The 70,534-nt window shown below is 33.9% G+C and overlaps 8 protein-coding genes and 1 long non-coding RNA gene across 12 annotated transcripts in view; 5 read left to right on the forward strand and 4 right to left on the reverse strand.

The window, feature by feature from the left end:
- Positions 1–1,529: 1,529 nt before the first annotated feature.
- On the forward strand, positions 1,530–8,870 carry LOC132268787 (phosphoribosylformylglycinamidine cyclo-ligase, chloroplastic-like). Its single transcript, XM_059769627.1, has 9 exons — positions 1,530–2,004; positions 4,799–5,152; positions 6,574–6,668; positions 6,741–6,842; positions 6,958–7,017; positions 7,532–7,704; positions 7,867–7,969; positions 8,073–8,231; positions 8,465–8,870. The coding sequence occupies exons 2-9, from the start codon at positions 4,813–4,815 to the stop codon at positions 8,633–8,635; spliced, it is 1,203 nt and encodes a 400-aa protein (XP_059625610.1). The 5' UTR covers positions 1,530–2,004; positions 4,799–4,812; the 3' UTR covers positions 8,636–8,870.
- A 2,727-nt stretch (positions 8,871–11,597) lies between these two features.
- Positions 11,598–22,630, forward strand: LOC132268788 (uncharacterized). The gene is made up of 23 exons (XM_059769628.1): positions 11,598–11,829; positions 12,496–12,575; positions 13,321–13,407; positions 13,500–13,550; positions 13,643–13,760; positions 13,873–13,929; positions 14,280–14,344; positions 14,508–14,591; positions 15,053–15,103; positions 15,200–15,262; positions 15,368–15,414; positions 15,716–15,785; positions 15,865–15,927; positions 16,585–16,674; positions 16,767–16,805; positions 18,517–18,666; positions 18,747–18,824; positions 18,928–19,013; positions 19,699–19,747; positions 19,836–19,916; positions 20,134–20,227; positions 21,164–21,275; positions 21,949–22,630. Exons 1-22 carry the CDS (start codon positions 11,712–11,714, stop codon positions 21,232–21,234), a joined length of 1,692 nt encoding a protein of 563 aa, XP_059625611.1. The 5' UTR covers positions 11,598–11,711; the 3' UTR covers positions 21,235–21,275; positions 21,949–22,630.
- A 27-nt stretch (positions 22,631–22,657) lies between these two features.
- On the reverse strand, positions 22,658–23,445 carry LOC132268789 (uncharacterized). The gene has a single exon (XM_059769629.1). The coding sequence runs from the start codon at positions 23,271–23,273 to the stop codon at positions 22,677–22,679; it is 597 nt and encodes a 198-aa protein (XP_059625612.1). The 5' UTR covers positions 23,274–23,445; the 3' UTR covers positions 22,658–22,676.
- Positions 23,446–27,116: 3,671 nt separating this feature from the next.
- Positions 27,117–28,247, forward strand: LOC132268790 (uncharacterized). Its single transcript, XM_059769630.1, has one exon. It carries the CDS (start codon positions 27,299–27,301, stop codon positions 27,911–27,913), a length of 615 nt encoding a protein of 204 aa, XP_059625613.1. The 5' UTR covers positions 27,117–27,298; the 3' UTR covers positions 27,914–28,247.
- Positions 28,248–30,071: 1,824 nt separating this feature from the next.
- On the reverse strand, positions 30,072–31,571 carry LOC132268791 (uncharacterized). Its single transcript, XM_059769632.1, has one exon. It carries the CDS (start codon positions 30,576–30,578, stop codon positions 30,267–30,269), a length of 312 nt encoding a protein of 103 aa, XP_059625615.1. The 5' UTR covers positions 30,579–31,571; the 3' UTR covers positions 30,072–30,266.
- A 1,856-nt stretch (positions 31,572–33,427) lies between these two features.
- On the reverse strand, positions 33,428–34,304 carry LOC132268792 (uncharacterized). Its single transcript, XR_009469365.1, has 2 exons — positions 33,785–34,304; positions 33,428–33,676 (listed from the first exon to the last, which is right to left on the reverse strand). It is a non-coding gene; the product is annotated as an uncharacterized LOC132268792 (long non-coding RNA).
- Positions 34,305–38,428: 4,124 nt separating this feature from the next.
- LOC132268793 (protein FAR1-RELATED SEQUENCE 11-like) lies at positions 38,429–45,000 on the forward strand. 3 transcript variants are annotated; one of them, XM_059769634.1, is made up of 5 exons: positions 38,429–38,754; positions 38,885–39,080; positions 41,725–42,745; positions 43,303–43,746; positions 43,824–45,000. In XM_059769634.1, exons 3-5 carry the CDS (start codon positions 41,777–41,779, stop codon positions 44,685–44,687), a joined length of 2,277 nt encoding a protein of 758 aa, XP_059625617.1. In that variant the 5' UTR covers positions 38,429–38,754; positions 38,885–39,080; positions 41,725–41,776; the 3' UTR covers positions 44,688–45,000. The 3 variants fall into 3 exon arrangements, with proteins under 3 accessions (XP_059625617.1, XP_059625616.1, XP_059625618.1); XM_059769633.1 differs by having other exon boundaries at positions 41,739–42,745; XM_059769635.1 differs by lacking the exon at positions 38,885–39,080 and having other exon boundaries at positions 41,739–42,745.
- Positions 45,001–49,959: 4,959 nt separating this feature from the next.
- Positions 49,960–55,886, reverse strand: LOC132268794 (uncharacterized). The gene is made up of 9 exons (XM_059769637.1): positions 55,673–55,886; positions 54,851–54,981; positions 54,658–54,743; positions 54,428–54,522; positions 53,236–53,332; positions 52,611–52,725; positions 52,277–52,431; positions 52,015–52,140; positions 49,960–50,497 (listed from the first exon to the last, which is right to left on the reverse strand). The coding sequence occupies exons 1-9, from the start codon at positions 55,855–55,857 to the stop codon at positions 50,273–50,275; spliced, it is 1,215 nt and encodes a 404-aa protein (XP_059625620.1). The 5' UTR covers positions 55,858–55,886; the 3' UTR covers positions 49,960–50,272.
- Positions 55,887–59,864: 3,978 nt separating this feature from the next.
- Positions 59,865–70,534, forward strand: part of LOC132268795 (importin subunit alpha) — a 15,184-nt gene continuing 4,514 nt past the window's right edge. Inside the window, exons 1-7 of one of the 2 annotated variants that reach the window (XM_059769639.1) lie at positions 59,865–60,258; positions 60,631–60,727; positions 60,826–60,917; positions 61,019–61,150; positions 61,268–61,453; positions 61,560–61,723; positions 61,841–61,919. In XM_059769639.1, coding sequence (XP_059625622.1) covers positions 60,049–60,258; positions 60,631–60,727; positions 60,826–60,917; positions 61,019–61,150; positions 61,268–61,453; positions 61,560–61,723; positions 61,841–61,919 — 960 coding nt within the window. In that variant the 5' untranslated portion in view covers positions 59,865–60,048. The remainder of the gene's footprint in view (positions 60,259–60,630; positions 60,728–60,825; positions 60,918–61,018; positions 61,151–61,267; positions 61,454–61,559; positions 61,724–61,840; positions 61,920–70,534) is intronic. The other variant, XM_059769638.1, reaches the window with a different exon arrangement.

Genomic DNA, 70,534 nt, shown 5'->3' on the forward strand with positions numbered 1-70,534 from the left:
TGCCAAATACAAAGTATAAAACAAAACGGGTTGTTAGCAGGTTCTTCCCACACAAAAAGCTCTCCGTTCTCGATGGATTAGTAACAATCCCTATGCATTTTTCAGACTGTAAATCTTTGCATTTTCATAGTCAACTGGATATGAACAAATTAATTTCTTAGATATTTGAAGGAATCCATGCAAGTCAAACCATAGTCCATTTAAAAAGAATCATTTTGCTGCTACATAAACTTCTTCTAATCATTCCATCAAATACATTATTGTAGTCTAAAAATCACTTGGAGAGAAAACACACACACACAAAGAAGAAGAAGAAATAAGGTTTGGTAGGAATATTTTTGGAAGAGTAAAAGGGTAAAATGAGTATTATATAGATTGAGGATTGTTTTCGTTTAAATTGAAAAGAATATGGGTGTTGTTTGCACATCTTTTTAAATAGAGGGTAAAAGTGCTATGAAAATTATACTTCAGGGGTGTTTTTTGCACTTACACCATACATATATATAATTCGATCAAACTTAAAAGTATATAAATCCATATAAATTGTAACTATGAATATAATATTCTTAGTTCTGTGCTCAGCATGTTTTTCAATCATCAAAATTTTTCCTGGTGAAAATTTTATTTTCAAGTTATTTATCAAAAAAAAAAAATTATTTTCAAGTGAAAGAAGTGCTTATTTATTTGCAATTCCTATTTTACGTAGTAACTTAATCGTGGAAAGGTCTTTAAAAAAAAACATCGATTCAGAGGTAAGTTATTTCCAAAACAACTTCTATTTTGAGGTAAGTTCGCAAGGCAAATTATATAATTATATATACAGAGTATCAATGATAAATTGGGTAGCTTAAAATAAATGATGATTCTTAAAAGAATTTTTTATATTTTTTTAATCGTCTGTTTTATCAAACAGTAATATTGCCTCTTCAACTCTGATTTTTTTTTTTTTTAATTCATTTATCTTAAACTAATAATTAGTTCTACTTAAGGAAATATTACGAAGCCTTGTTCTAAATATAAATAATAAAAATAAATATAAACAATTATATATTTGAATTTAATAATCCATCATTTTACAAGTTTTGGTATGCATAATTAATTTTTTTTTTTGTATAAATTTTTATATTATATAAATGCATGTTAAAAAATCCCTTTTTTTTTTTTTTTTTTTTTTTTCACATAGCCTTAAAAAAAAAAAAAAAAAAAAAAAAAGTAAGGAAAAAAAAGTTGGGTGGGAAAGAGGTGGCGAAATTTGCGCGGGGGTTGGGCCTTAATTATTATTATTATTATTACGTAGTATTATGTATATATTTGTTACACTGAATGTTTCTGATTGATTATTAGGGGTGGGGGCTTTAATACCCTTAATAATAATAATATAAATTATGAATAATGATATTTATATCGATTTGTTACACTGAATGTTTCTTATTGATTATTTATGTATAGTATATAAACAAGTGGCATAAAAAAAAAAGAAAAAAAAAAAGTAACCAATTAAATTATGCATGGCTTTATTCATCAGTGTTTCAGACTTCTCGCCGTCAACACAAACAGTCTCCCTTTCCAGCCGTCCGACGACAGTTTCAATCTTTTTCGGCAGCAGCTTTCAACGAAAACCAGCTATGTTCTCTCTATCGTTCTATCTATATCTCATCTAGGGTTTCTAACTACACATGTATTTATAATTGAAAAACCAGCTCTTTTGTTCACGATGCTTAGTCGAGGCTGTGAACTATATTTGTGCGGGGTGGAATTGGGGATTAATTATAAACGATAAAACACTAACCGGACAGGTGAACCCACCCTCCCCGGCGGCCGGCCCTGGCCCAAGGCGACCAAGGCGGTCGCCTTGGGCCTCAGATTTTAGAGGGCCTCAAAATTTGAGGCCCATAGGGGATGCAAAAAATTAAAAATAAAAATAAGTTAGGGCAAGTTTCGGACGACACAATCTGCTTCGACACTCCGCAGGGCGCAGCCTCCGCTATCGCCTCAGGTGACAAGGTATGTTCATCGTCTCTCTCTCTCCTATCTCCTTTTGCATGAATCGATCTTTTATATATGTTTCTTTCTTTCGTTCATCTCATCATTTGATTTGTTCTAACTTTGGTTTGTTTGATTTGGGCCTTTACCTTTGTTCCAATAGTGAAAAGTAGCTAGGGTTTTGTGTGTGTGTCACTGTGTGTGTGATGGCTATCAAAAGCTGAATGAATATATTATGGTTCTCTTAGTATTTTAATAAATGTGTGCCTTTCTACATGCGTCTTTCATGGCGATCGAGTCCATAATCTATGGCAGGTACTTTTTTTTTTTTTTTTCCTTCTCTCCAATCTCACAACTCCAATCTCACAACAGCAGCAACCATACCCCTTTTCCTCATAATTTTTTGCATTTTCACATTCAATCCCACGAAAATTAAGGATCCCTTCTACTAGTGCGTTGAGGTAATAATGAACTTTTTCGATCTCTAAATTATGCTCATACTTAAAAGTGCCAAATTAAGTGTTTTTTATTTTATTTTTATATGAAGTTACATACCACCATTATTGATGTTATTTGAAGTTGGCTCAGCTAGAATTTCAGTTAATAATACTTTCTAAGCACTTGCCATCAGAATGTACAAACACATGGAAATCAAGAGCAGGCTTTAACAAAACAAAAGTTAATGGTTTTTTCTATTAATTGGCACAGGTCTTCTGTAGCACTGATCAATCAATTGCTGTGGGTAATTGGCTCCCAAAAAAAACACACACAAAGTGTAGTGTAGTTAATATAAAGAGTGAAAGACAAAACTATATATGATAGTGGATGCCACATATAACCTAAAAGTCCCACTACTTCTTCAGTACTACAAGTTCAGCCTCCTACATATATGTATATAATATATAGTCACCTCATCTCCACATATTTTTTCCTCTGTAATCATCATATAAACAATGAATGTAAAAGAAGCTCTAGTAAACTGTTTTCTTCATTTTTTATTTTGTGCCTGTGAAAATTTCGCACTCTTTAATTGATAAATTTATTGTTATTAGTTAGCTGTCTTATGCACACTGCGCATGCGCACAATTATTTATTGGTGGTGATAAAAATTTATAGTGATTAGTTAGTTGTCTTAAGCACACTGCAATTATTTATTGGTGGTGATAGATTATAACTTATTAGTTAGTTGTCTTATGCACACTGTATAGGCGCACAATTATTTGTTGGTGGTGATAAATTTATAGTTATTAGTTAGGTGTCTTATGCACAATGCACAGGGGCACAATTATATTAGCTATAGAATTTGAAAACATCGTGTTAAAATTTCACACTCTTATAATTCTTTTTTGCGCGTGTGAAACTCAAGGGCCTCACATTTGAAAATTCGCGTAGAGCCTCTCAAAATATTTGGAATCTCAGGGCTGGCCCTGGTCGGGGGTACGGTATGAGTGAAGAATAGTGGAAAAAATGGTTTTGTAGCACATTACCAAAATGTTTTGTAAATAGTGACGAAAAATCAAAACATCAATTTGGTGTTTTTGTATGTTTTCACACTGTCGCCTTGGTACTGTAGTGATGAATAATATATGTATATATATATATTTGAAAACTCTAAAATGACATTTTAAAACTAATCATTATATTTTTCTAACTTGCAACACTATTTTATCAAACATGTTTTCATATTTTTGCTTTTAAAAATCTTAAAACAAATGAACGTTACCAAACATACTTTCAATTATTATGCAAAATATTTTACCACAAAACACTTTATTTTGTTTCAAGTTTTCAAGTTAAAATAAAATGCTAAAAATACCCTTATTAAGTTATTATTATTATTTTTTTAGCATTTCTTAATATTCCTATATAAATATACATCGCTTTATTCATCAGTGTTTCAGACTTCTCTCACCGCTGTCAACACAAACAGTCTCCCCTTCCAGTCATCTGACGACAGTTCAATCTTTCTCGGCAACAGCCTTCAACGAAGGTAAGGTCACTCTCTAGTCTTGTCCCTGTGCAGCATTCTCCACCCTAGGCTTGTCACTCTCTGTCGTTCCATCTATATCTCATCTAGGGTTTCTAACTACACATATTTATATTTGAAAAACCAGCTCTTTTGTTCACGATGCTTAGTCGAGGCTGTGAACTATATTTGTGCGGGGATGGAATTGGGGATTAATTATAAACTATAAAACGCTAACCGGACAGGTGAACCCACCCGCCCCGCCGCAAAAAACCCGTTTTGTTGCCATCCACTTATTCAGACAATAAATTCTGTATCTTAGAAGTACCAAAGATTATAGAGTTGGAGAACCGCAGCACAGCAGCTACTTTTGCTGCTTCTTCATATTCTCTGTGTCAACTAAAGCTCACTCTCCCCTCTAGGTGGTGATTGACACTCATCAGCTATCAGTTAGTCAATCTTAATGTAATACTACCATTGTGCTTCTTGTCATCATCGTTTGTTTAGTGTGCTGCTGTAATTTTTTTTTTCTTCCAATGGCCTCCAAATGTTTGATAAATTGCCATTGATATTAATTTTTTGTAACCATTTTATTTCCCCTCCATAATTTTAATTAAAACCCTTCTGCCACAGGAATAACAATAATGCTAGCAAGAATGTGTTTTTTGTTGTTGTGTAGTTTATTCACCTAAAAATGAATTCTATAATATGTATTATATATGCAGTAACATAAATTAGCACTTGACTGTGAATAGATTATTGTAATTATAACTCTTTAGTCTTCACAAGGTTTCATAAACCAATACTCAACACCTTACTGTTTTTTTTTTCATTTTTATTTTTTATAAGTTCTCCTTCACACAATGACTACTGCCTTTGGAGGAAAATCAGAATTATCAGGATGTGTTGCTGCTTCAATTAGGTCCTCTTGTCAGAATTTATTCGTCTCTCAAGCATACAACTGGAGACCCAAGATTGATTGCTTTCCAAAGAGACTTCCACCATTGTCAGTTTCTTTTAGAGAAACAGGAGCTAGAAATTTTTTGAAGCGTGACCTGATAGTCTCAATGTCAAGAAGCAATCAGGGTGAAAGTCTTACGTATAAGGATGCTGGTGTTGATATAGATGCTGGATCAGAGCTTGTGAGGAGAATTGCTAAGATGGCACCTGGTATTGGAGGTTTTGGAGGGCTTTTCCCACTTGGTACAGTTTTTTGTTACTCTCTTCTTGTCTGCCGTTGATGTTGTCCTTTATTATTATTATTTATTTATTTATTTTTTAATGTTAATTGGAGGTTATCAAAATTCTGAACATTAATATAATTAATTTGGAAATGCCATAAACTCTTTTGGAGAAAGTATATAACAAAATTGTTCTGGAGTGGTGCGTCCTCCTTGAAATCTTTAAAAAATACCAAGGTTTTGTGAATTTCACCTACTTTGTCATTTTTTTTGTTTGTTTATGTTAATTGGAGGTTATCAAATTTCTGAACATGGATTTAATTCATTTTGAAACGCCATAAACTCTTTTGGAGAAAGTATATAACAAAATTGTTCTGGAGTGGCGCATCCTACTTGAAATCTTTAAAAATACCTAGGTTTTGTGAATTTCACCTACTTTGGTTCTTCAATTGTCATGTTTGATTCTTATAAAATATGGCTTCATTATACTGTAACTCACTCATGTAAGCATAAGCATAAATTAAAAGAGCATCCCTTGTTGGTGAAGAAGGCCCATTATTGATTGAAACGGCTGACTTTGTCTTGCAGGTGCTAAGATGCTACTATGCCGACATGGCTACAAAGTCATACTGGTTTTTGTTAACTTGTATTGAATTTCTATCTCATCTCTTTGTATATACGTTTTTGAATTTGTTACATGACTGATACTAGATCTAATATTTAGGTTATGGAGCTATTGTAATCAATCTGTTTTTCATCAATGTCATTATGATCCTTAATGAGGGGCCTTGTGTATGTTCTACTATTTACAATGACGACCTTCATTTGCAATCTCATCGTTATCATCATCCTTGCCTTTATCCCATATGGATGGGGTCGCCTTCTTTTGCAGTCTGTTGGTCACAAGATAAGAAACTAATAATTTGGCAAGCTTGCCTATCACTTTGGTTGGTCTGTTCAAAGTTACAAAAATTGTTGCTAATAGGATCTCATGGTATTTATATCATAGCTTCATATCCTTCTATGACCGGCCCCTTTTTCCCTTGGGCCTTTTTACATGCTCGGGCATTTGGCATCCTATCCAAAATTCTCCAACACACAATTATAATTTTACATCCTCTGGTGTGCAACTCTCATTTAATACACCAGTTTATGATGAGAAATTCGTTCTGGTCAATTTTGGCATGGGCAATGTAGATTGACCGTGTTGACCCTCCTTCATGTGCTAGCTGTCTGTCATACGAGCTGAAAAGGGATGACCATTGTTGCTTATCTTTGTCATCATTTGTTGTTTCTTCTCTCTCTTTTATATGTGTTTACGTATTCCCATAAATGATTTTAAAGATTTGGTTTCCTTGTTAATTAGAGAATGTAAATTTTATTTAGGTTGTTTTCTTATAGGATTTGTTCTATTTAGTCTTACCACTACCTCCTCTTGAACAGGGGATTCCTATCTTGTGGCTGGTACAGATGGTGTGGGAACTAAACTTAAGCTTGCCTTTGAAACTGGAATTCATGATACTATTGGTATTGATTTGGTGAGATTTAAAGCGTATACTGATCTGCATTTTGCAACTAATATTGGTCCTTCTAATGCGCTTTTAGTCCAGGTCGCAATGAGTGTCAATGACATTGTTACATCTGGAGCAAAGCCCTTATTTTTCCTTGATTACTTTGCTACAAGCCACCTTGATGTTGACCTTGCTGAAAAGGTGCAATAATTTGCTACTGTTTTGCCTTGGTTCCATGCATTGTACAGTGATTCATGTATGATTGCTTTTTTTTTTTTTTTTTTTTCTCTCTCTCTTCTCTCTCTCTCTCAATCAGGTTATAAAAGGAATTGTTGATGGCTGCCAAGAATCCGACTGCGCTCTTTTAGGTGGAGAGGTATATTTTAGTAGCTTTATAGTGCTTTCACATATGTATGGGGATGAGTAAAGTCAAATTGATGTGCTGTGCAATGTTGGCTATGAAGAAAAGGAAAGATGAAATATTATATCATAAGAAGAGTCATACAATATGAGGTGGTGGAACCACCTAACTATTGGTCACACAAAATATATGTAAACATCCAATTCATATAATCCCTTTGGATATTTGACATTGAAGAAGTTTATGCACTGTGTTCTTTTTTTTATTTATTTTGTGTGTATTTGTTTTTTTTTTTTTGGTGGGGGCAGGGGGGCATTTTGTTTTGCATTTGTTCTATTTTACGCCGTAGTAGTTTGTTGGTAATTGGGCAAGTTACTGCACACCATTTTTCTTGAAACTGTGGATATGTGCTCCTTTATTTTTCCTCCCTCCATCTTTCGTTCTAGAGGAAAATTTAATAAAATCAGGTAACTTTCGAATAAACTATAACTCCCTTAGTTTTGCTTAGTGGATTTTATTTGTCTTTTAGACTGCAGAGATGCCTGATTTCTATGCAGATGGCGAATATGATCTTAGTGGTTTTGCGGTTGGCATTGTAAAAAAGGATTCAGTTATTGATGGGAAAAACATTAGGGTTGGGGATGTCCTAGTTGGTCTGCCATCAAGTGGAGTTCATTCCAATGGTTTCTCTCTTGTTAGGAGGTTTGCTGTTTCTCTGAGAAAATCTTAGCTTTTATTTTTATTTTTATCTCTGTTAAAGTCATTATTAATAAAACCTTATGTTCAAAATAATATTCAATGGTTGGTTTCTTCAGATGCCTCTCGTACTAATATACTATAGCACGTACCTTGATTGATAACTAGGGTTCTAGCTCAAAGTGGCCTTTCCCTGAAGGACCAACTTCCTGGTGAAACTGTTACGTTAGGTGAAGCTCTGATGGCGCCAACTGTTATATATGTTAAGCAGGTCTCTTTTTTTCACCTATTTGACCACATTATTATGCTGTATGTTATTCATTTGTTTGTTGCTAAACGTGGAAGAATCTCATCACATTTGATTTGGTGAAAAGGTTCTGGACCTAATTAGCAAGGGAGGTGTGAAAGGGATATCCCATATCACAGGTGGTGGTTTTACAGATAATATCCCTAGGGTGTTTCCAGAAGGCCTTGGAGCTGTCATTTATAAAGACTCTTGGGTAATACCTCCTGTGTTTAAATGGATACAAGAGGTAAGAATCTTTCTCAGTGGTAACCTTATTTTGGATTAGGGGGATTCCTTGAAGAGTTTTTCAAGGAGATATAGTACCCAACTAATCGACGTGTTTTTAGAAGCTTATTAGACTATTAATGCCCGAATCCTGTCATAAGAGGGGAATGTGGACATCATTTTATGTGGTTAAATGAAGACAAACTAAAATTGCCTGTTTGTTTTTTTAACTTGTCATGATTATTGTTTTTTCAGATGGGAAGAATTGAGGATTCTGAAATGAGGCGGACCTTTAATATGGGTATTGGGATGGTTCTTGTTGTTAGCCAGGAGACGGCTCTTAGAATACTTGGGGACGGACGTGGGGCAAACATAGCATACCGAATAGGGGAGGTTGTAGCTGGGGAGGGAGTGAGCTTTCGCTGAAATGCTGTCATGGTGTTTTTGTACTATCTGTTTGATGAGACGAGGTATAAATTATTGCGGCCATATGTTTTCTTCGGGTAACTTTTTTTTGGGTTTAATTTTAGCGTGCAATTAAGTTTTCATAGTATTGAAGGTATCTGGTTGTTGGTTTGCAAGCTACAAATGCTTGACATGTAGAATTACTGAAATCACTTTTAAAAAAGTTTGGAATCATCTCTATTTTATTTTTCTCCCAGCTACGCGGCTACAACAACTCTGTGATTATAATTCCTTTGATAACCAGTTCCCTCCTCGCCTGAATCACGGTCACCCCTTTCTTTTACTCTGTCCATGATGCTGTATTGTTTCACGAATTCACCAAAAACCATTTATCAATCTGTGCCTGCTATAGTTACCGTGGATGTTCTTCATGTCTCTCTCTCTAACTGAGGGCCTCTTTTTATCTGGGATGGTGGCGAGAGCTCTTCTCCTATGACTTTCCAGTGGCATACCGACTAAATCATGATCACAGTTCATGCTTTTCCTTTTTCCCTGGTTTTCTCAAGGTGTGAAAGGGATATCTCTTGTTTTTGAGCTCTATCGGCCTAAGTTGATCCTATTTGAATGCACTATTGTCGTTGATGCATAAATAGAGATACAGATTGGGATAGAAATATGGAAGAGAGAAACAAGATCCCTTTATATCAAACAATAGGCTGTTAGTGCCATTTTTTTTTTCCCTTAAAAACAAGGGCAGGTTAACTAGAATACGAAAAAAATTTAAAAAATTTGCTTAGTTTAGTTTTTTGAAATATAATTTTTTTGCCCTTTTTATTTTACAGTTTTTTAGAAACTAAGTTTTAAAAAAATAATTTCAGATAACTATTTTTAATAGTTATCTCAATTTTGTTTTTGAATTCTTAAATATTTTTTTTCAAAAACTGAACTAAACATAGAGTTTATTTATTTATATATCCTTCTAAACTACTCTATTTTTTTTTTAATAATTATTTGATTGCTTAAAAGCTGGTGTACAATGTTTTTTTATTTTTTAATTCACTCTTCATTAAGAAATTATATATATTTTGGTAATCAATTATATATATTTTTGGTTTGGTAAGCCTTGGACTAATGACTCAATTATATGTTACAGATGAATATAAAGTCAAAAAATGATATTGGGCCAAACGAGAAACATGTACGTGTGTCTTTTCTTTTTGGGTTAAATAACCGATTTCCGTCATAAATGAAATATATATTAAAAAAAAAGTGATCTCACGATAGAAAATATTTGTTCCACCTCTTCTTTACTAAAGGTTAGTTTTACTAAATCCAAGCTTATTGATAATCCTAAGTGGAACCTCCACTAATTTTGAGAGCAATTATGCACCAAGCATAACGAATCACGGGACCAATTAAAGAACTAGATTCATTTAGAGGAGTCGCACATGGATATGCTAAAGATGCAGGAAAAGCAAAAAAAAATATATCACGCAAATCATTGATGGCATATATGAGGAATAAATTTGGTACACATTTGGTTGGTAGGAACGAACCATGTTCAGTGTACTAATTCTTTTATTGTGTAAATTTAGGATTTAAATTCTGTACATGTAATAGGATTGATATGGGTGAAACTTGTCTAATAAAAAAAACTTAAAGCATCTTCAAGCGTTGTGTATATATATATTTTTTGTGTAAATATAATGTGTCATAATATATTTACACAAAAAATTTAAATTATTTATTTTTAGTTCTAGCGGTTCTGTTGTTTTATAAAAAAAATTACAAATCATATGTGGTAATGTATATTTTACATAAAAGAGTCGCTAGAAATATTCTTAAAAATAAATACTTAACAATATTGACAACATCATACAGTAAGGCATCTTATACTTATACGGAAAATATGACAAAAATATACCGTATCTAACTTTGATGTGGGAAGGAAGGTGTATGATGCTCGTTAGAATTAAGGATAAAGTTTAATGACAATCTGGCTATTGTTTAAAGTTAAATGAAAGGATAAAGCAATGGAATTATTCATATTGTTTCAAACTCAAATGGGTTGCATCAATACCCTTTTGACTTGTGGATATATCTAATTAGAATTTTATTTTTTTATAATTCTAAATAGTTTTGATACTGTACTACCTAGCATACAATGATAAGAACAAAGTAAAAAGTGTAGGATATATACATATATTATTATTAGGATTAATTACAAAGATAGAGGTTTGATACAATGATAACTATATATAAGTTGGATCATTTTTTAAGGATGACAATTTCCAAATTTGATAAAGTTAATAAAGACATTCTAATAGTCTTAACACGGTGAATTAACATTATTACTCTTAGACATATTTAATTACCAATTTATCCAATACAATTTTTTTTTATTGACCAAAACACCCTACTCATACTATGACCAAAATACCCTACCCAAACCAACAGCCACCACACCCACCACAACTTGTTCCAACAAGCACTAACACCACCACCACCACTATATCCATACTTTGCGATGGCGGGTGATGGTTGTAGTGGTGGTGATTACGGGTGATGGTTGTTGGTAGTGGTGGGGATGCCGATGCTCTCTTTTTTCGTTCTTATATATATATATATGGGCAATAGTGTATATATATAAGAATAAATTTGACTTTTTATGAGTTAGGATATTTTACCATAAAAATGAATTAAATGTTGAAGGGTAATTTTGTCTTTTTAACGTTTTAAGAGATTAAAATTATCACAAGTTGTCTTTGTCCAATGAAAAACTAAGTTGTATATAACTATCAATATATCAAACGTTATGGAATGTCGTTGTAATTAACCTTATTATTATTATTATCACATTTGCCTGTGCTCAAGTTTAAATTTCTAACCACACGTGTGATGAAATTGAAAATACTAGGTCACCGGGCGTGATGTGTAGGCAATTAGGGTTGAAAAGTCGAAACCGACTTAACCAACTACTTGGATAAATTGAGTTGGAGCGTTCTTTTGAGTTCCTTAAAGGGGGCATTCTTTTTCCCGCTTGGACATTAACACAAACACATAGGCCGCAGCAGTTTTTAGAGAGAGAGAAGGAAGCATGAAGTACGTGTTGGTTACAGGAGGAGTAGTGAGTGGGCTCGGCAAGGGAGTCACTGCCAGCAGTATCGGCGTCGTCCTCAAAGCCTGTGGCCTTCGTGTCACTTCCATCAAAATAGGTTCGTTGCTTTACTCGTACAGATGTTTATTTGAGATATTTTAATCTTTAACGTAATGCTGTCATTGATGGATATGAGTGATCTTGCATATACTCCGTTAATGTTCAATACTTACCAAAAATATATATATATTCACATGTTTTTATTTATTTATTTATTTTTATTTATCGAGTTTAATGTTCATTTTAGGGAGGGAAAGCAACATGGGTAGAATCTTTGGTTCCTTATTTTGGTTTTTGTTTCATTTTATCAGTTTTCTTTTGATCTTGTGAGATTTTATGATGTGTAGTCATTATTGCGCAACATAGAATTGTGCAAGTTACTGAAGTAAGAGAATGGTGCTGGTTTTGCCTTTTCATAGCCTCCTCTCTCTCTATATACACATGCATTTTATTTTATTTTCATTGGCAATAAACACACTCATACACCCATGCCCTACGGGGACCCTCGGCCTTTTCTGTTGGAAGGCGAGGAAACAACATCCTTTGGCGGTCATATACACATACGTGTCTAACCATGTTTTTCGTTTTCTTTCTATGTAGTGTTCTTTATTTATCTTCAATTTCATTGTTAAGGACTTTTTACAGTTTCCTTACTAAAAAATATGGTATATTTTCATTTTTGCCTCATTTATTCATGTGCAGTAATTGTTTTCTGTAAATGCAGATCCTTACCTGAACACAGATGCTGGTACTATGTCGCCATTTGAGCACGGGGAGGTTTTTGTTCTTGATGACGGAGGAGAGGTTCCCTCTTGTTACTCTTACCATTTGCATTTGCTCAAAAGTAAAAGAAAAGAAAACCCATACACCTAAGAATGAAAATGAGAATGGGATGGTTAATTTTGATAATCTTCATCCTATAAGATCTTATAATCTTCATTTTTCTGGTGGATATGTATTTGAGATCTTACCAAATTCTTCACTTATAGCACAACCACTTGATAAATTAAAGTTCCTGTAGCCAATACAAGACTGTCCTTGACTGGTTGTTCTATTTTATTAATTTAGTTAACAACTGTTCGTATATTATCTGAATAACTGAGGAAAATACAACTGTCAATTGTGGCAGAAGTGATTGTTTGAGAAGTTGCTATCGTATGTAAGTGTTGAAATTGGTTAATCTTGTTACTATTCCTTCTTAATTTCATTCATCCATACGGCCTTTTGAAGTTAATAACTGCAGCGGTGACCTTAAATGATGCTGATTTTTGAATACTTTGTTATTGGAGTGGTTGCATTTGGGCTTTAATATTAGACATGACTGAACAAAATTATCACACATGGTACATCAATATGAAAAATAGTAAATTACGAAGACAAACTGGTAGTCCTTTTTACTTTTCTTTCCCTCTTTTGGGATTTGGTTTGTGACTTTGTGTTAGTATGTCATTGCAGCATCCAAACTATTCTAATGAAAATATTTATTGAACACTACCATTTTCTTTTTCGAGATTCAAAAATATCTTGTCATTTGATTTCTTCTTAAAAGGTTGATTTAGATCTTGGCAATTATGAGCGATTCTTGGACGTGACACTTACTAGAGACAACAACATTACCACAGGAAAGATTTATCAGGTGCATAAAGTTGTTTGGTTTTGATGCATTCTCTCACTTTCTGAGTTCTGGAAGTTATTTCAAGATAATTTATTCGTACTTGTCTCTATCAGTCTGTCATTAACAAGGAGAGGAGAGGTGATTATCTGGGAAAGACTGTTCAGGTGAGGATACTTTATATGATTATTTTGTAAACTTTATCTCATAATGCACGAACTGAGCTGCTAACATTGCTGCATGTTTGAGTTGATTCTAGGTTGTCCCCCACATCACAGATGCGATTAAGAATTGGATTGAATCTGTTTCTGTCATTCCTGTGGATGGGAAAGAGGGCCCTGCAGATGTTTGTGTGATAGAATTGGGAGGGACAGTAGGTAAGAGCTTGTAAGAACAAAGAGCTATCTGATGCATGAAAATTCTCTCTCCATCTTTATGTCAGATATACACTATCTGCCATAGATAACTTGAATATTTTTTTTTTCTTAGGTGATATTGAATCGATGCCATTCATTGAAGCGTTGCGACAATTATCCTTCTTAGTTGGTAAGGTTACACTTGTCGGCTGGTCGCTATATTTTCATAAACAATGATTAAAATTGTTTAGGTTTTCTATTCAGGGGATCTTCTTTCCCTCATCCGTTTGATAATCTTCTTCATGTGTTCATATGGTGTTGCATTTCAAATATTTAATGGCAGTGCTTTATGAGCATGGAGCTACTATGCATAGGTTAATCAGTAAAATAACGAGTAGAGTTAAAGGATATCCTAAATAAAATGACAAAATGTTTCTTTATATGTATTTGTACTTTTTCTTCTTCTTCTTTTTTATTTTTTATTTATTTAATTTTTTTTAATAATATTTCCTCGTGTTAATATATCAACCCTTTTCCCAGGACAAAATAACTTCTGCCTTATTCATGTGAGCCTTATCCCTGTACTAGGTGCTGTGGGAGAGCAGGTAAATACTCCATACCTGTTGTGGTTAATTTGATCCTGCAATTCCTTTTTGCAAGCTTTATTATTTTTTTTATTATTTTGTAAAGATCAAAGTTGTCTGTATTCCCTGAACCTAGTTTCTTCCTCCCCACTTTCTATCTCCCTGTTTATGTGATGATGTGCAGAAAACAAAACCTACTCAACATAGTGTGCGGGAACTGAGAGCATTAGGCTTGACTCCTCACCTCTTAGCATGTCGCTCTTCGCAGGTATGTTGTTTCATCTTTTTGTTACCTATGTGTATGTAAGAGGTTGAATAAATGCACCAGAATTGGCCTAAATATCCCTGTTGGTTGACTCACTGGTTGCTTTTACACTTCATCATACTTGCACTTTAGTTAATTTAGACTAGCATATCTATCATAGTTTGGGAATGGACTGAGCTCTTACGCAGTAATGAACTCCGTATCACATAAGTCATCATGTTGGAAAAGGTTTAAGATGAACTAGGTCATTGATCTTGATTGTATGCTTTGCATGAATTCAATTTATATTTGTTTTTTGTTGTTTGAAAATTGCAAAGGTCTAGACAGTAGATATATTAATTGTATTATTGTTTCACTAGATCAGAAATTACTCTTAAGAGTTCGTTGATGATTGTTTTTTCCATTTACTTTCATCACTCTTTTAATATGTAACTATCTTGCTGACAATCTCTTTTGTATTGCAGCCTTTATTAGAAACAACAAAGCAGAAACTCTCACAGTTTTGCCATGTTCCAGTATGTTGTTATCTGTGAAGTTTGCTATCTGATCTTTTTAATGGATTTTGTTCCCTCAGTTGGGGTTTTGTCTTATCTTTCTTTGGTCTCCCACAGGCTGGCAACATCCTTAATATCCACGATGTTCCTAACATTTGGCACGTTCCTCTTTTACTTCGGGTAGGTGTAAGATAATAGTTTCTGATTCCTCATAGGCCGATCTGCTTTACTAGCTGCTCTTTAGCTTATTTCATACTAAAGTTTCTGACATTCACTTTTTTCCAGAATCAAAATGCTCATAATGCCATTCTACAACAGTTAGATTTACTCGGGTGAGCTATTGTCTTAACATCTTCAGTACATTAGGCTTATATATATTTTTTTATTACTCTCTTACCCTTTTTTGAACTTCCTAGAGTTCAATAGGACCAAGGCAAACATTGATAATGATTTGTCCATAACCATATGAGTTTGATTTAGACAGATTTTATATGTAATTCCTAAGCATATCAGAATTGCTACCAGTTAAACTGGTTGAATCTTATGGAACAAAACACCATTAATCTTGAACAATATGTGGATTGCAGGAAAATTGATTATATTGTGTGATTGATTATTGGAGTTCTGTTTCAGCGTTGCTACACCTCCTGAATTGCAAGAGTGGACCAAGAGAGCGGAAACTTTTGACAACCTCACCTGTTCTGTTAGTATCATTTGAATTTCATGCTTTTCTTTGCAATATATCTTTAGCTTAGAGAAGTAAGAAAATCTGCTTTATGCAGGTGAGGATTGCAATGGTTGGGAAGTATGTTGGCCTTACAGATTCTTATTTGTCTGTTCTGAAGGTGAGAAAATACTTTTACTTAAACTTATTCTCAGTTTAAACAAGTGAAGAGTACATATCTTATGTAGAGTTTGCAAGAAAAATACTAATTTATAAATTATAACTAAATTCCTAAACTTATTCTCAGTTTAAACAAGTGAAGAGTACATATCTTATGTAGAGTTTGCAAGAAAAATACTAATTTATAAATTATAACTAAATTCCTAAATCATTATCGTTTCATAAATAAATCTACTAAGGATTACAATATGCTATGAACCATGCTTATGTAATTGCTTTTTGAAACATAGGCCTAATAATTTGTGTAGGATATTACAGATTTGACAGACAAAGTTATGTAAGATATTAAGTGAATGATTTATAATTTTTAGTTTTGACTGGTTTAATACGGACATGCTCATTTCTGCTTACCTTATTAATTGTATTGTGGATCATCCAAACATGAAACAATGGTGCATCATGACATGGAAATAGCATTTAAAAATCAATCTCAACAATTGTATTTCTAACTTTTTATTCTGAAAAATATTTGCCTACTGAACCTTCGAAAAATAGAATGGATTTTTGGTTCCAAACCCATTACCAATGGTCTGGTTACTGAAAATATAACTATTGTACTGCCAGTTACTGTCATTATTATTCTTCATTTTACATGTAGGCTCTTCTGCATGCCTGCATTGCATGCTCATTGAAGCCATCAGTTGATTGGATTGCTGCTTCGGACCTTGAAGATGATAGCGCAAAATTGGTATTGATCCCTTACTGGTTGCATTCTTGGATCTATTTATTATTTGTTTCGGTGATGATTGTCGTATTTAAAAAATTGTGTTCCTCGTGCAGACACCAGAAACTCACGCTGCTGCATGGGAAACGTTAAGGGTAAGCTTGACTTCGGATTTTCCTTTTGTTTGTTCCCCATTATCCTTTGCCTTCTGGCTCCCTGCAGACAGCATATCTTTCTTTGTTTGTTAATAAGCTTTATGACAGATTTCATAACATGCATGAAACCAAGTTTTACTTGACCAGACTGACTGTTAAAAATGCCCACGTGAATTCTCATGACTTATGGAGGTCTTATGCATACGATGGTAGAAGTTCCAGATTGGGTTGGGGTTGAAACCGAGGCGCCCTTAAGAGACCAAAACGGAACAAGGAATTCAGAGGAGGACAATTGCCTTATATGATTTTTTCAAAATTTTCGTTGTAATGCAAGATATGGGGTTAGGTTATTCTTTTAGTATAAGAAAATCCGAGTCCGTCTTTATCTTTTTATCTTATGGTTTAAGTATAAGGTTCTACTATTGTGCACAAATAGCTTTATAAATATATGGTTACGGAATGGGAAGTTTCAGTTTTGCTAATTACAGACAGTGGGTTAAATCATTGTTGAGTTGGAGTTCATTTGAATACTTTTGCAAATTATTTTACACAACTTTATTTTTCTTTGACCTCGTGTGATTTTCAGTGCTACAAAATTTATTCATAATTATTTTATTGTGTCACTGAAAAGTTGGGCTAGACTGTTGAATTGCTAAGGTGCTGTTTGATAAAACTGAGAATTAAGTTGAAAATTTTAAGAGCTGAATTTTAAGTGCTAAAGTTTTTTAGTGGTAATTTGTGTATATATATATATATATATATATATATATATTTGATATCTTTTTGAATTTTCAGCATTCAGCATTGAGTGATAAGTGATGTCCCTGTCACTTAAAATTTTACCCCATTTTAAGTGGCGCTTACTGTTTTCAGTGATATTCAAATTGCATTATCAAATATACTTAATTGGTTAAGCACTTAATTCATTTAGAATTAAGTGCTGAATTGAGTTATCAAACAGCACCAAGTCTTGTGTCTCAGTTTAAAGGTCTGGTTTTGAAACATTGCAAAAGTTGTTTTCTGAGTTAAATTTTACGTTAAATGGGGGTTCTTGTGTCGCGCAGCTTTATAAATATACAGTCTATTAACAAGGAGTGTTGCTGTTGCCGATTCCAAACAGTGGGTACAACTTCTGTTGAGTAACTTGAGTTGGAGTTGATTTGAGTAGGTTCATCAGTTACTTATCACTACTTATGTTGCTTTTGACAGCATAAGATTTCAGTGCTAGGAATCTCTCTCTCTTTTGATCTATCTATTTAGTTAGTTGCCTTTTGCTTTTTGCTTTTTGGTGGTTGTTAACAACCATATACACCAAAAGCTTAAGCTGTTAGAGAGTGTGTAATTTAAATATATAAATCCTTCAACACGCCCCCTCATGTATGGCCTTCTGTTTGTCCAACGCATGTTTTTCAATTTTTTAATCAAGGTGAAGGTAAGGTTTGAACTTGAGACCTTTGGCTTTGATACCATGGTAACAACATCTACGCCAAAAGCTTAAGCTGTTAGAGAGGGTGTAACTTAAATATATGAATCCTTCAACAGTGGTCAATTGTTATAAGTCTTTGTTCAAAGCTCTTCTTACTCTTATTCAGCATATGTACCTTGTAAGTGAGGGATCAGGACAAAATTTCTTTCACTGTTTCACCACAAATCTGGTGTTATTACCAAAATTCAACATTCGATTTGCTTTTAATGAGGCCCACATATTCAGAATGCAGCATGCGTTTTGGTTCCTGGTGGATTTGGAGACCGTGGTGTGAGAGGAATGATATTGGCTGCAAAATATGCAAGAGAGAATAAAGTTCCTTATCTCGGGATTTGCCTGGGCATGCAGATTTCTGTGATTGAGTTCGCTAGAACTGTAAGTGACTTTCTTTTCATGTATCTTCTTGTATTCTCTGTCAGATAATATATAGGTCCCATTTCAAATACATGCTTTAGGTTTTGGGTGTGGAAAGGGCAAACAGTTCAGAGTTTGATGAGCAGACACCAAATCCCGTTGTAATTTTCATGCCAGAGGTACTTGCATTTTTCATTATGAAATTCTATAGAGCTATATTTTGTAATAGAAATTCCAATACACCCAATCAGTATATATCATCATTCATATATATACATGCAGGGTTCGAGAACACACATGGGAAACACGATGAGACTTGGTTGTCGAAGAACACTGTTCCAGACTTCAGATTGTATCACTGCAAAGCTGTAAGAGATAGATCTATTATTCCATATAGATCTCAAAATCTATTACGCCATTTCGACATAAAAAATGCATGGAAATCTAACACATTCGTTTCTTATAGAAAATCACTTTCATTTTAAACTACGCATTCACTTTTTTTTATCTGTTCAGTGGGTACTTTTGCCAATTGCCAAGTATGTGGTCCCCCGGGTGGATTATCTTATATCAATTTTGATCACTACATGGCTAAGTTCATTGGTGCCGCAATAATTATAGCCCTTGAGAATTTGACCTTTTAGTTACTTATTTGTGATGGAGGTATAGGAAAAACATGAAGGTCTAGGGATGTTTTGATGGTAAATGGTATGAAGCGTCCGGCTATGTGAATCTACTGTTGCTGCTGCTGGATCATCCTTAATGACAATTTTATGAGCTAATGTTTGGTTCAGGTTTAGCTTTAGTAGGAGGATCATTGAATTCAAACTCGGTGGAAATACATTAATGGAAACTGAAATTACTGCACTCTACATGCCTTTGGCTCCATTTTTTTTTTTTTTTTTTTTTGGCTTTTTATTAACTAATGAGTCATATCAGGCTTTAAGATTGAACTGATCTCCATGGACCATCTCTTTGATTTTTTCATTTAAGAATATTTTAGTTTTAGCTTTCTGTTGTGCATGCCTGATTCTATAATTTGTTAATTGGTAGGTACCATAATCCAGAGTATGTGGAAGAACGACACCGTCATAGATATGAGGTTAGTGATGACAATTGATTAATAAAATAGAATTATTTGACGGACATACATTCTCGGATATACTCTTATTATGCCATGTATGATGCAGGTGAACCCAGAGGTGATTGGCATTTTAGAAGAAGCTGGGTTAAAATTTGTTGGGAAGGATGAAAGTGGAAAACGTATGGAGGTTGGTTTTCTGGACCTGGGTTACACATAACCTTGAAAAGATTGTTCTGTAAACAACACTTATTTTTTGACGCGTGTTCATGTTTTCCGGGCTTCTCCCTGCCTGTTGCTAGTTTATTCGCCAAGGAGGAACATTTCATTTTTGGATATAAACATTATTGAATTTTATTTTACCGGGGAAAAAAAGCATTAATGAATTTCAATGTACATTTTTGCAGATTTTAGAACTTCCATGCCATCCATTCTATGTGGGAGTGCAGTTTCATCCAGAATTTAAGTCACGGCCTGGGAGGCCTTCAGCTTTGTTTTTAGGTACTTTGTAATTAGTTTTTTTTTTTTTTTTTTTTTTTTTTTTTTTCATAGTTGGTACTCAAACACACATGCCTCCATTAAGGCTTGAACCCTTGACCTCCCTTTGGGAAGTGAGGGCCTGATACCGCTAGGCCACCGACCCATTGGTTACTTTGTAATTAGTTTATCTAATTAATTAACTATTATCACCCAGTTCCATCTATTTTCTGTAAAAGGTATATTACGATGGGAGGTACTACAATATTTATGTGTTCTTTCTTTAAATAGTAATTTTCTATAGATGGACATGAGATTAGGTATTTAGGTTTTTTTAAAATAAAAAAATAAAAAAAATGCCTTCAGGAAATATTTTGAAAAAAAATCATACAATAATACAGCGCCACATTTTCCAAGCTTGAGCCTTGATGGTCTTTGATTTAAGAGAAGTTTGGCGGAAAAGATGTGTAGCTAATCATACAGTTGTTAGGATAATACGTCGTGAATTTCCATCAGTTCTGTATCTATTCCTTGAAAACTAATAAAACAACAAACATAGCCTTTTCCCAACTACTTGAGGTATCTATTCCTTGAAAACCATCACTGATTGTATTGTGAACTTTTTTCCTCCTTCATGCAAGGTCTGCATGCTAAGCAAGCAGTGTTGTTAAAGGCGTGCGCCTAGGCTCCAGGCTCATATAGGCGCAAGTGTTGCGCCTGTTGTGTGGCCAGTTGCACCTCTGACAACATTTGTGCCTGCAATATGGAATCTGAATATGCTTTAATAGTAATTTAAAATTTCAATTTGTGCGCCTCTCTTCATTTAGGCGCGCGCCTCACCTTGTGCCTAGGCTGCCTTAGTGCGCCTTGGGCCTTCGATAACACTGTAAGTAAGGATTTAATTGATTTCATTCTCTCTTCATGATATCTGTACTTTAATATTTACATATTGCATTGTAGGTCTTATCTTGGCAGCAACAGGGCAGTTAGAAGCATATCTTAGTAAGCAGCAGCAGAACGGAAGTATATGACCAACTTGTTGGTCTCGATACTCCCAAAATTTTCATACAAGGTAGTTCAATATTTGTGGTTTAACCTTGAGGAGCTCCTTAGAATGGGTGAAATTTGTCAGAGTAGTGGCCTTGTGGCTCTGTTCTTTTGTGCAGTCCCCACTCCTGTTGAGATGGGCTTGTACTTTTCAGTGCGAGGTCGGGGGCAGCAGTTTCAAACCTATCCAGATCTGTTTAAAAAAGAAAAGAAAAAGTTGGAACTGGAATAGGTGGACTTACATGGTCTGGTTTGGGCAGCAGTTTCAAACCTGAGCCAGATTCTTCTTGTAGGGAAAAGCCAGAGTTGGATCTGGATTAGATCTTGGTTCTGATTTTGTATATTGTTGCTATTCACATAAATACACACAGGAATGCACACATTAACACTCTTGGCATAATGTGTGTGTGCTTCACTTGCGCTTCGCCTCTTGGTATGTGGGGATTCAGTAATTGAGTTGTGGTAGATTTTGAACCAAATCTTTCAGCCTGAATTGGTCAAGGGCGTGTCCAGTGGGTCTGTTTGATCCTGTTTATCTTTTGTAGGAGCACTTGGTGCTAAAACTGCCCCATTACAACACATATTCATGCTTTGATAGCCCTTGCTTTGGATTTGGTCAAGTGCAAAAAATATGCTTTCGTCAGCCATATCATCTTGATTTTCTAATGGAATGCTGTATGTCTAACCTTTGGTTGTAGGAAAACAAAGATGCTTTATGATGGAGCTGCATATCAGGATTCCAAATAGGATCTTTGATGAGATAAAATATAGAAGTGAACAGCATGAGGCTTTGCTCCATGGTGAACTTTAAAATTGTGATTCTTGGACTCCGTATTTTATTTCATGTGTGGGCTTTGATGGAAATGTAAGTTGTCATCATCCCCTTTATCCAGAGACAAAAGCATTGTTCCTTTTTCTGGTAAAACGTTGGAAGTGGGTTTCTGCCCACCTTTTTTTTTTTTTTTGGATATAACCTTTTGTCCAAGATGATCATTTTATATATATATATATATATATATATATATATATTGAAAGGTAAAAGTGCATGCCAGAAATATTGATTTTGCAGCATGTGCTGTACACAAGAATATTGAGGGTGCCAAATATGATACCTTGATGAGTACTTGAATTGATTCTGTTATGGTGCTGTAAATTCTTGATACATTTGGAAAATGATATTAAGTTGCCCAGATGTATTCATACTGTCGTAATCCGCAACATATTCTTCACATTGATTTTTTTGAAGCAATAAAACTTTTGTTCTTATTATAAGAAAAATATACTGTAGTAAACAGTCAACGGAAGCCTCGGGTATTTACAGAAATGCCGGAATGCCTCTATTACAACAAACAATGAGGAAAAAAAGAAAAAGAAAAAGAATGAGAATGATCGAAAATGAATAGTAACATTTGGGGAGCATCTGGGATCAACTTGCACCTCTATTAAGCATGTCGTGATATTGTAGATATGATATCTGTCTTTGCAGCTTCATTTGCTGGTAGAACTTAGCTATGAACTCCTCTGCTTTGAGATCAATCCCTTCTTCGTCGTACGGTGGAACCATCTGATGATCTTCAGCACAACCATAGTGATGATCATCGTCTTGAATTTCATCTCCACCCTCATTATTCAGAGAACTCTTCCTTGCTCCTCCATCATTGTAATAATAAGCACTGTCATCATCCTCATTGTCGTCGTTGAAATCATAATCAAAATCAACTTGTGGATTGGTTATGCATGGAATGTGAAATCGCAAGGAAGCTGGACGACGCAACTTGGAGTGGATAATGGGGGTGTCATCGAAGGAGAACTCCCGCTCTCCGTAGTGGATGGCGTTGGTGTTGGTGCCACGTTCACCGGAGTGGCGAAGAAGGGTGGTTTTCAGGTAACGGGGTAGAAGACGGAGCTCCATAAGGAATTTACTCTTGAACACCCCGCCTTTCCTTGCCCATAACAGAGCTAGACGCAGTAGGTTCCATGCTGTTGATCTGTGATGACCACCGTCTGATCTTTTCTTCTGCATTTTCTACTTTGCTAGCAGCGAGTTAAAGAATTTGAGAAAGGTAAGTGTATATAGAGTTTTGTTGTCTTTTCAAAGAATATCAGTTGGAGATAGTTTGGATGGATATTGACGGACTGAGAAATAGAGTATATATATATATACATGTAAAGAATTTGTTACGCGGTTTGTGTCCGCTTTTTGTGTGAGGAGAGAGAGAGAGAGAGAGTTGTGGGCGAAGGAACATGGAGGACACGGCTGTACCTGTACGCGGAGGATTATTAAACTACGCGCGCGCCCCTTTTATTTCCCATAGTACCCTTGTCTGGTGAGGATTATTAAACTATGCGGAGACCAACCAAATTTTATTTATTTATTTTTTAAAATGAAACAAAAAATTGAAAGGAATAACTATTATTAATTTCTTTCGTCATAACTGAAAAGTTTAGTGCATGTATCTTTTGAAAATGTTAAATATTATTCTCTAAATTCAAAGTCTTTTAATGTTAAATAAAGTTTTTGAAGTTAAAATATAATTTTGAAATGTTTTAATTTTCTAACTATTTAGTATTAGTGAATAACTTTTAAAGAAAGTTAAAAGTTAACTAAATAATTTTTCAAATAGGTAACCATTCAAAAAAAAAAAATTCAAATAGGTAGCTATATAGAATGACTTTAAAATAAACATATTTGATTTTAAATATAATATTATTTATTAATGTTTTATTTCAAATACATATATATCTATAATAGATTGAAGGTGGGAGACACATATGTTATTATTAGTCGGTAATTGAATTTGTGTTGTAAATAAGGAAGATGGTTAATTAAATATATATATAAATATAAAAAGACTAGAGGGATGTGTGTATATTATAGACAAAAGTCGTCATGAAAAGCTGGTATACTTTATCATTATTGGTCTCAAACCCAGTTGAAATGAGTATTCATATATATATATATATATATATATATATATTCACATTTGGTGAGTTTTTTGTTGGGACGTTACTTTCGCTGTTTCTTTTTCTTTCATCATGAATGTGAATGTGAATGTGATACACACACTACGTGTCAACACGTGACAACCTTTTTATCCAACTTAGACACAAGCCCTAGCTAGCTCACAGCACACAGACGTTTGTATTTATGATTACTGTGCAAGCAGCTGTGTCTAACCCGAGCCAACCAGCGGGTATGGGCTAGCTTCAGCTGGTTACACCATTATTGCTCAACATGTGCCACTTGTTTCTATGAACCTACCTAACTACCTACCCACCTAGTTCGTTTAACCCAACATTAATTCTTATTTAAGGAATGAGCCCGTGTCTCATTATTGATTACCTTAATTATTTTGGATTTATATAAAATAAAGTATGTGTATATTTATCACATTTATATATAGGTTTCTATATATGTGAGTACGTATATTACACAGCAATTTATTTTTTCTTAATTTTTAGCTACACAGTGTGCTTGTTACATCGCAGGATCTGCATGTTAGGCTGTTACGCAACGTGTTTCTCTGAGTAATACAGTTCACAGGCGCAGTTTGGAAGGACTACTCACTATTACCGTAACCAATGGAGTAGATATATTAAAAACAGTGGCACCAGGTCCCACTATCTCTAGGGACCCACTTTACCTAATTCTCAGCAGCGTAACGTGTGTGAAAACAAAGTTGGGTGCCACCTGTTTCGTACCATAGTGCCCTCCACATTACAACTTGTTTATGTTGCATGCCAGATATGTCCTATAGAAAGTTCCAAAAATTCAAATTTTGCAACCCTGCACTGCTCCTGTTAGTTTTGGAGAGTGCAAATTTAAGATACTTGTAGCAATAACATCTTAAGTGAGCCAGCTCATTGTTTTCTCATATATTCAAATTACCAAACACTTATCCTAGTATGCATAATGGCACTTGAACAGCTTGGATGTGTTAAAAGATTTACACACATATTCAACCCAAAAACATGAAGTCTTAATTTAAGTTAAACTTTAACTACATCTTTAAATTATCAAGGGTTGTAGTCTAACGATATTTTTTTACTTTAATTTTAAAGTGGACTATTGAAGGTTTAAGTCCTCTCTATTTCTTGCCAAGGTTTAAAAAAAAAACAGATAAAAATAAAACCAATATATAGGTCTTCTTTTGTTCTTAAACTTTTGAATTGTGGTTAACTTTTGTTTTTTAAAAAATCATGGTAGCCTCTGGACTGCATTTGGGCTTAGTTAGATTGGTGTTGTGTGATTTCATGAACGTGAATGAATAAATTTTTTTATTTTTGTGTTTTCCTTTTAACAAGAAAAACACTCATATGCTTTTGAAAATATTAAAAAAAATTATCTTTTAATTTAAAAGTAAAAGAGATATTACTACATTTTGATTGACTGCATAGGTAATAAAGATCCCTTTGGTTCCAGGTTACATGACATCAATCCAAACTAAATCTCAATTAAATTTGGAAAGTTTTAAATTAAGTTCGCTGGTTTAGGTTGTATTCATATCGTACTAGTCTTTTATGTCCAATGCAAGAGAGAAGTATAATTCAGAAAAAAATAAAAAAATAAAAATTTAACTTTTGCTCATTTTATTCACCGACGTTACTTATTATGGATGCAATTACTAATTATGAACATCATGGAAGACACGGTGCTGGTCAAACTTATCAAATGATTAGGGCTAATCAAAGCCCATATCATGTGTGAACGCAAGTCCGGATCGCCCACAATAATGGGTAAACAAAAGGAATGGTCGTCTTCCGTTTCATTTTCTGAGATGGGACCCACTCCTAAACATGTGGTAGATGATTTAAGAGTGGTTTGTACCTATCTATCAACACGTTGTATGGTATATGATGCAATTGTGATACAGAAGCGTAACATGGGATCCTTGCCTTTTCAGCAAAGAAACGCGGAATTATAGCCCACATACCCGCTTATATGGTCACGCTTGATGGATGGATGCATTTTTCTGGGCATTATGTATTCTTCTTGTTATGTGTATATATATGGCAAATATATATATATATATATATATATATATATATATATGTGGCAATTCGTGTTGGTAATAGAAACAGTTTTAGCAATTTAACGATTGCAAGAATTGCGGCATCAAAAACAATTACAACCGTCAGATCATTCCTTCTTCCCACAAACTAAACTAAAACTAGCAGCCACAACTTCCGTCCCAACCGATTCCTCCGCCTAGACCACCGCTCTGCACGTCATGATACGCTCCTTTACAAACAATCGCCAACTTTGCATCTTATTACAATCCTGCCACCTACGGGCTACTGAAGTACTAAAAACAATTGTAATAAGAATTCAAAGCAGAAGTATGTTTTTTTAAATAAATAATGTAAAAACTTGTTTTTGTAGAATTATAAAAAATCGTTCAATCAAGAGTAAAACATAACCTTACAACCAGACGAATCTAATAGCTATTCCTTTTCTTTTTGTAAATTTTATTACCAGTGAGTCTGTTTAATGAAAAAATATATTACTAGTAGTAACACAGGCTTGAGTATTATGGGACAAAGTACTCCCAAGTTACATGACAAACAATATTAAACTTCATCAATCAATCCTAGACATCTAAATCAATGTTACATGATTTCTAACAAACACTGATCAGTCAGGTGGGCATCGATTATTGGTGAGTTTTGGAGTTGAACTGATTAACAAATTCATTTTGTTTTGTGGAAGCATAGTCAACGAGTAGAGTTGGCAACTGAACTGGCATAGGTATTTTTGTCATTGTGAGCAGAATTTATACCTCAGAATATTTTGTGTACAAAACGTCCATTGCCCAACTAACCTCTAAATATATAAATGGAGTAAAACAGAGACTTCTTCCTCTCTCTAAATATAAATATAAATATAAATATAAATGTTAAAGAGTACATTTCATTAGTTTCTTCCAGAATTAAGTTGCTCTCCATATCTCACCCTGCATTTGCAGGGTAGAGATAGGGATCCAAACTCACACAAACAAATCAAAAGAGATACAATTAATTTATCTTTTGATCGATCTCACCGATCTGATGGAAAATAAATCAATCACCACCACCACCACCACCACGAAGAATGTCCCCACCACCACCACGAATGACAATAAAGCTACTGATCTGAAGGATGAGAAGAAAAAGAAGAAGAAGAGGAGGGCATTCAGCCTTCTGAAGGCGGCGTTGTTGATTATGCGTGGCCGATCAAGCCCCAAATCAAACAAAGTTCAAATGGAGGTGGCTTCAAAGGGCATGCTCAACAAACTTGTAGGATCAATGCGCCCTCTGCATCTACAGAACAAACAACCATCTTCACCGACTTCGTTTCAATCCCTGCCGGGGAGACCTTCGGTTGAACATTTTGAGGATGTGCAACCACCCCCACCTTCTCCACATGGCGCCTCCTCCTCCTCCTCGCGCTCCTCCGTGGGCAGCATGAGCCAATATGCTTCCGCCAACAACCTTCAAGAGCTGGACAAGGGCGGCGGGGGAAGCCGATATGCTTCGTCGTCTAATCTTGAAGAACTTGATGATGATAATGATGATCAGATCAGGGATGATAGGGGAGGGGATGAGATGATCGATGTCAAGGCCGAAGAATTCATTGCTCAGTTTTACCAACAAATGAGGCTTCAGCGAAAGGGTACGCAATGATCACCATATAATTACGTGCACATGTTTCCATTTCATGCTACGCTATTATTTTTCCATCTGGCAGAAGATAAAAATTGTTGGGCCTATAGATTTAGTTCAATTGGGCCTATAGCTTGTTTCTCTAAATTTTTTTTTTTCTATTTTTATTTATTGATTTTCAATTTTTGGGTGGAAATTGGGGGAGTGGAAGCCATATTAATTCGCTTTTGGATAGTGGTGAAATTTTCTTTTGTTTCAATGTAATATTTTCATGTACTTACTGCTATTCTAAACGAATTTGGTATTTCTCTTCATATATCTACTTATACCATGAGTACGGGATGGTTGTGCTTAATTGGCATGGGAGAGAAACAGATGCAAATGTCTTTTTGATGACATGACGTAAGTCAGAGAATAAATAATAGAAAACTAATTTTTGTATTGAATAATTGCAGAATTGTTAAATTTTATTCTTTATTTTTTATTTTTTATAATTGATCAATTATGTAATAAATAACGAAATGAAGTATTCCACTTAGTTGTACTTACTATAAATAGCCAATTAAAATTATTTGTTTAGGCAATTCAGTGCCAGCATATTTTTTTAAATTGGTCAATTATGAAATAAATAAGGAAGTGAAGCCTTTCATTTAATTATATTTAGTATAAATAACCAATTAAAAATTATTTGGTTAGGCGATTCAGTGCAAGTGTTTGGTGTGAAAATCACTACTCTAAATAATAAGAAAAATAAGAAGAGAAGAAAAAACTAGAGGAAGTTACTCATGTGAAATTTTTGAAAAACAAATATGCAGTTCTAGTATGACAATTAGTCTTCAAAATTTTAGATAAAGAATGAACAAAATCTTGAATTTTTTCTGCAGTGGTTGGCCAATAGAAAAAAAAAATAAAAATAAAAATACCATAATAATACGAGAATAATGTGTGAAATATATTTTTCTTAAAAGTGAGCCACGATTTTAGTTGTGAGGGAGGCAAAAAGTGACTGATTGAGATATGTTAGTTGCCAAAGAATTTACTCAGCAATAATTTAATAATTTATAATTAATACATTCTGAATTAGGATTCGAAAGGCAGCATGCTTGAATTATACATAAAAATACAGCTAAAAGTTTTGATTCTGAGCTGAAAAATAAGCATAATTCACAGTAAGTTTTTTTTAAAATTTTTTTCTAAAAAATAAAAAAGAAAAGTTAGATTCTTGGCCATTTAAAAATATAGTAAAAAATTGGATATTAATTTTTCAGTTGTTACAAATTTTATCTAATTTTAGACAAATTTAATTTGTTGTGAATTACTACGTAATCAGCATTTGGAAAGAAAATTGTTGGATTCGGGAAACAGTAACACATATAAAAACAAAAAAGTGCCCTCAAATAATATGGACTAGAGATGGGATACCAGTCACGTCTTCATGACCCTGCAACATTCTGTACCTAGGGCAGGCCCAAACCTAATCAACTATTCGATTAGATCTAGCCTTCTGCATTCAGCATGAGTTGTGCTTAATCATGTACGGATCTACTATTAATTTCATTTTTTATTAAATTGTCTCACATTTAATATTAGCGTGCACCATTGACTCTTTTCATATTAAAAACCTATATTATTCACAGCCTTATAATTTTTCTATCATTTCTTCTAAGTACTATTTATCCGCAATAATTATTGAAATTTGAAAAAATAAATTTATTAATTTAGTCTATAATTGGTATAATATTATTTTTGTCCCTTATTAGTTGCTCATTTTTAATTTTATAATTTTTTAAAAAGATATGCAATTAATGCATTGTTTTTTTTTAAAATTATCAAATTATTATTTTTAATTTAAATATATATAATTACAAAATTTGAAATATTTTTAAAAAATAAAAGATAATAATAAAAATATAAAGAAAAGATACTTTAAATTTTTAAAAAAGACAACTAATTTAAAATATGTAAAAAAAAAAAAATGAAAATAAATAAATAAATAAATAGACTATTAATAAGGGGGACAACTAATTTAAAATATGTAAAAAAAAAAAAATAAAAATAAATAAATAAATAAATAGACTATTAATAAGGGGGACGGAAGGAGTATCTCTAAAGTTGAAACATGGAAGAAGTTTGGAGTACTTCTTGAATTAACAAAAGTCATTAGTATCACTATTACATGTCTCCTGAATTAAATAAATAGTAAAATTAATAATTAAACAAAAAAATATTAATAATAACCAGTAATTAATTTGAAACAAAAGAGGCATAACCACCCGGTTTGCAAAATTCCCAAATTCAGAAAAAAAAAATCTGTGTTCTTCTTGATCGCTCTGGTCCTTTCCTTACTCTATCGCTGGCTGTGACTTGGTCCGACCTAGAAACCATGGACGATCTGGGAGCACTTGTTCTTGATCCAACGAAACCCATTTCTCAAAGAAGCCTTTACTCTGCCTTCGACAGTATAAACTTTGTATTTGGCTATTCGCCTCCTTCTCTTCATCTCTGGATCGTTGAAGCCCCAGGGCTTGGACGGCGAGGATGAACTCTGACTCGGCCGACTCATGCCAGGCGGATCCGGCGACCGATGCCTGTTCATCATGTACACCTTGTTTCCGCTAATGCTCCTCCCACTCACAATCTCCAGCCTCCTGTCGCTTGACCGGAAACTTGGCCGGAACTCGTCCATATCTCGACCACCACCCGCACGGATGTCGATAGAAATCAGGGGTTTTAACTTTTAATACTACTACTAAAGAAAACAAGGCAATGTGGAAGTAGTGTCAATGAGTAGTTGTATTCATCATTCGACCTTAGGTTTCCATATATATATATATATATATATATATATTGTACTGATATTATATTTTGTACCTGGCCAAAAGTTTAGCTGGAAAGCTTGCAAAGCCGTATTGTTAAATTTTGTATTGGTGGTCTCTTCGCTCGATGCTACCTTTTTTATTTTATTTTCTTGTTCCCCTGTTGCCAATGCAGCAATGGGGATTTTCAATTTCTTATCATTATTGTCTCAATTACTACTATTCTTTTATAAATATTCACTTTTTTTCTCTAAAAAAAAATAAATATTATTACTATTTGTTTTTTTGGTGGAGGTTTAATTAAATTTTTTAGCATTAATTTTGATTGTTGACATGGGTGAGATTTAAGTTGTTAACTTATCTTAAGAATTAAAAATTAAGAGAATTCGAATTCACATTCAATACACTACACTGGATACAATTTGTCCATAAATTAAAGGTTTGTCCTAATATATAATTAGGTTATGGAGCACCTTTGTTTATTTTACTAACTCCAAAATTACAATAATAGTACACCTAGATAGGGTTAGCGATTTTAAATAATAAATTGATCAATTTTAAAAGTTAATTTTTTACTTTGATTAAATTAAGAAAAATAGTTACAAATGCATCAAGAATTATTATTAAGGTCTAAAATACTCTCTAAGTTCTTATTCCAAAATACCAAAATATCCTTTTTTACAATATATAATTTTCTAATATTTAAATAGATAATTTAAATTAGTTTGATTATCATTTAATTCAAACTGCTCAAGAATGCGATGCAAATCCTTTACCATGTTAAGATTTTTGTTCAAAAAACAATGATAACTCATCTTTTACTTCTATGAAAGAGATAAAATCCAATGATTTGTCTTTCAATAAAGGACAATGATAACTCATCTTTTACTTCTATGAAAGAGATAAAATCCAATGATTTGTCTTTCAATAAAGGACGTCTAAAAGGTTGCTCTCATAATCTCATTATATATATATATATATATATATATATATATAATTAAATTTATATTCTAACTTAGAACATAATGGTTCTTGTCTAATAAAAAAGATGCAAACTTTTGTCAATGGATGTCATTTGACTAAATAGATCAGAGAATTTATCCAAATTTGCCATAACTATTTTCAGTTTTTTTTTCCAAATATAAATTCATTCTTAAATAATTTTCTTTTATCTTACAATTAGTATTTACCATATTACGTGAATGGCATTCTTGATAATACCTTATCTTGGACTCCCATCTCCTTTAAATTATATTTAGAGTAATTAACACCTTTTTTTTCAGCTTTGGTATATATTAAACTTTTGGTCGTAATTAACACTTGCTAAATTTAGCACCTTAATATCAACTATTAGTATTAAGAAAGGTTATAGTTTCCTTCTTTTTTTTTTTTTTTCTTTAGTATTTTGGAAATATATGATTATTGATTATAAGAAGGTTATTTTGGTATTTTACAATAAGGGCTTGGAGGATATTTTGGGTCTTAAAAATAATTCTTGATGCATTTGTAATTATTTTATTTGATTCAATCAAATTAAAAAATAAATTTTTAAAATAAATTATTTTGTTATTTAGGATTCTTAACTCTACTTATGTGTAGTTTTCCCATAATACTATCTTAATTATTCAAGATCACAAGATATTTTGTTTTGTGCTTATGCATGTAAAATTAATTAACTAATTTTTTTTTTTTTTTTATCACGGGCACTAACTCAGGTGGTATAAGCCTACTCCATGGAGCATAAGTGTGTGTAATTACTTAACCTTAAAAAAAAAAAAAAAACATGGAACAAAAATAAATTTATCAAACCTTTTCGTAATCTAATTTTCTACTAATGGTAAAGGGCAAGTGGCAAAGAGAAGAAAATTTGAGACCTGCAAAAGAACTAAATTAATTAAACAACCACCTTTGCACGAAACTAACGTCTGGTAAGAGAACATATACCAGAGTATTAGGAAGATCATGCATGGGTAAAAGTGCGACTGTAATTAACTTTTTTTTTTTTTTTGGATCAGAATTCAAACAAACTATATATATACCCACTTCATTTTACAAACTATATATGCCCACTTCATTTGGTGCAAATTGGTTGCTTTATATCTTCAGTATTTATCTTTAAGAGCAAACTATTTGATCGAACTTTAGGCATGCACTGTAATGGGCTCAGAGGAGGAGCACAAAATTATGCATATTCCATTGATCCTCCATCTCTTGTGGGGAGAGTACGTGATGGTGACAATGTCTCCCATAATAAGAGCTAGCTCCGTCAATTGATACATATGTCCATTGTCTCAATAAATACACGAAACAAATGAATTAGTGACAGGATATTAAATATCAATGGTTAATGTAACTACTAATTTCTTAATTTTAGCCCTTCTCACATGGCCGGTCCTGAGATTGAAAAAATCTCGAGAGGTCCTAGGCGAACTTTAAATGTGAGACCCTCTATACATAAGAAGGCCTCATAATTTTTTATTTCTCTATATATTATAATTTTTCTAAAATAATTATAGTATTTTAATTATTAAACTTCAACGTATAGAGAAATTTGACAGTTGACCTAAAAGATTTCTATTATTATTATTTTTTTGAGAGCCCCCAAATTTTTTTTTTTCTTTATACATTATATCTTACCTAAATATTTTATTTTCTTGTATCATTAAACCTCAACAAATACAAAATTTAATAGTGTGCACAAAATATTTCTATCCTAATATTATCTTCTTTTTTTTTTTTTTTTTTCTCTCTCTCTCTCTCATCCTCATTACATCAGCATATACACATATTAAAATTAAATATTGTATTGAGCCGGCATGTACATATATATATATTGGATCTAAATAATTGTAAGTTTTTGATGAAACAAAATGACTATATAAAATGGTTAAAAAATCAGTACCCAAGAATGGCAAGGAGGCAGATTTTCCAAAGGAGAGAGAAATTGAATGGAGGAAGCGAAGTTTTCCTGCAATTAAATATTCAAATAATTAATAATACATATTTAGTGTGTGTATATATATATGTGTGTATGTGTTAGAAAAAGTAATGAGATGGGTGAGAGAGAGATAGAGACCAGTGGAAAAAGAAGGACAAGGCAAAGGGCAAGAGAGGCGATGAAGACTTGGTAGCTGAGGCCTCTGGAAGTGGCTGCTTTGAAGAGTGTGCTTAGGCGATCATAGCGATGATGATGGATTGATGCAGATGCGAATCATGCGATGCAAGTTACAAATCCGAACTGCGATTTGCGAACTAGAAGTCTGGATTCTGAAACAGAGAGAGAGGAACAAGTGAAGACGATGATGATGTGATGTTTTCAATTTTTTGGGTTTTGATCTTTTGATTTTTGAGGGAAAAAAACTTTTGATTGTTGCCGCTGTAGTCTTGCATAGCAGAGAGAGAGAGAGAGGGTAATCGGGTAAGCTTGAGAGTTGAGAGTCTGTTGAGATTCTTGAGAACGAGAGTTATGACAATGGAGATTGGCAGTTCAAATGATTTTTTTATTATTATTATTATTTTTTTTGAGGCCCCTTAAGTGATTTGTTAAGTTATAATTTTATTTTTATTTTTTTATTTATTAATTTTTTTTGCGGTCCATCATTCATGGCCTGTAAATTTTGTGGCCCTTTAAAAGATTTGCTGCATCTGATTACACATTTTATTTTTATTTTTTATTTTTGGTGGCCCATCTTGCATGGGCCTCGAAATTTTGAGGCCCCCTTAAAATCTGAGGCCCTAGGCGACTGCCTTGGTCGCCTTGGGCCAGGGCCGGCCCTGCCCTATCAAAAAGAAATATCTATTCAAAAAAAAAAAAAAAAAAATCAGTTCTCTTAAGCTTGAAGTTGTGTCTGTACAAACTTTGATTAATGAGAAGTGTTTTAGCACTGTACAATTGAGCAAACAAGTACTCCATGATTCATTGCTATATGTATGTGGCTGGTCAGGTAAAAGTTGAATTATGAGTAGATGATTAATCTTCATTTGTTATTTTTTCCTCCCACCATATAAACAGCAAGGAAAAAAAAAAAAATCGGACATAGAAAAAGTCAGACATTCTCTGGGAAAATTTAGTGCCGTAATGATAATACAAGCAAGAAAGCGGGCTCTGCCCCCCACCACTCGATAGTATTTCCATATGAAAAATGATTCCCAGCCTTACTTCCTTGTTACCGTTACTTCTCAAAATGAAATAATTGAAGTCACATTAATTGTGAAGTAGGGCTTAAAACAGGATCCACCATCAATTGTCCTAATTATTTCACTATGAGAAGTAACCCTGATCAGCTTTAATTTTCGAGAAGTTTAAATAAGAACATCGGGTCTCTCATTTTTAGACTATCGTTACATTATTGCAAGTAACGAAAACTCATTCATAAATTTATTTATTTTTAAGAGAAAAGCACGGAACTTCTTGATGTATCTCGAGTTTCATCCATCATGTAAAATGCAACAAAATAATACATTACACGCAACAACTAGTTGCGATAACATATTATTTTCTGAGGAAATTTTTATTTAAAAAAAGATTGTTATGTTATACTCCCTCTGTTTCAAATTAAATGATCACATTTTTATATTTGGCTAACATTACCAATTTAATTATCTTGAACTTATAAAATGTAAACCATCACATTCTGTGGATCTAGACATATTTGGTATCAATATAATTAAAAAAAAATAAAAATACCTTTCGTAAAAAAATATAATAAAACAAAAGACAATATTTGTCTTACTCACTGATGGGTAAGTCATTTCTACTTTCTGTTGATATAGTTAGGTCACAAATGCACACATAATCCATAACTACAAAATAGGAAAGTGATAAATGAGGAAATGTGAGTGGACGATTGAATTTATTTTTAAAAGAATTATTATTCTTATTTTTCATTTCAAAAAATTCCTGTTAAATATGTTTGGTGAAAAAAATAAAGCGCTTATAAGTGGTGGAGGTTATGTCAAAAAAAACGCGTTTAAGTGAAGTTAAGAATTGTAACTTCTAAAATTGTGTTGCGTGTAGAGGTTTATCATTTTAGGTATCTAAATTTTTTTAGACAATGTAATCCCTTTCTATTTTTTATAAATACAGTTTTGTCCATATTACAAACAAATAGAAAATGAATATCCTAACTTTTCTATAATTCTTACAAAAACATTATATTATTAAATTTCATTTTTAGATAGCATATGAATGAGTTTTCTTATTTAACTGTATTACTCGAAGATCACAAATCAAATACAAATTAATAATCATTAAATTATGTTTAACTTATTTATATTTTAGTACTAAATAAAAATAGTATATCATAAACAAAATATGTGATATTTAAACCCCCCCAAAAAAACAATACAAGTTGATCTTCATAAATTATTGAACTCAGTGGAATTTTATGATATTTAATATTAAAAAATTGACACATATTTATTAGTGTAGAGGTAAAAAAGTAAAATTAGTAATAAAAGTGCTTTATACAACATTATTAACAAAAAATTTTAAAATTGCTTCAAGTATAAATTGTGTTTTATACAATATGTCACCAAATGCATAACTATGTTTTACTGATATCACTTTTATAACAGTTCTACTGTGTTTTCAACATTCTAATAACAATTCCGAACGGGCTCTACGTGCATTTGTAATTATACCACATCAAAGATCAGTAGGGATGATCTACTCACCGATGAATATATAAATATTGTCTATAAAAAAATATTAAAACTCATCTCTCTAAAAATTAAAATTTTTGAAAAAAAAAAAATTTATATTTGTCAAGCTAATTTGAGATATTGGGCGGGGAGGAAGTACATGAAATGATTTTATTTGATTAATTTGAGATAATTTCTATGTGCACTGACATTAGGCATATATAAAGTGGCGTATGTGGGGGACTTGTTAGAGCATCCCCAGTGCGCGCACAATTTGGATAATATGCACCTCTGTAGCGAATGAATTGGTTTGTTGCGCACATTATACACTTATCGGCCCCACTAAAATTTTTACACTTCATACTCCAAATATGTATACCGTAGTAGCGACTGACATTATTCTCTGAGAGTGGGCCTTGTGTTTGATTAATAATTTTTAATGGAAGAGTGATTGTGTGTGGTAGTGTGTAAAATAGCTGTTCTATTGTATTGCACATGTTATGTATTTATTTAAGTTTTATAGTATATGCCTGATTAATTGTAATGTGTAATATTTTTTTTTATACGTGAAAAAGTATTAATATATATATATTTTTCTGAATTATATTATGTTATTTTATTTGTACGAAGCTATATAATATATATTTTTATTTATGTATGTAATATCATTGTTTTTAAAATTTTTTTAATTTATTTAAAATTTCAAAACATATAATCGAAGCAAAGAATTATATAGTCATTATCGATATAGTTGTTGAAAATAATTGCAAAAAATAAACAAACAAACAATTGAAAAAGAAAATATTTATTTATTAATAAATAAAATTTTAAAAATTATATAATAATAAAGTATAAAATGTTAAAAATTGTGCATAACTTAAAATTTTCAAAATAAGTGTAGAGTCATGTCAGCACAATTATTGACGTGACTTTACACTTCAAAAAAAAATGTAAAGCCAATTATGAAATGTGCGTTGGGAATACTCTCAAGGGATACATGAATATGATAGATTGACACCTACACAGACCCGAACCCCATAAATCATGTGAATTGTACTAGCACCTGTTTTGTGCTGCTACATGTGGTTCATTAGAGTCAATAATATAATAGTAGTAGGTTTCATGCGCAAATGAGATACTGCTACTCAATAATATGTTTGTTTCCCTAATACTCTATTAATTTGATGATTTATACCAGCTATCGTTGTGATTTTAGCCATTTTATATTTTAGAATTTGCTTTTCACCTAAAAACAATTTGGTTTTTTACCACCATTAATTGCAGCGCGGGCCCGTAAGTTGTCTATGAGCCCAACTTCGTCCCCGCATCGGTTTGGGCTTTTTATATGATGGAAGTTTACGATTTTTGCTAATAGAAAGCAGCCCATCATTCTCTCTAGTGACACTTACTGTATATTTTAGAGTTGACTAGTATATCCAAAAAGGTTTGAGATCAACTGTCCTTTGGCAGCTGTTTATGCTTTGTATTTTTTTGTTTTTGTCAATATATTATAATAAAATAAAAATACAAAACATGTTTAAGTAACATTTGTTATCATTATTATACTGTTAAGTTAATACTTTGACAACTATTATTTATCCTATTAAGTTAGTTAGCGACCATAATCAGAATCCACTTTATCAGATTGAATAATTGATCTAACTCAATTTAAGCTTAAAGTAAAGTTTCAATTCACACCAAATCATGTTAAATGTAACAAGCTCATGTTCGAGCTCCAATATCAAAATTGGTATATATATTTAAAAGTATAAAAAATAAAAAATTATAAGTACAAATCAAGTAATAAAATAATTATGAGCTCCTACCTGACTTGTAATTTGAAGACAAAATGAGTGTGAAAAGCTCAGTTGTGTATTTTTAGGTAAGTAATCTTTCTTTCCAGATTAAGTGCGTTTTTAAAAACTATAACTCACACAGTTTTCAAAAACGACATTTAATTTGAGCATAAAAATTACAATTTCCAAGGATGATACTTCATTTGGGAGGAAAGATGTACTACTTGACTTGTTGTTCTTTTACCAAACAAAATAAATAGGTTTAAGAACCAAACTCATAAAAGCTGGATACATTTAGGAGACTACTGAACCCGAGGAACTAGGGTTCGTCTAAACTGTTCCAGAGCACTCCGGACCCTAATGCTGGATCAAAAACGCTCGCAATGGACACCACGATCCTACGGCTGTCATAACCGATGATGTGCGCACGATAACCCCATGTATCCACAAGGCGTACGATAGTCTTCCCCCGCTATAAAAAAGATACCACCGTCCTCCATGGATGCGCGTTGCTCCTTCTTCCTGGACTTCCCCGCCTCTGTCCAATTTTCGCTGATTTTCTTTACAATGTAAACTCTTATCTCTCCACTTTTTGTTTCCCTATTAGGTGCGTAATTTTCTCGACTCATTTATCTTTATTTTCTCCTCAATCTGTTGATTTTATTTCCCTAGAAAATTTAATTTTCACATCGTTGTGATCCTTCCATGCAAATTTATGCGCATTCTGTTCTCATTAGGGCTCAGCTTTTCGTTCATATCTGGATTGAATTCGATGGATGGATATTGAGCTGTGATTTGATCACTTTGTGATCGATTTGAATGATTCTCTTGCTTCTTAAAACTGTTTCTTAGAGGGATCCATATGAAATTTTGGGAGTTTCCAGGATTTCATTGATCGGGAGATTGTAGCTGAATACCAGAATTGGCTCTTAAGTAAGTTGACTTGATCGAATTAGTTTTCAGTTAGATTCCATCAATTCATATCTACTCTATCCTTTTATCCCGTAAAAACAATTATAAATTATTTGTAGTCTTTGACGCTGATCAATTTGTATATCCACATCATATAGCTCTGATAGCCATTTTCCTATGCAAGAAAAACTATATAGAAAGTTCCCAAGGTTTATTATTATTATTATTATTATTTTGCATCGTGAGTAACACTTGCTTGGGTTGCAGTTGAAATGAAAATATCATTATTGAAAATATGGGTTGGGAACAAAGATGGTGATCTTATTTACACATTATATTTGGATAATCTGTGCTACTACTTTTGGTTGGTCTGTCTTTCTGTCTTTTTAAAAATGTTGTTGCTTGAGAATGTGAGAAAATTTTGTAATAGGTTTGGCTAACTGAAAAGATATAGGAATAAAAATGTTTGCATAGAAGGGAAAAAAAGAAAAAGAAAAAGGTAACTGTGTTTTCCTTCTTCGTTTTTTTTTTTCTCCCGGTAAGTAGTGTGTTTTCTTTCTTCTAATAGACTAGAAATAAAAAATTACTGAGGATGTTGTGAAATTGAAGTTTTAGTCATCTCTTTTCACCGTAGGAAATGATGGGACTTCAAACAAAGGCATTAGACAAACACACCCCCAAAGGATTCTCTGGGGTGGGATATTACTGGCCAATGTTTTATGTAGGGAGAATGAGAAGATATGTGATGAAACTAAGCTACTGGCATAATAATTATTTAGCTGATAGAGCAATGTTGATAAATTTTATATTTTTGGTTAGGATAAATGCACAAGTGTTATGAAAATAGATTATATATTAATTTGTAAAATGAACACTTGAGACATGGGCTCAGGTGCAGTTATGTATCCACGTGTCGGACATGTCAAGTCCTTAATGTTTTCATTTTATTTCTACAGTAAAATAAAGGCTTTAGGAATTATAGCGACCAATATAGGCATTCCACTCGTTTTGAAGCAATAATATAATAAAATTGAACCATTTGATATGTAGGTGCATGTCCTTCCATAAGTGTCAGAAACATATCTTGTACTCATGTCTTAAGTATTGTATGTCCGACATGGGTAGTTCACCTACCTTTGAAGAGTCCATGTAATGTAGATTTTATTTCTTGGCATAATGGAAAATGCTTGGGAGGTCATGCTTGTGAACACGGGTCAAGCATGAGAGCAGTCACTATGTACAAATAATATCAAAATTAGGTCTGTGTAGTGACATTTTATTGTTTTTTCAAACTAGTGCCAGCACATTCAAAAAATCAGAAACATGAAGTTGGAGTGAGGGTGAAAACTAGCATGTGAGTAGTAAGTTTGGTTGATGGAACACTAATATGATGGAAAAAAAATAATGTGGGTCAAGACTGTAAGTAAGGGCATGGTTGTCTTAGATTAACTAAGGAGTAAGGATATGATTTTACAAAGAGCTGACAGAGAAGACAGATCCATGTAATCGAATTTAAAAAGGTTGGCACCGAAGCTTGTTGAGTTGAGTAGATGTTACGAAATTGAGATTTTTGGGATCCTTGTATTGCTGAGCTACTTTAAGTTTTTCAATCACAGGAGGATCACGTGTTTTACAAATTCTTAGGTCTGCAAACACATTGTCATGGTTCCAAAGAGTGGGTATCTCCTAATATTTAATATTTTCCGTGTACTATTCTTTTTGATAGTTGTACCATTGTTGGCCAATAAAAATACTCTTAATCATTCTACAAACTAGAATCTGATGACATCACTAATTAAGTTATATTTATTAATTTGTATTTGACCAAAAAATTTCAATGCAAAAAGTTAGAGATTGTTTGAGTAGGAATTATTTTGTAGTTTTAAATTATGTTTAAAATGATTATTTTTATGTTCAAAATTCCAGTTTCCCATTAAATTTATTGTGTATTCATCTTCATTTAGGGTGATCGTCCATCTTTGAGGAAAAAGAATAGCTTTTGGGGAAGTTTTTTTAAATTGTATTTTGCGGTATTTTATTTTAATTTTTTGTTCTTGTTTCCTTGAACATGTCTTCGATTCTTCATATCTTTCTTTATCATCTGTTTATGTAAAAAAGAACTTTGACTAACATAAGGGTGGGTACAGAAAAAGCCAATCAGAATAATGTTCTCTTTGTTTAACTTCTTTTTAAGCAGATATCAGTTTGATGAACTGCTGAAAAAGTAACACATTGACTTTCAAGCAGTTAGTTAGACGTTACAAATATGTTATTTCTTCAGCAGTTTATCGAACTGTCATGTGCAGAATATTTAACATAAGTTTCTCTTCCTCATTCATCATGTTACTCATATTAGAAAAGGGCATACAATGAAACAGAAAAAGTAAAGTAAAATTCTTGTTTTAAGTGCAACCCATCAAACTCAGGCAAGTAAAATTCTTGTTTTGATGAACTGTGTGACTCAAATTATCTTTTTTCAACCGTAATAATTGAAATTTTCAGCTTCATGTGTTCTTTGTGATTCCTTAGGATTCCTTATAATTGCAGTAATACAAGATTAATTGGTGTTTCATTTTAGTAGTATATTTTTGGTGCTCTCAGCCTCTCACTAAAGACATGATTTTTTTTTTTTTTTTTTTTTTTTTTTTTTGTTTTCTTAACCAAGATTTGAATTTGCAGTTGCTACATCTGGAGTATCATTACCTTCTGCAGAAATAATGTCTGAGTTAACAAGTATAGTGAAAGAAACTTCTGAAAATGGAACAGAGCTATCTCCAGATGATATTGGTACTATTGAGGAAATGCCTGAGGATACTATTTTGTCACGACAAACTTCTGTGAACCTTGTCCCATTTATTGGCCAGAGATTTGTTTCACAAGATGCTGCCTATGAATTTTATTGTAGCTTTGCAAAGCAATGTGGGTTTTCAATCAGACGTCACCGGACTCGAGGAAAGGATGGTGTAGGTAGGGGGATTACAAGAAGGGATTTCACATGCCACCGTGGTGGTTATCCGCAGCTAAAGCCATCAGATGATGGAAAGCTACAGAGGAACCGAAAATCATCACGCTGTGGGTGTCAAGCATATATGCGAATAGTTAAAAGGGCAGATTTTGATGTCCCTGAATGGCGCATTACTGGTTTTAGCAATATCCACAACCATGAACTCCTGAAGTCAAATGAGGTGCAGCTACTTCCTGCCTACTGCGCCATGTCTGCAGATGACAAGAGCCGGATTTGCATGTTTGCAAAAGCTGGGATGTCAGTTCGACAAATGCTACGGCTAATGGAGCTAGAGAAAGGTGTCAAGCTGGGTTGTTTACCATTTACTGAAATAGATGTGAGAAACCTGCTACAATCTTTTAGAAATGTGGACAGAGATAATGATCCTATTGACCTTCTTAAAATGTGCAAGGACAAGAAGGACAAAGATCCCAACTTCAGATACAACTTTAAGATTGATACCAATAATAGGTTGGAGCATATTGCCTGGTCATATGCTTCATCATTTCGATCATACGAGGCTTTTGGGGATGCAGTTGTATTTGACACAACCCACCGCTTGGATGCCTATGATATGCTTCTTGGTATTTGGATTGGAGTGGACAATCATGGAATGAATTGTTTCTTTGGTTGTGCGCTTCTACGGGATGAAAATATGCATTCTTTTTCTTGGGCGTTGAAGGTGAGAAGCTAAAGAGCATTTGCAACGGGGTCTGAATTTTTTTCATTAATAAGTTAATTTGGTAATGTAAGTATGGTTCTTGTTAGAATGATTCTCTACTATTGAATCTACGAACCGCTCCGTTTACCTTGAGGAAGACTCAAAAAGTAATGTCAATAAGCTGAGCTAGCTAAATCCTTTTGAGTTAGTTAGTAAAAATGAAAGTAGACTCCTTTTCCTACATCCTATGTTACAAATAAACCTGCTTATTTTTTACATTTGCCAAGATTTATTATTATTATTATTATTTTGGTGTAAATGCAAACATAAATCATGTTTCTCTCTTTAATTGGAAAGTGATATTTGCATATTCTTATTTTTGACCTGTGTGGAAGTTGCTAAACCTCCTATATACGATGAACACAACATTATACACACACATCTGAGCAATTAGTTAATCTTAATGGAACATCCCCGCATCTTCCCTGTGTGGTATTTATTCAACGCATTCTTACCCAAATACATATATACAACTTTTTTTCCCTCACAACTTTGTTCTTCTTTTTTGCATATGGCAGACTTTTTTAAACTTCATGAATGGAAAAGCTCCAGAAACAATTTTAACTGACCAAAACATGTGGCTTAAAGAAGCACTTGCTGTTGAATTGCCAAGGACCAAGCATGCCTTCTGCATTTGGCATATCATATCAAAATTTTCGGATTGGTTTTCGGTACTGCTTGGATCACAATATGATAGATGGAAGACCGAGTTCCATCGGCTTTATTTTTTGCACTCGGTGGAGGATTTTGAAGTAGGATGGAGGGAGATGGTCGATGCATATGGGCTGCATGGAAACAAGCACATTGTCAGCTTGTATGCCTTGCGTACATTTTGGGCATTACCTTTTCTGAGATGCTACTTCTTTGCAGGAATGACGAGTACATTTCAGTCAGAGTCAATAAATGCTTACATCCAACGGTTTTTGAGTACTCAAACTGTATTAGATAATTTTGTAGAGCAGGTATTCAACTGTCGGTTTTTCTCTTTGATTCTTGATGCACTTTGTCAGTTTACATTGTTGCATGCTCCTATTTTCAGCTGGCTGTGGTTGTGGATGTTAAGGAACAAGCAGAAGCAAAACAAAAGATGCAACGGAAGGTCCATAAAGTCTCTCTTAAAACAGGTTCACCAATTGAGTCACATGCTGCTACAGTTCTGACACCATATGCCTTTTGCAAACTTCAAGAAGAACTTGTTTTAGCACCACAGTATGCTTCGCTAGCCATAGATGAGAGTTACTTCGTCGTGAGACACCATACCGAGATAGATGGAGGATCCAAAGTGATTTGGGTCCCACATGATGAGTTCATTAGCTGTAGCTGCCATCAGTTTGAGTTTTCAGGCATCCTCTGTAGACATGTTCTTCGTGTATTATCAGCAAACAACTGTTTTCATATTCCAGATCAATATCTACCTATCCGTTGGCGTGATGCCACCTCATCACTTACAAAGCCGGTCCTGGTTTCTACTCCAGGGGAGAATGCAGGGAAAATCCAGTTACTCCAATCCATGGTTTCAGCACTAATTACAGAATCAGTTGAGACAGAGGAACGACTTGATGTTGCTTGTGACCAAATTGCCTTGGTCTTGTCTCGTATCAAGGAATTTCCTGGGCCATCGCACGGCGTTAATGATATTGCTTATAAGAGCCCCTCTGACTCGTTGATTCTTCCAGAAGTTGAAGATTCTGATGGTATTGTTCAAAGTTTTACTGCTGGAAATCCTCACGAGTCTTTAACTTTGGGAAAGCTGAAAGAGAGAAGATCAAGAGACGGGTTGGATATCTATAGGAAACGAAGGCGTTGCTCTGTCCCTTGCTGTGGGCAGTTTGGACATGATGAAACTGATTGTCCAATGATGGGGGGTGATGATTTAAATGGAGATGGGCTAGGGTTTTTGTAGGTAAGTGCTGGAAATGGCTAATGTGTAAAGCAATAGCGATATGGCAGTCCATGTCCATACACTCATCACAAATTTTTTGTCCTGGTGCAATCCTAGAATTTTTTTCCACCTCTTCTCATTTGCAGAATATATCTAAAAGCCTGAGCAAAAATTACTATATATAGTAGTTTGTCTGCCATTCAGGACAGTGGAACTGAATTTCAGGATTGAGGGGAAAGGAAAAAAATCCCTTGCAGTTCATTTTGTAATTATGAACTAGGCGAACCATATCTTTAATCAAAAAAGAAAAGAAAAGCAAAATTTTAGTTGATTACTTATTTGAACTAGCTAGAAATTGTTGATGCACATTATAGTTATGGTTGCAAGCTCCAGTTTTTGGTTCATTATGGGCTATTTTTGTTTTACAGATTGCAGTCTGGCTAGTGACTTGAGTTTGTTGAATTCAAGTGACCATTAGTTTGTTTAATCAACTATATGTATGGAAGAAGTTGATAGGTTAAAGCAGTCAGTTTTATGTTTGTGAAACTAGTTTCAAATATGGCAGCTAAAATGGGAGATGAAGTTAATAGTTGTGTGCTGTTAACGTGATGTGGGCTGAACATTGAGCCACAGAGTTATGATGAGGCCCATTATACATATTTGTTCAGTGACCTAATATGTCTGGACCAGAAACTTAATTACTGCATTCTGCATTTTTTTTTGGTGGTTTATAATGTTTTCACTATAATATCCTTTATATTTGTTTCTCCTGTCTTCCTATTTAATTGCCGCATTCTCTTTGCAATCTCTTTCAACTAATTGTGACTTCTCTGTAATAACCATGTAGATTTCCAGTGGTAGTGACTAACATTACGAGATTCTTTAATGGTTTTGTTTAAACCTGTTGACATAGTTGTTGTAGTTGTTTATAAGATTTGTTTGGTCTGAGCTCAGGAACATACAAATTCAGCTCTTGAATTTTACAAGGTATTTGCATTTCTCATGATGTTTAATTTCATAACATCTTAAGTAGTGATAGTGTTGCAAAGACAACTAACAATTTTTTAATTGATATCGGACAGGTGGAATGGTGGTTAGTTATTCTCTATGGATTCTTCCAAGTTTTCTTGTCGTGGAATTGCAGGATGGTAAACTTTACAATGCATTTGTTTTCTTTCTCCTGGTTTTGCTCATTTTTGTTACGACCTTTCTAGTAGGGAGCATTTTGTGTGTGTTACTTAAATTTGTGCGTAGTCAAATTTTTAACTAAGTATTTTGTCATTTAAGGGTTTTGGTTCTCTATAACCCAGGTGTAAAAATGAAAAATCAATATATCATTGTTTTGGTTTTGAACAATGCTTTCTTTACGTCTTAGCTTGTTTGTTGTGACAAATGCTTACTCATTTATGACAGGTTTAGGGTAGATATTTTTGCTCTATTAGACATTTAGGTTATCATGGATGTTGTGTGTAAATAAAGGAGTATGTTTTGGTTTTTGATTATGATGCTTTTGGTAAATCTTAGCTTGTTTCCTGTGACAAATGATACTCATTTATGACAGGTTTAGGGCAGATATTTTTGCTCTATTAGACATAGCTTGTTTCCTGTGACAAATGATACTCATTTATGACAGGTTTAGGGTAGATATTTTTGCTCTATTAGTCATTTAGGATATGGTGGATGTTGTGTAAATAAAGGAGTATGTTTTGGTTTGTTATTATGATGCTTTTGGTGTATCTTAGCTTGTTTCCTGTGACAAATGATACTCATTTATGATGGGATGTAGGGTCAATAATTTTATGTATTAGACATATAGCTTTTTTAGCCTACGCATAGGTGGTGATAATGCCTCATGTGTTTAGAATGTAGTTTTATGATGTTTATCTTTATTAAGTTTAGGTTTATTTCAAAATTTGAAGGAAAATGTTGGAAACTTGGAAAGGAACTAGGTTTTCTTTGTTTGACATATAGGTTTTGTAGCTGTTCTTGCGTAGGTGTGATAATTCTCAGAGCTCCAGAATTTGCGAGTTTTGTAGAAGGTACTTAGCTTATGCATTTGATTATGAAGTTAGAGGTTGTAGGTGAGTTCGGGGAGAGAGGAGGGGGAGAGGGGGAGGGAGCTGAGTACTTGGAAAGCTGATCTAGAATCCTGTACCCCTGGTCAATTTCTGAAGTTGGACTCTCCACGCTTGCAAACCCTTTGTGGGCCCCACCAGTTGTGGTGGGGCCCGGGGGGCTTGTGAGTGGTTCAGAGAGTCCAAATCAGGCTCTCTTATCACCACTTCTGAATAAGCACTCGATAATGATATGAAGTTGAGTGGCTAACTACTATTAAACTGTTCAGTTGTTGCTCTTCTTGCTACTCACATGCACATTACCTTCGATATCGGATGATTTGTATGTTTCTGAGTCTGAACCTTGTAATTTGTTGAGATCACTGATCTATTTTAAATCTCTTGCACCTTCACGTTTCATGAATTGTTCTTTTAGCATACATGTTCTTGAATATGTGCATCCAATCTGCAACTTCTTCATCTTAAAGCAATATTTTTCGTTTTTCTTTAGAATGACAACTCCTGTGACAGTGTCCTCCTATTGTACATGCCTGTTGATAGGGATGCAAGATGGCAAAAACAAAAGCACGTATTCACTTATCATATTAAAATAGGCATAGCATATCAACAGGTCAATAAGCAATGTTATTATGATTATGTATTCGTTGCAGTATCTTTCTTGTCAGCATTTCTCAACTTATTTGGGACTTTGATATGACCTTTCCGCTTGTATTGACAACCAAGGTCGTGGGGTTCTACAGTATGTTGCATTCGAACAGAATGTCAGAAAAATTAATGTTGGAACTCTAGTCTGTTACATAAAAAAATTGTCTTACAGCAATTGAAGGTTCCTTAAACTCACAAGATCTCAAAGTATTGAGGAATTGAAGGATGGCATTCCTCTAATTTTCAGTTTCCTCGGCCAAGGAAACTTTGCTTAGCCTACCTGGTAACGTTCTTATGTCACTAGTCCTGACCCTCCTACATCCTCCACGACATCGGCTTGAACCAAAAAGTGCTCTGTACGCAAGTGCTTTCCCCAGGTGGGATTCGACAGTGCCTCTGCTGTTTGCCGATGTTTCAGCGGAACGGTCTTGGCTGCTGTCAGTGATGGTACCTGAGATTTGAGAATTTGCTTTCTCGGTAGCCATTTATTGTTTACTGGTGGGGAAATAATTGCGACTTATGCAGGTGGGAGTGAGAATGCAGGATGTGAAGAAGATATGACAAGTGGGGTTGATTTATATGGTTGTGCAAAGGGTAGTATTGTTGGACATGAATTATTGGGAGTCTACGTCATCCTATGGTGGTGGAATAAAAAGCTAATGCAAGAGGATTTTTGAAGCAAAGCTATGTTTGCCGGAAGGGGGTCCCTTCTTGAACTCTTTTACCAACCAAGGAGTTCTATATACATATTGGATAACAAGAAACTGTACACAAATGCGAATATGCACAGAGTGAAGCAGCTCGCCTATGATTTTGAAACTTTTTCCTGTCTATATTATACGTGCGGTGCATATATATAGTATATACACACGTAACACACACAAAGGTGCATGTTACGTGCACTTACATATAGGCCCACATAAGCACGGCATATATGCATATCAGTTTAAGTTGTGCATGGGTTATGCGGATTGAACCATTGCCTAATCTCAGACCGGACCTGATTTCTGGTATTCTTGGTAAACGTTCAAACCAAACATTCAAGAACATTAGTTATGTAATATACGAACAGTGAGAACCGACTTGAGGTTTTGGACTGAAATTCGATTTTTGTTGCTAAGTGTGAACAGAAGAGAACATCACAGGCAAGTGTTGCTTTTTACTCCTATTCAAGGAATGGCTTGATGTTGAGATAACCCTTACTTTTGTCTGTCTCCTTATCACCTTTAGACCAGGGAATGACTGGACATCCAACTATTCTCTTTTCAGGTCTCCAACCCATAGTAATTTACACACCAAGTATAGAAGGTTTGAGTCATTTTTATGTTTATTTTTAGCATTAAATAAAAGGATAAAAAATAAAAATAAAAATAAAAATGGCTCAGAGAATCAACCTCGTGAATGAATTCCAGGAGAATACATTAGAACTTGTAGGCTTACCAAGAATTTTATCAACAACTTCAGTCTTGAACATGTGGAAGTTCTTAGTTGCTGCTCAAGCTTGTTTTGGGTTCCTAGGAACTGTAACCATGTTGCTCACCTTTTGAGTAAATGGGCTGCAAATCTAGTGATCTAGTTTGGTTTGTCTGGTCCTCATGACTGTCTCCAGTCATTGAGAGAGACTTTCATGTTGTTTTATAGTTTTTGATTTTTTTCCAATCAGTCGGGTTATTATTATTGTTATTTTTTAAGAAAAATTTAAATGATTATATATATATATATATATATTAACAAGAAAGTATTAACATACTTGTTTTTGAGTTCGAAATTATACCATTAGACTAATACTAAAAACGTTTAAACAAACTTTGATTCACATTTTTAGTCCACTTAGATAATAACCGACTTCTTTTTTTTTTTGGTTAAAAGGTAGCAAGATAATAACCAACTTGTAAAAGCATAATACAACACATTTCATATTGCACGGGGCTTGTTGTGACATTATGTGGCCCTTTACGAAATTTTGTTTTATATAAAATTTAATGCAACATCTGTCATTGACTACAAATACTAGAAAATATCAAAGATTAATCAATAAAATGAAATCTTTTGACATTATCTGTTTTGGATTTATCGCTCAGTTGTCTCTCACTCCTTGTAAGGCGGGAAAGCAACAAACAAACCTTATTATATATTTTTCAGCACGACCAAAAAAATCATGATTACTGACCACAACTGGCTAAAAGGATAGGGTAAGCCATTTTTGTTCATTCCACATATTGCCTAAGTTTTTCAAATGATACCATTTCATTGCACGAAAACAGAAAATTAAGTGGGGTGTTTATTGACTAAAGCACCTCAGCAACATTAATTATCATAAGCTGTAAATATTTAAATGAAATAAGGGAATAAGAAGAATGCAACATATTATAAAGATAAAAAGGAACGAACAAATAAAAGAACGAACACTCAGGACTCAGAAGTGACAACCCTTAAACAAGTCCGAACAAAGAAGACACTGATTTAAGACTCTGTTTGGCTGCCCAAGAAACTGAGATGAAGAAAAGAGAGTACAAATAAAGAAGATAATATTACTACTTCGAAATGAAACCAAACTCAAGAACAACCCAATATATTAGAAAGCTTGCCTCGGCTGCTGGCATATAGATTACACAAAACATGTCAAAAGAAGCAATAAGTTTAGGTTTCAGTTTACAGCATTTATTTCTTCTTCTTATCAAAATCTCGAGACTAAAATATGCATGACACCATTAAAAACAACTTAATCAAATTGTCACCAATGTTCATTAAAATTTTGAAATGTCGCGTACTTCTGCTATATAATAAGTAGTCAAGTTCAGGAAGGTAAATAGTATTTTATCAAACCTCATTTGCCTCCATATGACTTTTATACAATTGATAGATATTGCTACCAGTTCTGCAAAATTAAAATAGTTTGAGACGCCCCTCAGCATCCACAAGCTCACCAATTCTTTGTGCAGCAGCAGCCAAAGTAGCATCACTTTTGCAGAAAGCAAACCTGATATATCTCTTCTGATGGTTATAATCAGCCGGAGACAATTTCTTCGAATACAAGTTTCTATGAAAAAATCCACATCCTGGTACAGCCACCACCCCTGCCTGTTTAATTAGTTCCTCAACAAATTCTACCTGAAAAGCATTACATCTCATTCATTCCACCAAAAATACATAACCGGGAAAAACTTCCAAGAACAAATGAATCAACAACATTATAGACAAACTACTCACACTATGCACAGTACAAATAAGATGGCTTGTTCAAATATCAAAAACTGAAATAAACATAAATATAAACGAAGTTCCTTGAACAAAGTCAATGAACTCCAATTTGGCATTCAAAAACAAGAGTGACAAATGAGAATGCAAGAAGCACCATATGCCATCAAATGGTTGTGCTGAAGGAGGATTTTGAGTACTGGGTAATGGCATTCTAAGTTAATCGAGTTTTCTCGAGTATGCAGTATTCATAAAAGAATAAAATAGCTTATGGGGGTGCCTTAACAGAGAAGCAGGACCCATTTCTTTAGTGAACTCCATGTTGGTTGCCATGTTGAGGTATAAAAAAAGAAATAAATAAAAAATAAATAAAAAAGGAAGAAGAAGGAGGATTTTGAGTACTGGGTAATGGCATTTTAAGATAGCAAGAGTATTGATGATGCAAGGGCTAGTTTCCAAATGCAGATTCAGAGATTCACTTAAAATCAAATTCGGAAAATTCAGCAGGAATTTGACCAAATCTGGAAATTTGGTTTCAGTTGATCCGAATAATGGGCATTTCTTTTAAAAATAATTTTCATTATCTCAGCTTAATTACACATAATTTCTTCAGAACTTCAGTTAAAATCTGTTTAAATACAACCCCAAAAAAGAATTATAAATATAGTTATAAAATTCAGCTGCTTTGCAAGGTTGAACACCCATCCATCTGCAAATACAAAACGTGTAAAAAAAAAATAAAAAATGAAGGAGAACAACATAATTTTCATCGTAAACAAAGCTTGCTCTTTCACTATCCTAACTCAAACTTCAACTATTCTTTCTAAATGAGCAGGAAAAGAAAAACTATTCTTTTCAATAACTTGATAAATATATCAAATGAACTACATACATATGCCACATCTATAAATTGATAATATATATTCAATTATATAATCATGAGAAAATTGAAACATACACGCAAATCAAGATATGCATTTTCATATCTAATAATTGAAATAACATATGTAATAAAGAAAAAATAAAAACATATGCGTAAAGGACCACAGTAGGAGGCTAGGAGCAAATTTCCAAGAACTAAAATAATTTCCATGATTCATGAGAGAGAGAATCATCTGCCTTCAGGAAACAAGTAGAATATGAAGTAGTTCAATCTCATTCAGAGGAGCTTCTTCAAAGAAAAATTAATTCTTGCTTACAATATGCCAAAAAATTTGGAAATTCAATTTACCATTCTAATTCTACTCAATGAGCATGATTGGAGGAATTTCATGATTTTCAATAGGTAACATGAATAGAAAAAGAAATCATAATGATTTGATTAATTGACCAAAAATTATGAAGAAAATGATATTAAAATCTTGCTTTGAAATGCCATTTTAAATACTTGACATGATTAGACTGACGAAGTAAGCAGAGAAGACACGTACATCAGACAGGAGACAATTCTTAGGAAGCTCTGTAAATAGAAAAAAAGAACCCCGAGGCTTGAGCTCAACCAGGAAGCCAACTTCAGCAAGCATCTTGAATGCATAATCTCTTTTGGATTCATAATCCTAAAAGCCGACACAAATATTAGTATTGACAGAGAAAAATAACTGGCATAAGTATGAGGCTACATTCAAATTATGAGGAAGCTACAAGGGCAATCCAATTTGCAAAAGCAGATAAAAATTGCTTTATAGATCGTACTCTTCTCAACAGTTCATAGTATTCCACAGGGCTTCTCAATGCAGTCAAGGCAGCTTCCTGGAAAGGTGCTGGAGCAGAATCTGTTAATCTAATATGGATATTTCTAATTGCAGATGCAATACAAGCTGGAGCAATTGCCCATCCAACCCTCCAACCTGATATATAACACACTCAATAAAACACTGCAGACATAACAATGCCAAGCATAAGCAGTTATTACTAATATAAAGAAAGCATGGGAGAGAATCGTCAACAATATATTAAAAGAAAATGAGATCCTATAACAACAGCATATTTGAAGTACAACTTCATAAGGTAGAATATCAAGGCATGCCTGTTACACTGTAAGTTTTAGACAGGGAAGATGTAATGATGGTCCGCTTTTGCATCCCTGGAAGTGAAGCAAGGGATACATGTATTTCCTCGTCAAATGTTATATGCTCGTAGACCTGAAAACACATCCAAGAAACGCAAAATAACAATTCAAAAAAACTAAAAATACATTAATAGAAATGGGAGAAAAGGATTAATCAACTTCCTTCTCATTCACTTTTCTCTTGTATATTAGCAGTTTTAGTCTGAAATTTATCGCTACAGGTAGATTTCACTTTACTATTGCAGTGATAGTTGTCATAAGTTTAGTTACGGAATTAGCACCAAATAGCTGCATGATCTTCTGAGAGGCCAAAAAATTATGATACATACTATTCTAGCTATTTTCAGAATTAATTGCAATATTTTTCCATTTTGTTTGAAAGCATGTCACTCTCATCCTCCATCACTCTTAACCTTCTGCCAGGAATTTTTTTTTTTTGATACACATACACTGGATAACTAAATTAATCATGCCACAAAGTGTTTTAGGAACACGAAACTAACTGAGAGATCCCAACCCATACATTGAATAACTAAATTAATCATGATTATATCAAACAAGAATAGCAAAATGATTCACATACTTCATCTGTTATAGCTAGGCAATCCCTGGTGCAGCAAGCTCCAGCGATGATCTCGAGCTCATCCTTTGTAAAAACTTTTCCAGTTGGATTGTGAGGACTGTGCCAGTATATATCACAACATTTTTAACTCTGATATAAGAAAATATTATCATCTCACGAATAGGTTAGTAATCTACATGTCTTTCTTCATAATTTTCATAATTTGCAAAATGGTCAACTGGCATTCAAGGAACCTGGAGCACAAATAGAGTCTTGACATAGCTGATATGCAAGCTGCCAATTATATCTAAAATGAAATGATTGAGCCAGTTTACCCAAAAGCCTAATTTCCTTCAGACAAATATTAACTTAACAGAGAGAGAGAGAGAGCTTTAGATTAGATAATTGCATCACAAGGTGCAATACAGTTTTTGATTAGATAATTGAACCACAAGCAGGAATTTTATTGATGGTGAAGAAAGATGTTACTTTGTCTTGTAAAATGTGGGATCTTAATCATAATTCTGTACCAGAAGCTTTTCAGAAAATTCATTTAGGACTAGTAATTTTACAAAGAATTAAGTCCTCTATATGCTAAAGAATTAAAATGACTTGCGTGCAACTAAGAGTCTTGCACGAACCGCTCAATAAGGAACTCAACTATCCAGTACCGCAAACTTGTTAGTCTGCAATCCCTCATCTCCTGCTGATAACGAGTCTGGCGACTGAGAATCAAACCAACGTGATGTTTTTGAACCAAAAAATTTCTGGACTAAATTCAATATCCTTTTATTTTGCCTGTCCTTCCCTCCCCTACCCTCACTCTTCCAACCCATAACCCCCTAGTGGCACATTTGAGTTTCACATTGATGGAACTTTTTAGAAGAGGTAATCAAGCCTGAGTGGATTAAAAACCCATTTGCAATCTACCTTTATCTCCATCTACTCAAAACTTTAATATAGTGATTAGTGAGTCCTCATACAGACGTCGGAGCAAAAATAGTGTTCTGGCAGAAAACAATGACAATATTGTTTACACAGCCTTAACTTAAGACCATGGTTTTTAAGCATCATTTACAATTGATGTCTGTTCTTGCTGAAACCATATCAATGAGAACATTACAACTTTTAATTTCAAAAAATATCAATAGAGGTATGCACCATAAGAAATGTCTCCAAATTTTAATTTCAAACCTTAAATGAATTTTCAAACCTGTTCAATACTATAGCTTTCGTTTTGCAAGTAAAAGACTTCATGAATTTGTCTGGATCCAAACTCCATTGAGGAGGGTCAAGCGGCACATATACCTGACTTAGAGAGAGAACAAGTAAGTGAGAGAGAATACAGTAGATGGAAATGTCAATTCAAATATGACACACCTTGGCAAGAAAATTCACCAAGACTGTTTTAAAAGTATTATACATACATGTAGAAAAGCTCACCGGAACTCCTCCAGCGATAGTAATACAAGCTTCGTATGTTTCATACGAAGGGTCAAAGAGAATAACTTCATCGCCCTGATTAATTACTGTCCAACGGGACAAATATGCATAGTCAGAAAAAAAGATGCCTAACAACTGAGAAGAATGTGATATTCTAATGTAATGAGCTATTGAACAATAATAATAATTATACTCGCAAACACTGTTGCAGCAAATGCCTCAGACTGGCCACAGCAGATTGCTAAATCAGTTTGAGGATCAACATCTAAGCCATGCATATGTTTCATTATCTTTGCCACGCCATCGCAGATTCCTTGCACATGCCTTGAAATAGCATGAATGATTCAACCAAATTAAACAATAGGAGAGTATAAATGGCTCTAGCCAAAACTTGCATATTGTGAATGCATTGTATTGCATTCCATATCAAAAACAAAAAAGTGCCACAAGCACAACCATCTTAATCAGTGTACGAATTGGCATCTCAAAATATCAACTGCTAAAAAAAAAAGCCATTACATTAGTTTTGGAAAAGAGTAAAACCAACGATTGATGATATACAACTCCAATTTCCTTGTGCTTAAAAATACCATAATAGTAGTGTTAAATCTAAAGTTTTAGAAAATTCCATTTGATTCCACAGAAAGATGTGAGGATGATAAAATTTCAAAATAGAATGTTAAAAAATATCATTATTAAAAGAAACCAAAACCCTCTGCTCAACCCAACTTTACATGTATATGGCCAAAGCAACGAAAGAACGTATTAATTATCCTAATTCTGAACGTATTAATCATCCTAATTCTTAACATTTCTTTATATAAGTGGCAAATTAATGCTAAGTTGCTAACTGGAGTTTTATATATATATATATATATATATATATATATATATATATAACCTAAGATGGGTTTGTGTATTATGTGAACTGAAGACGTAGTAATGGATGGAGTAAATTAAGTATCTAAGGTTATTCAGTACGGTGTGTTTGATGGAGATGGAGATGGAGCTGTACCTGTACTGATTGAAGTCGGAATTGATGGCAGAAACGGCGGCGTATTTGAGGAGGTTGTGGGCGGGGAAATCAGGAAAGCCTTCAGCGAGGTTGATGGCGTTGCATCTTTGGGCAAGAAAGGAGAGTTGCTGAATGGGAGAGGGAGTTAAACTCTTTGCTGTTTTCGACAGCTTCTCCTCCATCATTTTATTGCCTCCACAATTGGGTTACACCGTTTTTTTATCAGCTCCTGTTTCATTGTAGTGCTTTGGGAGTGGGACCCAATTTCTCCACAAATACAAGTGCTGAATCGGACAGGATTGACTCCATTTCGTATTTTCATTAGCTCCATGGTCTGTCACTCTGTCTCACTTTACAAATTGAGAAAAAGGTGAATTGCACCGACACAAAGTTTGGGTAAAAGACATCAATTCACAGCTCAAGTATATCATTTTTATTTATTTATTTTTTTTTTGGGACAATGGCATCTTTCCTGTTTGATAAAATGAATAGAGATATCTCTAATCATGATAAAAGTATTTATTTAATTTTTAATTTTTGAATTAACTCGCATGAATTATTAAATTATATTTATAAGATTTATGGGTGATTTTTAAAGGCAACATTATTACCAATAAGTTGGAGATCCATGTAAGAGGGGAGATTTAAAGTTAGTCAAACCTTAATGTAATAAATAAGTGAGAACATTCACTTTAAAGGAGAGGATTTAAAGTTAGTCAAACCTTGACGTAAGTTTTCTATGCATAAATTAAATGGATCTTTATTTGAAAATCAGTGATAAAGTTTTAAAAACTTCATTTTCCCCAACAACATGAACGTGGAGTTTTGCATTGGGATACTAGAACTATCCGTTGTTGCTTGGGGGCTCACCGGTGTGAACTATGTCATCGTTGAGTTTGAGCTTCTCAATTCAGTCACCGGTGAAAACTCATGCAAGACATTTGAACTCACTGGAACGGGTTGCTGTTAAGGTGGTGCATCGTTGCTCATAGTATCATCTGAACTGGTCATTGTTGCTCGGGGCTCAACGGTGTTTCTATCATCTTTATGTATGTGCGTTTGTAGAGTGATTTTGATAATAATGATTCATGGTTTAAGAATTTTTAATGGGTTTCATATATTTTGCAGTAATGGGAAATTTAGTGGAAAGAAATATACAGGCTCATTCATATATTTAGTCCAAAATATTGCTTCACAAAATGACTTAAATGGATATCCCTTAAAATCATCTTATAGTCAACCCGCTAATAATTGTTTTTTTTTTGGCAATTCGTCCTATTTATAATTCGGAAACTATACTCAACACCTAGAAAAATAAATTCTTATGACATTTGTGTCCCATGTTATGCAAAATACAAAATATTTATGCTTCTACTAGTTCACGATCCACTACCGGCAACCAGAGGAAGCTAGGACGATGGCAACAACCGAGAGACTCTTCGATGATGACAATCAGAGAAGCTTCCGGCCATCAAGACAATGATGAGACGAAAGGGACTGACAACAAAGCTGTTATGGCTTGATGTTGGCTAGGGGTTTGGCTTTGTGACGATGGCTGTGGCTTGGGTTGATGGGTTATGTGGGTAGATTGGTATGGGTTTTGTGATTGAGTTGCCGAAATGGGTTTGATGGGTTGTTTAGTGTGGGTTTGGGAATGATAGTTGCGATTACTGGTGATGGTTTGGGGTTTGAATAAATGGTTCATTTGGGTTGATGGATGGTGGTTGGTGTGGTTGCCATTGGTGGCAGTGGTGTGTTTTTTAATTTTTGGTTCCTTTCCTTTTATATTGTAGTGCTGTATTTATTACAGAAACAAAGCGATAATTTTAGTATTAATAGATACTTATTTCTTAAATTTATTTATTAATTAATTTATTTAACTATACTTGTTTGTTAAATTAATGATAATGTATAAGACAATTAGTTTGTTAAATTAGAGGTGAAAAAAAAACCTAATTTATTGTTTACTTTGAGTAAAAAATACAAACAAATACATCAAAAAGGGCTAAGAGGTGATTAAATGGAAGGTTAGTGATTACGGCTTTTCTTTTCCTTTCATTTTTTTTTTTTTTCTCTTGTAACTAATGTTATTATTTTTTTTCTCTTTTCTTTATTGTTTATCCTAACGAAGTCTAAGGATTCGTTTGGTTAGATATAAATTTATTATAGAAAGTGAAAGAAAATGAAGTAAGGGAAAAGAAAATAAAGTTTCTAACGTGCGGTTAGGAAGAAAATTTTTCAAGAAAATTATGAGAAAATATTACTTTGTTAGTTTTGATAGGATGAAAATGAAAAGAAAATAATTCTATTACCAAAACTACCCTTAGGAATTTAAATATTTTAAAATAAAATAAATTTGTGTTTGAAGAACCACTTTATACCTAATTATTTATATCCATTTTTAACAAAATAAAATAAAAGGAAAGTAAAATAATATATTATTAAAAATAATAAAATAATTATTTCTATTAATATCTAAATTGTAAACGCAACAATTGTAAAACCAAAATCTAGAGATCGTAAGTTTCCAATCACACTAAGAATCCCAATCGCCTATCACACCATCTGTAAAAAAAAACATGTATGTATACTACTAGATCTCAATCACTATTAATTATAGAACCCAAAATAATAATAATAAAAAATTAATTTTATATGCATATATAAAAATATAATAATTAAATTAGGATTATATTAATTTACAAAAGGAAATCTATATCTGTGTGAAGATTGTGACAAACTGAAGAGTGGAGAAAATCAAGGAGATAAACATGGAGAAACTGAAGTAGAGGGGAAAGAAACAATTGACAAGAGCACAAGAGGAAACTAAGATATAAAGTGGTTAAGTTTTGCGAGAAAATAAATTTTCGCGTCTTTTATACTGAATTTTTTTTATGGTTCATTTGGTTAGCAAGAATTAGCTAAAAAGGAAAATAAAAGGAAAAAATTTAAAATTTAAAATTTTTATGCATTTAGAAAGATGGAAAGTGAAAACTTTTGAAAAAATAGGATTCTTGCATGTTATGAATTTTCTTTAAATATTTTTATGTACAAAACACGCGAAAATTTACTTTCTCGCAAAACTTAGCAACTTTGTATTTTAATTTCCTCTTGTGCTCTTGGCAGTTGTTTCTCCCCACCCTCACTTTTTCATTGTTTTTCTCCACTCTTTAGTTTCTTCACAAACTTCACCCAGACGTAGATTTCCTTCTATAAGTTAGTGTAATGCTAATTTAATTATTTATATTTCTATATATGCATATAAAATTAATTTTTTATTATAATAACGATTGAGATCGAGTGGTATGCATACATGTTTTTTATTTTAATTGGAAATTTAGGGTTATTGTCAGTGTTACAGGCCATTGGGATTCTTAGTTTGATTGATTTGGATTTTTCTTGTGTATGTTAAAGATACAATTTAGTATTAATAGAAATAATTATATTATTATTTTTAATAATATATTATTTTACTTTCTTTTTATTTTTTTGGTTAAAAATTGATATAAACAATTAGGTATAAAGGTGATTCAACAAACAGATTTTTTTTTTTTTTAAATTATTAAAATTCCTAGGGATAGTTTTGGTAATAAAATCATTTTCTTTTTATTTCCATCTTATCCAAACTAACAAAATAACATTTTTGCATATAAAAATTTTTCTCTAGCCAAATGGATACTTTCCATCTAACCAAACGCATAATTTTTTTAAATATATATATTTTTTCTTTTCCTTTCCAACTATTTGCTTCCTAACCAAACTAACCTTAAATGAAAACAAAACAATCACCTATTGGACGAAACCAATATAGAGGATGGCCCAAATAATCGTGGGTCGAAACCAATTTTAAACCCGTACGTTAAATGGTGGACCCAGATTATTACTTGTATATATCTGTAAAAGGGTTCACCGACCACCGGTTTCCCGGAAGTCTTCATCGCATCGTACGGTGATGAAAGGCACATATAAATAGCCGTTGGCAATCAGTCAATCCCTAGGTCTACAGTTTCCAAAACCAACGGTGGAGATGCTATATCACAATATTTTTGAAGTAATTTATCACGGCTCATCTCAGATCCATTACTCTCTCAACTCTCTAATATTCAAACTCGATGGTATTTCCGTTAATAATTGTAAAGCCAGGCCGTTTTCCAGATCAAATGGTGGTTGAAACCGCTATAATGGTCGTCCATCCTGACCCATTCGAAAAGCAATCCGAACTTCTCTTCCTTCTGCCCTCACTTCTTGTGAACACCCCCCCCTCTCTCTCTCTAAAAACCTATTTCTAGGTTTCATCTACTATTTACACACGCACTTATATACACGCATCGATTCTTCGTACATAGCGATTCAGGGTTTCCTTCGATCGAGCAACCATGTCTCTGAGACCAAGCGCTAGAACCGAGGTTCGTCGGAGCCGATATAAGGTCGCCGTCGATGCGGAGGAAGGTCGGAGAAGGAGAGAAGACAACATGGTTGAGATCCGAAAGAACAGAAGAGAAGAAAGCTTGCTCAAGAAGAGACGCGAGGGACTTCAAGCCCAACAATTCCCAACTACCGTCAACGTCACTCAACTCGATAAGAAGGTCTCTTTCTAGCTATCCTTAAACCCTAGGTTTTGGGTTTTGAATCCGATAGAATTGCTTTAATATCTATCAGTAATTTTGATGTAAAGATTTTAGTTTACTCTGATTATGACTTTGAGTCGGTTGTTATTTCATTATGCTTTATTACTAGATCGTACCTAAGATTGGTTGTGTGGTTTGTTATACTAGACAATGAAATAATGAAGTTCTAAAGAGATTTGGTGTTCTAAACTTTTAGAGGTCATGGGATAAATTTTGAATGAGGGGATGATGGATATCAATCCTTAGAACAACTTATTAGTTTGTAATCTAATAAACTGCTTTGGTGGTGAATTTTACTGTTTTCTCAGTGTGCCGTTAATTTGATTGCAGTTAGAAAGTCTTCCGGCTATGGTGGCCGGCGTTTGGTCAGATGATGGCAACTTGCAATTGGAAGCTACCACACAATTCCGAAAACTGCTTTCAATAGGTTTTCTTTTTATTTGATATTTATTTGGTTTATTATTTCTCCATTAATGTTTGTGTGTATTTAGTTGCTTTTGTTTTCTTTCATTATTCTTTCAACAGAACGCAATCCTCCCATTGAAGAAGTGATACAATCTGGTGTTGTTCCTCGCTTTGTCCAGTTTCTTGCCAGGGATGACTATCCCCAACTTCAGGTTTGCATAGTTTCGTTTTGTTATGCAAGTCTTATAAATATATTTATTGTTATGTTTGTTATTCATGTATTTTCTTTGCTATCTTTCTGAGTTTTGTGTAGTTTGAGGCAGCCTGGGCGCTCACAAACATTGCTTCTGGAACATCTGAAAACACAAAGGTTGTGATTGATCATAATGCTGTTCCTATTTTTGTGAGACTTCTTGGTTCTCCAAGTGATGATGTCCGTGAACAGGTAAGATATTGTAAAAGGAGGCAAGTTACTTGATCTTATTTCCCAACGTTTAACAAGCATTCTTTATAAATTGAAGAACTTTTAGCATCAATTTTACTCATTTCTTGAACTGTATAGGCTGTTTGGGCATTAGGAAATATTGCTGGTGACTCACCCAAATGTCGCGATCTTGTCCTTAATCACGGGGCTTTGATGCCATTGCTTGCACAATTTAATGAGCATGCAAAGCTTTCTATGTTGAGAAACGCAACTTGGACATTGTCGAACTTCTGTAGGGGCAAGCCGCAGCCACAATTCGAGCAGGTTAGAGACCCTTGACAGAGGCCCTGTTGGTGTCTGATGCATTTCTTGTATTATGTTTCCCCTTGTGTTATTTGCAAACTCAGATGATTTTGATTGCATTGGGCAGACAAAGCCTGCCCTTCCAGCTCTTGCAAGTCTTATACATTCAAATGATGAAGAAGTCCTTACTGATGCATGCTGGGCCCTATCATATCTTTCTGATGGTACCAATGACAAAATCCAAGCTGTTATAGAGGCTGGTGTTTGCCCCCGTCTTGTTGAGCTTTTACTGTGAGTTTTAATTTTACATTGAATATTTTTTTTGGTCTTACCTTTTGTTTTGTGGTTGTGGAGATCTTTTCCTCGTTTTCTTTATGGTAGACCTGAATATATATCTTTTGGTTTTAGTCATACATCGCCATCAGTTCTGATTCCTGCCTTGCGCACAGTTGGTAATATTGTTACTGGTGATGATATCCAAACTCAGGTATTCAACATAATACCTTAGTAAATATCTTTAATAAAACTATTGTTTTTTTGTACATTTTGTTAGTTTAGTGATGTTTTCCGTTGTTCTTTGTTTATTTATTATTTTCTTATCAGTAGAAAACAGGTTTTATTGTTATGCAATTCTAGTTGCATTTTGTTAAGAGTGCCCTTGTAATTTGAATAGTGACAATGATTTTTCACGCACTCTTTTAATGATTTCTATTGTTTAACATGCTTTAATGCAGCTCTTATTGGTTGCATTGATTTGCCTAAATGTACTTTTTACACTTCAACGTGGCATGTTTGACCATTGATTAACTCGGCATGCTTTAGTTCATTGATTTGCTTGGATGTAGGATCCTATTTCTAACTTCAGATTTTGACATTGTCATTCTGGTACTGTTGGGCTTAGTTCTGGTTTCAATTTTTAGGCTAAAGGAATGTGGTTGGAGTCGGTACATAGCAACACGGGCATTCGACGTACATTGCAACACGGGCATTCAAGAAAGTTTTGTCATTCTAGGCAAAGCATTCTTTGAATTACCAGTACTCATGCTTTTTCTCACTCTTTCGACTCATTTTCTTTGTGGCCTTGTAGTCCTTGTGTAACACCATCTCAAATTACTATAGTTATTGGTGTGTGTTGCTCACAATGAAGCACGGACTCGGGTACGATACGGCAAATTTAAAAAAAATAGGACACGGACACGGGATATGCGAATAAAATAATAATATATATTTTATTATATATGAATTTTTTTTTTTTTTTCCTCAATTTTTTTTTTTATTAATACACATAACCCATTTAAATTAGGCACACCAAATAAACCAAGGCCAACAATATGCCTAAATCTTTTTGAAATACAAATAAGAAATATCTAGTATATCTTTGTATCCAAGAATAGAATAATTATCTTTGTATCTAAGAATAGTATAATTATCTTTGTAACCAAACAGAGTGTATCCAAGAATAGTATAATTATTTTTGTAACCAAACAGAGTGAAAAAGATAAGATTACACAATCTTATCTCTTCCCATTCAGACTAACACTCTCTCCCCTCCATTTGCGCTTTTCGTTCCCTTTTTCTTCTACGCAATGCTCTCCAATCCTCTTCATCATCGAGGGATCGCTTCATAGGTATACACAAACAAGTATGCACACACATATATATGTATCTCACTTAGAAAGAATATACACAAATAGGCATACACGTAGACACACACACGTGTATATATATATACTCTTCATCTTCTCTTATTTTTCGAACGGCCGTGTCCTTAGACGTGTCTTCCGGCATATCCTTTGACGTGTCGCAGTGTCCTCCGGCATGTCCGATCTGAATAAAAAGAAAAAAAAATTAGGACACTTGTAAAGAGTGTCGCACACGTGGATCGCTTCATAGGTATACACAAACAAGTATGCACACACATATATATGTATCTGACTTAGAAAGAATATACACAAATAGGCATACACGCAGACACACACACGTGTATATATATATACTCTTCATCTTCTCTTATTTTTCGAACGGCCGTGTCCTCAGACGTGTCTTTCGGCGTATCCTTCGACGTGTCGTAGTGTCCCCCGGCATGTCCGATCTGAATAAAAAGAAAAAATTCAGGACAATTGTAAAGAGTGTCGCACACGTGTCCGAAGCTTGGACATGCGTGTTTGTATTGGACACGTGTCCGACACTAGTACGGCAGCCTACCTAAGCGTGTCTGTGCTTCATAGATTGCTCTTCATCATCGAAGGATCGCTTCATAGATATACACAAACAAGTATGCAAACACACATATATGTATCTCACTTAGAAAGAATATACACAAATAGGCATACACGTAGACACACACATACACATGTATATATATATACTCTTCATCTTCTCTTATTTTTCGAACGGCCGTGTCCTCAGACGTGTCTTCCGGCGTATCCTTCGACGTGTCGCAGTGTCCTCCGGCATGTCTGATCTGAATAAAAAGAAAAAAAAAATTCAAGACACTTGTAAAGAGTGTCGCACACGTGTCCGAAGCTTGGACATGCGTGTTCGTGTTGGACACGTGTCCGACACTGGTGCGGCAGCCTACCTAAGCGTGTCTGTGCTTCATAGATTGCTCATCAATAAACATTTTTATTGACTTAGGTGTTTTCACTTCCATCGCTCTCATGTATCAATGTATCATCTCACATATCAAATAAACCTAAGAAATCCACTCATTTCTCAACTACATATACATGGCAGCATATATATATCTAGGCCGGTAAACAGATTGGATTCGTACCAAATCTGAATCCGATAAGAGTTATATACGATTCGATCCGATAATCCGACATATTATTTATGATTAAATCCATATCCAATTTTGTTGATAACCGGATATCCGATAACCCGATCCGAAATATGTAAATTATTATTTTTTGTTGGAAAAAATTTAATATCAAGAGAGATTACACAATCATTTGGAAAAAAAAGAGAGAAACTAGAGAAGAAAATAAAATATAAACAAAAGAAATAGTAGAAAAGTGGGTATTTGACTTTTTATTAAGTTAAAAAAAACTAAAGAAACAAAATAGAGAGAACAAAGAACTAAGAAATGAAAAAAAAAAAATTAATAATATGTAAATATTTTGTATTATTATATAATATATTTCTACTATATTATATATTATATTATATTAAATCGAATTATTATCGGATCGGATCGACCATAATTCATATCCGGGTTGTTTAGCTTAACGGATCATCGGATTCGGATCGTTTTTAGATTGAATGTTCCAATCCATATCCTATTTATTGGATTGGATTTAGATCAAAATCCAATCCATTTATAGGTCTGTATATATCTATCTTGTTTTTCAACATAATGTACTTTGTTTAAAAAATTTATAAAAATTTCAATTCTCAAAAAGCCAATTGGAAGACCATACTTTGATACCATCAATTTACTTTTTTAAAACCCCTTATTGGCTAAATCAGTTTTGATGCAAAAGATGGGAAAAATTCTGCCTAGAAAATAGATTTTTAAGCAAGTTTCGTCCAACTTCGAAAATTCGTAGATATTCAATTCTCAACCAAATTGCATGAAACCAAAGCCAATTGAAATTTTAAAGACTATATTTTGATAATATCAATTTACTTTAATCGAATACTTTACTGATTAAATCAGTTTGGATTCTTTGGAAGCAAAAGTTCGAAAAAAATTTGCTCTAAAAATTTTCAGCAAGTTACTTCAACTTGAAAAAAATTATAGAAAATTCAATGCTTAACCAAATTGCATGAAACCAAAGCCAATTGAAATCTTAAGACCATATTTTAACATCAACAAATCAATATAACAATTTCTTTAATTAATCAAGTCGGATTTTGAAGAATACATAACTGAAATTTTATGCCAAATAAACACACAGAAATACTTAAGAATCATAGATCAGGAAGTTAATACACCCTTACATCAAGAGAAGCAAAACTAAGGAATTTTTGCTGGACCAAAGTGCTCCAAAACCGGATTTTAAACCGTAGGATTGAAGAGAATGAAAAGGAGAACAAGCTGCCCTTCTATGGCTTCCTCCAACTCCAAGTCTAACGCCACCCAAATTCTGAAATTCTCCGATTCGAAAAGTGGAACCATAGAAATGAAGATGAAGATAAGGGGGTCGAATCTCTCTTCTTTGCTTTCAGTCAAATGTCACTCTAACTAGATCAAAACCAAGGGGGAAGGTTGAAATCTAAGAGGGTTTCTTGGTCCATAGAGAGAGATTAGTGAAAGTTCAGATCTTTGTGGCCCAAATAGTCTCCTTTCTTTTATAGTCACATATACTATCTCTTAATTACACACTTAGCCCGACATTTTCCTTTTATCTCCCCTTTGCCTCTAAACACTTGGAAATTACCGAATATCGCATCTCCATCCCACATTTCGTATGTGCACACATGTAAAAAGACAAGAAAAGGGAGTAAATTACCCTTAACAACTCAAATGAAGTCCATTTAGGTCATCTTATACATATGGGATCATTTGGTGAAGCTTAGAATTCATTTTGAAAATATTACCTGAAGGTCCCCTTGGCTAGCCCCGGTTCGAGTTTTAAAAGACATGAGAATGAAAATGAGAGAAAATCTTTCCCAGAAGCTTATTCCCACTTTCCAAAACCAAGTTTTTATTAGGAGATATTAGGTGGAACTATAAAAGAGGGAAGAGACAATTTGGGCCACAAAAATCCAATCTTTCTCTAGTACCAAGAAACCCTCTTAGATCTCAACCTCCCTCCTTTGTTTTGATCTAGTTGGAGTGAAATTTGAGTGAAACCAAAAAAATTAGATTCTCCCCCCTCATCTTCATCATCGGAGAATTTCAAAATTTGGGTGGCTCTAGGCTTGGATTTGGAGGGGAAGCCATAGAAGGGCAACTTGTTCTACTCTTCAATTATATGGTTTAAAATCCGCGTTTGGAGCACTTTGGTTCGGTGGAATTTTCTTAGTTTTGCCTTCTCTTGAGGTAGGGGTATATTAACTTTCTTGATCTATGACTATCAAGTATTTCTATGTGTTTATTTGATGTTTAGCATGCTTAAGATTGCTAAAAGGAGAGAGATATATATGCTGTCAAGATTGTTTAAGAGCAGAAAATTTCAATATGTTTCTTCAAAATTTGACTTCATTGATAAAAAAAATTGTTATATTGATTTGTTGATGTAGGGGTGTATTAACTTTTTTGATCTATGATTATAAAGTATTTCTATGTGTTTATTTGATGTTTAGCATGCTTAAGATTGCTAAAAGGAGAGAGATATATATGCTCACAAAATTGTTTATGAGCAGAAAATTTCAATATGTTTCTTCAAAATTTGATTTCGTTGATAAAAGAAATAGTTATATTGATTTGTTGATGTTAAAATATGGTCTTTAAGCTTTCAATTGAATTTTTTGAAGTTGGGAGATAACTTGCTGGAAAATCTGTTTTTTAGGCCGAATATTTCTATCAAAAATTGTTATATTGATTTGTTGATGTTAAAATATAGTCTTTAAGTTTTTAATGTCTTTGGTTTCATGCAATTTGGTTAAGAATTGAATTTTCTATGTTGGAGGTAACTTGCTGAAAAATCTGTTTTATGGTTAGTATATTTCCGATCTTTGCATCAAAATTGATTTAACGGTTAAGGGATTTAACAGGTAAGGGGGTTTTATTAAAGTAAATTGATGGTATTACTTTGGTCTTTAAGCTTCCAATTGGATTTTGGTTTCATGCAGATTGGTTGAGAATTGAATTTTTTGTGAATTTTTGAAATGAAGTACATTATGCTGAAAAATCAGATATATATGTTGCCATGTATCTGTAGTGTGAAATGAGTGGCGTCATTTGTCATCGTCACAATACACCTAGACCAACCTTCAACTCAAACTCCCATTACAACATTCTCAAAGCAAAACAGAAAATGGGGTGGTTGGTCCCCATTTAAATAGAAATCTGCGCAACAATTACTAAAAAATTTGTAGAAAATTCATTTTTAATTAAAATGAGGCAAACCAAAATTCTTTAGAAACTAGACTCAAGAGTGTAACATGATCGAGCCACTTTCGGAAGCAGAATTTTTCCCAATCAAATCAGCTTATTGCATAAAGAATGGTTGCGCATGTGTTGAAAATAAACCTTCCCAATCAAATCAGTTTATTACATAAAGAATGCTTACGTTGCTTGTGTTGAAAATAATAAACCTTCCCAAACAAATCAATTTATTACATAAAAAATGCTTCATGTGTTGAAAGTAATACATCTTCCGGTAAACTTTGGTCCTTTGAAAAATTTATAGAATGGATAAAATTTCGAGGCTTTAGTTTTCAGAAAGTAGACTCATGGAAGTGTAAAGCTGGAATTTTTTTTTTAATTTTTCGGTGTCAAGAAGTTGGTCAAATAAATTATTTAAGATTTGTTTTCCAGCAGCGATAAAAGGACGGACAGTAGGCACTGTCCAATTTTTGGAGAAATATCTGCTCGTTCAAAAATCACGAAATTTCAGAGGGAGGTACCTAGACGTATAGAAGTATCTATGATAAAAGTCTGAAAGTGTTTGGAGCACTATAGCCCCTTCAAGTGACCTGCACAGCCCCAAGTTGGTCCATTTAGGGAATTTCGGGAGGGGATCTTCGGGGGATGTGTTTGGGACTTTGAATGGGATTTTTAAACCATGTTTTGTTGGGGGTTTAAATATGATTTTTGATTGAGGGCACTTTTGCAACCATCTCTTTTCAATCAGATACCTTTTCATGCTCAAAATCGGAGCCATGGTTCTTTTACCAAGAGCTTTTACATGTTTGGGACATTTTCGTGGTTATTTCAAACATGTTATTAAGTTGGGGGTTGTTTGGCAACCTAAGTAATGATATCTTAGCCCTCTTTTAAATGGTCCTTTTTCTTAGCTGAAAAAACGTAATGCGACGAAATGCATTCTTTTCAAAAGCTTATAAAAATTTTCCATGGACTCCTTATTTATGATGCCTTGAGGTTGAAAATTACTTTTCCCTCAAATATTACCAAATAGGACCATTTCATGAAATTGGGGATTGAAGCGACGCTTCATTCCTATCGTGGAGCTATGCAGTGTTGTTAAAGGCGTGCGCCTAGGCGTGCCTAGGCTCGAGGCGCAGGCATAGCGCATGTTGTCATCCCAGGCGCACTGATGTTTACTAGGTGCGTGCCTTGGTTGCGCCTTGTCAAGAGTGCCTCACTTTTTTTCTTTTTTCTTTTTTATAAATTTTTTATTTATAAAAATGATTATTCTATTTCTCAATGCCAAAAAGAAAGCCTCGTATGAGAGAATGAACTTTTGTTCAAAAGAATGTGCGACCAACGACCAAGCCCTAGTTGTAGAAACGAATGACGAAGCCATGTCAGTTTTTTCCTCTTCTTCTCTCTCTTCTCCTTTACTCCTCTATTCTCATCTTCGTTTACTTCTTTCTCTTTGTCGAGTTCTCTCCTCTTTGTACTTTTTTTTTTCGGGCTCTGTGTTTTTTGTCCTTTTCCTTCTTTAACACACTCTCTCTTCTCATTTACTTCTCTCTCTTCATTTGCTTCTTTTGTCTCTGCTCCTCTTTTTTTTTTTTTTTCATTTTCTTGTTAACAATTTTTTGTTTTTGTAATAGATTTACTTCTTTTTGTGCTCTGTTTTGCCCTTTCAAAAAAACAAATTCTGTTTTGCCTTTTAAGAAAACAAATTTGTGCTCTGTTTTATGTTTCTTAAATGCTTATATGGTTGATGAATTTACATTTTTATATTTGATATTAATTTTTAGAATATTGATTTGACTTACGAGATATGAATGCTTTTATGGTAGTTTAAAATTTCAATTGTGCACCTCACTTCACTTAGGCGCGCGCCTCAACGTGCACCTAGGTTCCAAAGGACCTCTATAGCGCCTTGGTGTGCCTTGATCCTTTAATAACACTGGAGCTATGCATGGTCGTTGATTGGGGGTTTAAGGCCTGTTTTCTTGTAGAAAATAAGTTCTGTCATTTTTGTTTCAATTTTGCATGCCAAATATCTCAAATTAGAGGTGGAAGGTTTTATTGATATTGGATGGGCTTCAGGAGTGTTCTAATGGATTCAAGTATAAATTGTCAATTGTTAGAAATTGGCGAAAATTAATTGGCTCAAATTGATTAGATATGAGTGATGTGTGTGTTGGTGATTGCATGTTTTACTCAAGTGCTGTCAAAGTTAGTAATTTGTGATATGTTAGTGAACAGAAGACCATATGAAATGTAATAGTATACATGCAAGTGATGGACTAGATCCATTGAACGAAGGAAACTTAAGTTGAAAGGAAAAGTAGTAGAGAAGAAATGGGTGTCAAAAGTTGTGGATTTGCTGGCTCCTAGATGTGCCAGCAAATAGAAAGGGCCGAAATGGTTGACCAAAGTAAAGATTAAGAAAAGTTGAGGTTAAGGAAAAGTAGGGGTGAAGAAAGCTGTTCGTTGGCACATTAAATGTGCTTTTGGCAAGGTGGCATAGACTGGTAAAGAACCGAAAAAAAGTGTGAATAACAGACAGAGAAAAGATTGAGGGCCAAGAGCAAGTGTGTATTCTTTAAGAAGAGAGTTTTCTTTATGCTGCTTCCTTTGGAATAAAAATCTATTCCAAGGAATGAAAATTCATACCACAACTAAACCTATCGAATGACTTTCCTCGTTAGCACCATCACTGCCACCTCCACCACCATCATTACCACCTCCACCACTATCGTTGCTTTACACCGCCACCGCCACACTGCCTCCATCACCACCGCCGCCATCTCCATCGTCTTCCACCTGCCACTGCCTTTCGTCGTCGTCTTCCACCTTCATCCCCACCCTCGTCACCGACACCACCTTTCACCACTGCCTTCCTCCACCACCACCTACATCACTACCGCCTTCCACCACCACCATTGCCACTGCCCCTAACTTCCACCACCATCGCCACCTCCATTTCCTTCCACCACTGCTACCACTGCCGTTGCTGTCACCACCACTGCCATTGCCTGGCACTACCACCTACACCACTTCCGCCTTTCACCACCATGGCCGCCGCCTTCCAACACCACCATTGCCACCTTTCACCTCCACCCCAGCAC

Source organism: Cornus florida, unplaced genomic scaffold (genome assembly GCF_030987335.1).
Source record: "Cornus florida cultivar Cherokee Brave unplaced genomic scaffold, ASM3098733v1 CherokeeBrave_3.0.0_Hap2_Chr08, whole genome shotgun sequence".
In the NCBI taxonomy this organism is placed as follows: Eukaryota; Viridiplantae; Streptophyta; class Magnoliopsida; order Cornales; family Cornaceae; genus Cornus; species Cornus florida.

Bases quoted from the DNA above. Each gene is read 5' to 3' on its own strand.
- LOC132268794 (XM_059769637.1), bottom strand. From the start codon at position 55,857: ATGATGGAGGAGAAGCTGTCGAAAACAGCAAAGAGTTTAACTCCCTCT. The intron at 54,982-55,672 runs GTACAGCTCCAT...TGCTATTTCAAG, and splicing joins TCCGACTTCAATCAGTACAG to GCATGTGCAAGGAATCTGCG. The intron at 53,333-54,427 runs GTTTGAAAATTC...ATACTGGCACAG, and splicing joins AAAGCTATAGTATTGAACAG to TCCTCACAATCCAACTGGAA.
- LOC132268788 (XM_059769628.1), top strand. From the start codon at position 11,712: ATGAAGTACGTGTTGGTTACAGGAGGAGTAGTGAGTGGGCTCGGCAAG. The intron at 12,576-13,320 runs GTTCCCTCTTGT...TCTTCTTAAAAG, and splicing joins TTCTTGATGACGGAGGAGAG to GTTGATTTAGATCTTGGCAA. The intron at 19,748-19,835 runs GTTAGTGATGAC...TGTATGATGCAG, and splicing joins GACACCGTCATAGATATGAG to GTGAACCCAGAGGTGATTGG.
- LOC132268790 (XM_059769630.1), top strand. From the start codon at position 27,299: ATGGAAAATAAATCAATCACCACCACCACCACCACCACGAAGAATGTC.
- LOC132268787 (XM_059769627.1), top strand. From the start codon at position 4,813: ATGACTACTGCCTTTGGAGGAAAATCAGAATTATCAGGATGTGTTGCT. The intron at 5,153-6,573 runs GTACAGTTTTTT...CCTCTTGAACAG, and splicing joins TGGAGGGCTTTTCCCACTTG to GGGATTCCTATCTTGTGGCT. The intron at 7,018-7,531 runs GTATATTTTAGT...TTTGTCTTTTAG, and splicing joins GCGCTCTTTTAGGTGGAGAG to ACTGCAGAGATGCCTGATTT.
- LOC132268789 (XM_059769629.1), bottom strand. From the start codon at position 23,273: ATGCAGAAGAAAAGATCAGACGGTGGTCATCACAGATCAACAGCATGG.
- LOC132268793 (XM_059769634.1), top strand. From the start codon at position 41,777: ATGTCTGAGTTAACAAGTATAGTGAAAGAAACTTCTGAAAATGGAACA. The intron at 42,746-43,302 runs GTGAGAAGCTAA...TGCATATGGCAG, and splicing joins CTTTTTCTTGGGCGTTGAAG to ACTTTTTTAAACTTCATGAA. The intron at 43,747-43,823 runs GTATTCAACTGT...TCCTATTTTCAG, and splicing joins TAGATAATTTTGTAGAGCAG to CTGGCTGTGGTTGTGGATGT.
- LOC132268791 (XM_059769632.1), bottom strand. From the start codon at position 30,578: ATGGACGAGTTCCGGCCAAGTTTCCGGTCAAGCGACAGGAGGCTGGAG.